The sequence below is a fragment of the Dipteris shenzhenensis genome, chromosome 9 (assembly GCF_047967505.1).
Source record: "Dipteris shenzhenensis isolate YYH24624 ecotype China chromosome 9, Dip_SZ_1.0, whole genome shotgun sequence".
Lineage (NCBI taxonomy): Eukaryota > Viridiplantae > Streptophyta > Polypodiopsida > Gleicheniales > Dipteridaceae > Dipteris > Dipteris shenzhenensis.
The window spans coordinates 40,078,258-40,150,346 of record NC_141604.1 but is presented as its reverse complement, the minus strand read 5'-3'; the positions used below and the strand labels follow the sequence as shown (position 1 = coordinate 40,150,346).

At 46.0% G+C, this 72,089-nt stretch overlaps 2 protein-coding genes across 2 annotated transcripts; both read left to right on the top strand.

The window, feature by feature from the left end:
* Nucleotides 1-7,293: 7,293 nt before the first annotated feature.
* Nucleotides 7,294-8,422, top strand: LOC147898634 (uncharacterized). Its single transcript, XM_087379452.1, has one exon. The coding sequence runs from the start codon at nt 7,354-7,356 to the stop codon at nt 8,275-8,277; it is 924 nt and encodes a 307-aa protein (XP_087235578.1). The 5' UTR covers nt 7,294-7,353; the 3' UTR covers nt 8,278-8,422.
* Nucleotides 8,423-29,537: 21,115 nt separating this feature from the next.
* LOC147898633 (uncharacterized) lies at nt 29,538-69,774 on the top strand. Its single transcript, XM_087379111.1, has 6 exons — nt 29,538-30,309; nt 30,480-30,684; nt 31,274-31,513; nt 65,680-66,342; nt 66,462-66,996; nt 67,109-69,774. Exons 3-6 carry the CDS (start codon nt 31,291-31,293, stop codon nt 69,033-69,035), a joined length of 3,348 nt encoding a protein of 1,115 aa, XP_087235237.1. The 5' UTR covers nt 29,538-30,309; nt 30,480-30,684; nt 31,274-31,290; the 3' UTR covers nt 69,036-69,774.
* The last annotated feature ends 2,315 nt before the right edge of the window (nt 69,775-72,089 follow it).

The following is a 72,089-nucleotide window of genomic DNA, read 5'->3' as shown; positions in this document are numbered from 1 at the left end:
CATAGAGGTCAACTTGATCCACCACCACCATATTTGAAGGCAAGTGACTGGATTCAGGCTTGGAGGGCGAATGGAGAGGAACCTCCTCGTGGTATGAAGAGGCTATCGATCTTTCATGAGCTTCCTTATTGGGGTCAGTTACAAATCAATCATCTCTTAGATCCCATGCATATCTTCAAGAATGTGGGGGCTACTATTTGGGCACACTTGGTTGGTTCCAAAGACTCGAGAGGAGTGTGAGAAGACTTGCGTGCTATGAATAGGATGTCTTGTTGCTTCGGGAAAAGTTATCCTCCCGAAAGCAACATGAATCCTCTCCACTAGAGAGGAGGTAGCAGTCAAGGCGGACATTGCCTCTTTTCAAACACCCACAAGGTACATGCATTGCTTGAAAGGAGCATTTTCAAAGGACAATAAGCTTAGTGGGCTCAAGTCCCATGATTGGCACAAGGTCTTATAGGTATTCTAAGCTGTAGATTAGTGTACCGATAATCGTGATGTGCTAGTGTAATTATGATTATGTTATATTATTGACATGACTTCTTTGTTGCTTTGATAGTTCATCCTCCCAATTACAATAAAAGAGTGCTTACAAGAAGATGTTAGAAATGCTATATTCAAGATCAGTGGTATTGTGAGGTATGCTTACTATCAAATCGCATTGATTGCATTTTTTTCAATTTAAGCTGAATAATATGTAGATTGATTATGAATATATCTTACATGGGCATGTGAAATAGGTGGATATCTCAAAAAGAGATCTCCATATCGAGCATCAAGAAGGCTAGGGTGGAATCCATCGAAGCCATATGCTTGCTTGAGAAGCACTTTCCCTCGAGCATCATGACAACTCAAGTGCACTTGCTTGTGCACATAGTTGATGAGGTGACCATTGCAGGTACCGTTCATAGTCGGTGGATGTTCTTTCTCGAGCGGTTTATGAAAACTTTGAAGGGATTTGTAAGACAAAGAGCAAGACAAAAGCAAGCATGGCAGAGGGATGGCTTGTGCAAGAGTCATTAGTATATATCACGGAGTTTCTTGCATCCACGGATCCCAATATGCCGCAATCTTGGCATAATAAGGATGATGATCGCATCGTTGGCGAGGTTCCCCAAGGAAAAGGGATTGAAAGAAAGATGAGTGAAGAGCAAATGGAGAAATTCAATAAGTTTTGTATCCTCAATAGCAAGGAGATGCAGAAGTGGATTGAGAGATATGAAGCGGCCAAAGCAGAAAGAATAAATGCAAGGACGAGATTCAAAGTAATGTACAGGCGATCGCAAACCATATCCACGGGATCTCGCCCTTCTCCCCACTCACATGTCACTTGATTGGCTACAACTTACTCTACGTAAAGCCGAATGCGATGGAGAGACAATAAACGAGCGCGAGCGAGAGTTATCATCTGGATGTATGATGCATGTAAGTTTCTTACCTCTTGACATAATTAAGTAATTATTTGTGGCAATATACGCTATAAAATATATGCATCGTCATTGTTTTAATGATGCTCTTTTGCAGTACAAAAAGTACATTGCATTATGGTCATATGGACGACATTTTTGTGTGGAACGCATCGATTCAAAGAGAGTCACGTATGATTGTGGAGTCATGGCTAACTTCACACAAGATAGCCGAGTAAGTGCTTCGAATACCAATCTTCTCTCCTCACAGTTGGATTATTGTGGAACTATACGCGAAATCTATGAAATTGATTTCATACGATTTAGTATTTTCATTCTTGATGTTAAATGGTTTAGAACTATTTACAACGGTCCCTGTGCGACAGTGAGAAAAGACAATAGCGGTTTCTTTGCAATAGACTCCACCAAACTTTGGACCGATGAAAGTGATACTTTTGTTCTTCTTGAGCATTGTGAGCAGGTGCATACTAATGATTTAATTAATCGAAGCTTTCATTTTTAAAGATCCATTGATACATGTACTTAAGCAGAATTTGATATATATAATTGATGGCATTTGGCACCCATCTTCAATATAGGTGTTTTTTCATCCGAATCGTTCTGATCCAAGATGGTGGTACGTGATCCAAGTTGCACCACAAAGTAAGAAAATTTTTGAAAATAGATATGTGGATATGGAGATGCCACTACCAGTGCCGCATCCAATTGATCCAAATGGATCTAGCGAAGAAGATAAAGATCACAATATGAGCCAAGAGGAAGATGCGCATAATGACATCGTACGGGAGGAAGATGGAGATCACGATCTTGAGGAAGAAGATGACGATCATCAAGAATCACCACACTTTATTGAAGAAGATGATCAAGTCTTAGGTGAACCTACGATGCTAGAGTACAATGATGATATAGAAGATCAACTCGGTATAGAGTTAGAGATAGACTTGTTTGGCGCATTAGACTTGGCTCAAAGCCATTGATGTAAATGCTCTTCATTGATTTTTTTGATCTCAAATTTGGACATGAATATATGAGCTTCAAAGGCTTGATGTACATGCTCTTGTACTTTTATTCTCTCAAAGGATCAAACATGTATGAAAAGGAAAAAAAAATTGTCATTGGGAAAAACTATCTTTTAAGGTCGGTATGGGAAAAAAAACTCTCTGTAAAATGTCACTATAGGAAACTGTCTCAGTGTCGCTATATAACGACCATTCACAAGTCTAATAAGTGTCGCTATATAGCGACGCTCTTTAAATGTTGCTATATAGCGACACTTAATGAATCCCACTTTGGTTATCGACGATTAGCACCCTACACACACTAAACATCGGTGCTTAAGCGTCGGAATAGGGTCTGTGTGTAGTAGTGAGGTTAGATACTTGTTTCATCCTGCCGCTCTCCATCCAATAGCTTGGCAAGAATAGTGAAGTCGTAGAAGCCCAAGGTGTTCTTCGCCGATGTATGAACAATTTTTCATTGTGTACATAATAATGCCATCGTCATTGTACTCTTCGATCAAGCGTGTGAGAATATTCTTACATACCTGAAAAATGAAAGCTATGCAAGAATCATGTGAGGTGGTTTCAAACATGAGCGGACTACAAGAGAGAGTCAAGCAAGAAGGGTCCTTACAATGGTATGGTCTTCATCATAAGGTCCATCTACTACGATTACTTGGTTGGAGCCTCCCTCGGCATCTACCTTGATGACTACCAAGCTTATTGTGCCCAAAACAGTAGAGATGGTGCCTCTCTGTGAAGTAATCCTCTCCAAGGTCCAAGGCACAAACAAATATATTGAGGTCTCAGAGACAAAATACAGAGCTCAAAAGGTGTGGCTTTCAAGATTGAACTGCCTGTGTGAGCATGCAATGAGAAGTTGCAACTCCCACCCTCACCTAGACCTCTCTTGTGTGGTACAGTGCCCTCAATCTGATAGAAAGAATCAGGCATCAAGCTATCCTTGTATTGGTCCACATAGTTGTATGAAACAACTAGGGTTATAGTTTCACCGTTGTGGCAGTCGTAAAGTTGGCCAAAAGTCTGGTTGCATATGTTGCATTCTTCAACTTGCAGGTGCCATACTTCACTAGAAGCTTCCCTTTGAAAGCGAACCTATGCAGGATCATGTCAGTCATGAGGTTAATGTCAAGATGGGCAAGTTGTTGCCTCCCTCTATGTACTTCCCTTGAATGGGAACCAAAGCCTTGTGTTCTAAAGCTACTACACGACCCTCTTGGGAGTTAATTTTGTGATCGCCCACAAGGTTCTCCTATTAATCTCACCCTCCTTTCTTTTGGGAAGAAGCCCTACTTGTTGCAAGGAAAACACATTTGGCATTCTTCAAGTGTTCGGGCCTAGTAGAAGAGAGTGCAACACAAACCCGTCCCAATGGCCCCAAGTCCTCTAACACTTATACTAGAGTTATTTTGTGAAGCTTCATGGCTAGGGTGTTGCTTTTCCAACGGTGCATTTTGTCAATCATTTTATAAGGAAAGTAGCATGGATGTTAGTCGGGGGTGCATTTATTTAGTAGGTATATTGCTTTAGTAATTGTAAATGGAAAACTATGTTCCTCAATATTAAAAAGCTCACAACAAAACACACAACAGGAGGTTCTAAGGAAGTAAAGGCTTATTGGTGTTTCATAGACCTCATGTTCAAAGAGATTTTCATCCATAGCTACAATCTAGGTAACAAATGTAAGAAAACCTGTCCATGTATTTCATCTAGTAATTTAAAAATTATAGCGCATTTTCCAAGTACTCAAAAACCCAAAAACACAAGAAAACCCCATAAATTAACTATTGTAAGAAAACAATACAACGTCTATGCTCAACAGATAACAGGATCTCGTATGCAAGAGAGAAAAGCAGATAGTATGGAGAATCAAAATTTTGATTACTATAAAACTGATACAATAGATGGCGATGCCTCCCAGCCGTGCACTCCTATGTGAGAAGCTTCGATGGCGTGCTGGAAATAGTAGAGGACGGAGGCTGGATGCTAAGGAATCAGGGTTGCTGTAGCCAGTGATAATCATGGGCTTCACGGGCTTGCTCTTATATAGCCACCAGCCGTAGTCGGTTAGACCCAATTGGGTGATCGACCCAGTCGGCCCAAAACGGCCGACTGGAGGTCGGTCCCGAAATAGGCCACCGACCACACGATAGAACCGCGGCACAGAATAGAGCAACTGGCCTATGGTTTCCATTCGGCTTAGAGCCATCCGGGATCATCTGGGGCTCCAAACGGGCCCCGCAACCCGAGAGTGGGCTGCCCAGGAAATGCTCCGTCTACCCTCAGTGCGGTCAGTCATGGGATGCCTTCCCGCACTTGCATGTAGCCTAGTTGGCAACGTGCCAACTCTATCTGAAGCTGTCCAGCCATCAGGTCACACATGGCCCCCATCTAGTGTCCAAACCAGGACCTACCGGATAACCTAGCTACTCAAATGCCTTCTCCTCATATGGGGGGCTTACAAGTAGAGTTAGCTGGTTCCCGCATACTTACACAAGAGTGGAGCATTGATATCTAACAACTATATCCTCAACAAAAATTGCCAAAAAACAAGAATATGGGCTAGAGTGTCACAATCCAAAGTTGAAATAAAACTCTTACTCATACCCAAAACTGTCACATGCAATGTAGCCACATAGAAACACAGTGATTATTCCTACTAAAATCTCAAAACTCCCTCAAAAACCAAAACGTACTAATCGTCAAAGACAAGACATATTCTCTGCAAAGACTATATGTGTAGAAGTACGTAGAGAGTTTGCTATTGGAATAAAACAGCAATAGATTATTTAATGGACATAACCAAATTAACGAAACCAGCACAGATTATGGACCTTCAGCCTAGGTCTCTCATGCAACAGCTTGGAATGCCTTTCGAAGATCTCGCTTGGCACTCTTGTTAATGGTAGAGTTCTTCATAAGCATAGATGCTTGGTGGAACAAGAGCAAACGTAAGCAGAACAGGCAAACTCATGATGGTATTACTTTTTCGTTCCACTTTCTCAGGACTCAATGGGTAGGTTGATTGTGTTGCGCGAGGTTCTGCATGCATCAACAGACAGTCATCGCATAAATGTCCTAACACAATACTCTTATAAGGAAGGCAAAAAAGCAATAGATTTCTCACAGATCATGGCAGAATTGGTGCCGTTGCTAGTGTCCTCCACGTACTTATCAGTAACCCACTTCAGCATCTCTATAAGCGTCCCATTAAAAAATAGCCATCAGAAATAGAAATGGAATCATCAAAATAGAAGTCCAAACAAAATGAAAGAGATACAAAATGAAACATTCAGCAAGAGGACGCGAGTCCACCATGATGAAAAGTGTTATTGTATGTGTCAGACTGGAGACCCCTGACATTCGCCCATGGATTCACGGGATACCTCACGCTCAGCCATGAAACAAGCACAAATGAAAATGATCAACAACAACCATAGGACGTATTCTCGACGACTGTCTCCACTTTGCATTTTGTAAGCGAGCTCTCCCATTGGAATCGTTTGCCAAACCTTCAACAAAGACGTTTTCCACAAAAAAATCACACTAATGACTCAAAATCCTGTCCATTAAACGCAAACACCCGAAATCAACCGCCATAGACTTGTGCATGGCATAAAGCACAACATGTACAAGTGGCAAGCTGGCGGCATCCACTCAATGTAAGCACACGTGGACCAATCATGTATTTCCCATAACACGAAGTCCTCCCAAAAAATAGGAAATTATTTTTCCCTTCTAATCATGAATTAATACTAAGGTCTTCCCATGGGCACACCAAAAAGGATGAATTGGAGGAGAGAACGTGAGCTGGTGGCCTTAGGAGCCTTACACACTGCTGGTGGATGAGGTGAGGGGAGCATTCAATGCTCCGGCACCTTGTTCTCCATTGTTTTGGGGCGGGGGAGCTTGGCTGCCCAGCTCCCTGTCCGCTGCCCTGTTCTCCAACTTAGCCAATCAACTTCAAGTCGCCATTGCCTTTTATTGGTCAGCCATTGCCTAGATCTTATTTGCCCAAAATGTGTCTGCTCACCATGTGTAAATGGGTGGTGGACGGACATGTGTCCAACCACAAAATCCTGGTGCCCCTCAAACCTAGGCGAGAAGTGGTGCCCTCAAACTAGGCTTAGCATGCATGTACTACTTCCTTAAGGAAGAGTTTCCACCGGAGTGCTGCAAAAAGCCAAGTCTGGCATGGACCTTTATTCAACATGCTACTTATATTCAGGTTGGCAAGGCAAATGGCTGGCATTTATTGGTGGTTCAGGGTCTCAAGCTCTACCACAAAGCCAACACGTACAACCATACTACATTAGAGGAGGGAGTAGTTTCCAATGTCAAGACACTTTGCCATCGTGGAAATTCTATGCATTTTCTAGAGGCGCAGAGGCCAAAGCCAGGGCCGCAGAGGCGCGGAGAGAGAGAGAGAGAGAGAGAGAGATGGGGGGGGAGGAGGGGAGATTTTTGTGCGAATGCTTTGCAACATCATAGAGCCGCTCATCTGAGCATAAAGAGCCAAGACAAGCAGTGCTTATGGTGGAGGGGGTCTAGAAACTTGCAATTTTATTCTTCTCTATCTCTATGAATCTTAAGGAGGGGGTGGCTTGGGGAGGCTCGCAGAGGCTCGGGGCAGGCTCGGGGAGCTTCGGGACGTATGAGAGATTGCGCATCGTTAGGACGGCCGTTTGATCAATGGGCTGAATAGGCACGGATTAGAGAGGCAAGCTTCAATCTCGTCATAGACGGGTGATGAAGCTCATGTCCCACCTTGGGACCGGTCATGCTACTGGTTCCTTTGATTTTAAAAAAAAGTGCCATTTGTCATCTTATCCTTGGTTGGGCGTAGATGATTTTATAAGAGTCTTCTGTTGGGCGAGTTCTGAATCTCTGATGAGGTTTTGCAACAGATGGGGCAGACGACTCTCCTTTGTTGTACTGTGCAGACTGTCTGTTTAGTGAGCTCTTCAAAGTCCAGCAACCAAACATCATCGCCTTGGCTAAAACATTATGGCACTCAATCACCTTGTTTCTTTGTTGGGCAGTCGTCTTGCCTCGTTTCTCCAAGCTGCACAGTCACATTCAGGGGCAATTTTTCACCATGCGCTCGCCCAGTTGTGAGCGCTGCATGGGCTGACAAGGTCTCACAAGCTGAGTCGATTCGAGCAGAACAATGTGGGGGCTCAACGCAACCTCTGGAGGGAGCTGGATTCGGGGAGCAACCTTTGGCTTCAGACACCTTGGAAGCGACCGTGAAAGCCCCAGTACGTCTGAGTACTGAGGATTTGCGAATGGGGGCTATATTCAAGGGTACAGTAACATCCATTGAGCCTTACGGCGCATTTGTAGATATTGGAGCGCAGATTAATGGATTCATACATATTTCAAAGCTGAGCAGAGCATTTGTAAAGAGGGTGAAGGATGTTCTGCAGGTAGGGCAGGAAATAACAACTCAAATCATAGAGCTGGATCTGCAGGCCAGTCGCATATCTCTGATGTTGAGGCCAGATGAGGATTTTACTAACGAGCTAGGCATGCGGCCTCTGACCATATCTGAGATTGATGCCGTGCAGAAGGCTGCTGCAAGAAGAGCAAACATGCTGGCAAGACGTGATAGTAATCCCTTACCACGAAGACGCATGAGCTTAGAAAATAGAATGCGCATGAAGGCTTACAGAAGAGTAGCCATTGCAGAACGAAAAGCGAAGGAGCTCGAAGATGCTAGACTGAACGCAAAGGCTTCTGAGCCGGGGTCACTTCTCCTAGGTTTAGACAAGCAGCAAATTGCAGAGGGTTGGCATAAACCAAACAGTGAAGGATATCCTGGTCAATGAGGTAGCAGCGCTTGCAGACGGTCCAAGGACAGTGTCTATTTAATGAATCGTAAAAGGGAAATTCTTGATCTGTAAGGAAACGGTCAGGAGTTCGACTAAAGCTGCTAATGGAACAAAGTGTAATTATTTTACCAGGTCTCTCTCTCTTATAAATTTTAATGTATGAAGCCATCTTATGCCTTTGGCTGCAAGATGAGCATTCTTGCTCTTGTCAGGTCTTTCTTGAGGGATGTTTCGACCTTTGGATGCCCTTTCATTAGGTGTCACCTCCCACTTTGAAAACTGTCGAGAGGATTTTACCTCTCTCTGTAGAAGAGCCCATGCCTAAATGAATATTCGTGCAATGTGTTTAACTCAATATTACTTTTTGCACATGGTCTTAGAGGAGCTTTACAATATTTGGAGATAAACAAGGCAGCCGTATTGACGAATGCACTGCTACTAAATACATTGAAAGCAATTTCTGGCATGTTTCTTTTTTCACATCATGCCCGTAGCAGATGTGCCAGAGTAACATACTTTTTTCTAGTTATGGTAAGACTTAAGAATTGAACCATGGAAACTACTGTTTTTAAGCAGCAAATCTTCCAAACCTTTTTCAATTTCGGCAACTCACTGGGCTGCAGGCTATGACCTCGAAATGACAATTTCCTTGACATGGGTGCTGTTATCTCAGCTTTATTCTTCCAAGAAAGGTTCATTGGCTTCTGCACTGTCAAATACATTTAGAGAATTTGCTACGTTGTTTTTGCTAACATGAAATCCGATAATCTGGAGTTAGTTTTTGTCTTATTCATTAAATTGGTTTGCCTTACCTTACAACAAGATGGTATCTTAAGATACATAAGAAATTAATTGTTGCATCTAATTTTTTGGTTAGAGACCTCTACTCACACCCCTGTGAGGATTGAGCTACTGCTGTGCTGATTGGGAGGATTCCTTTGGCATTTATTTTATTATGTTATGGAGTCGGGATGTCTAAACAAAAGCGCCTATCGGTAAATGTAAAACTTGTATAAATGCTAGTATTATCTGCACTTGTACACACCTGCACACCCACTTGCATGTGTGCAATGTGCAGACGCACTGCAGGCTTACGTGCATCCACTCCCAATTAGATGCATGCCCAAGGGTTAGCTAGCACAATGGCTATCATAAGCAGTAGGAAGCTCCACACGCAGATGCTGGCAAAGTGCATGCAGGAGCTGAGTAATACTCAACAGTCCTGATCATTCATACAGCACAACAGCAGCCACCAGGCTATGTAGGCGGCAAAGGCATAGCAGTTGGGAAGGCAAATTGCTGTTACCTGTGGCAGCAGGTTGAGCCAGTTAGTGGGCCCAGTGGACTGAGGAAAAGGTTGGCCATCCTTTGGCTGATCCAACTGATCTACAGGTCCGGTATTGTGGGAAGACATCAGCAGACTATAGGGAGTGGACTGCCACCCCGATCAAGGCCCATATAAAGTCAGGCAGGCAGTCTTCAGGCCCATTGGAGGGTAGACTTGATCTGACCAGACATGTGGGCCTTTCAGCCCATAGCATACAACAGCATGAAGGCCATCAAGGTGCAGCTGTAGAAGCCTATTGACATTCTTCCAGGAGCAGCAGGCTGGCCTATGGAGGGGGGATTGGAGCATGCATAGCGTCGGCACTTAGCCCAGCAGAGAGGCAGTCCTCTCTAGTTATTTGGGGCTCCTCACAAACAATAAGACAGCGGGATGACACAGCACGAAGATGATTGAAGGCATCAGTTCATAGGCACAATTAGAAATCAAGTACAAAGCAGCATCAAGCATATATAGCCAGCATAAGGATGAGGACAAAGTCAGCATACACCACCACTTTGCAGCCAGTGTAGAAAAGCTTGATACAGACTATGTCATGAAAGAAGAGCAAAGACAGCACATTAGGTCCACGTGGATATCCGTTCTGAGCAGACGTGCCAAGATCGAAGGACCATCAAGATAATTTTATGGCAAGGGCTATCCATTAAGTGTCTATATTGGAGGAGCAGAGAGAGCCTCATTTGTTCTAGACGGGTGGGGTCATTTTAGCTATACGCTGTTGGACATCTTATAAAAAAAGAAACTCTTTGGCGGGGGGCGTTGCAAGTCTCTCAAGAGTCGTGTATTTATTTTGACTTTCATGTTTTCATTTCTACTTTTGCATCAGATAGTTCCCTAGTTGGCAATCTAGTGTAGTCTCAGGCATGCATGTGTGGGAGAGGTAGCAGCATGCAACATTGCGTATCAGAGAGACTTGTAGATCCTGACAGACAGAAGGAGAAGTTCCACAAGTTAGTTTTTTTTTGGGGGCGGGGGTTTGCATGTTTTGGTGGAAGCCAGGTGGATCGCGTTTAAAGCTCCTTAAGTCTGCAGTAACCGTGTATCATACTCATCCCTGGTCTCCACTTCCAAGACTGTTTCTAGTATCATATGTTGATAGAGTCTGTTGGCCAGATAGCTAGTGTTAGGCATGGCCACACAGTAGAACAGTCACATGTGGATCCCACACCCTGCCTCTGTAATAAGCAAGCAAGCTATCTTCCTCTCCCAATAGCCTGCATGGGGTATGTGACTGACTGCGGAAGAGTAAACTAACTGAAATAAAGGGACACATATGGGGTATGTGACTGAGTGCGGAAGCGTAAACTAACTGAAATAAAGGGACACATATGAGTGCATGCATGCATGTGTGTGAGGGTGCAAGGATGCTAGACTAGGTGCAACTGGCCCCCACCATAGCTTATTAATGCCAAAAGGCAAAACTGAGCAAAGTTGCAGGTGAGGACAAGGGATCTCGTGTGAGGTGGTCTGGAGAGGGTGACTGCTCCCTGTGAACTATGGGGCTGCTGCTGGTCTTCCTTGAAGAGCAAATGGGCTGACAATAGAATGAAGGAATAGATTGATATACTAATGAGCTTTCAAAAATGAGTGTTACATCCATCTGGGAAGGTGTGTTGTGTATTAAGCTTATGGGAAACGCACATCATGGTGGAAAGTTGAAGGCTTTTGGAAACTCCTGTTCTTAAAAAGATCTAGACACGTGCAAGAAACTCTCTAGAGGGGGCTGCCTCCAATCCAAAGGACTTCATTGGCCCCTGTCCCATTGTGCTCAAGCTATATTTGACCAATGTTCTAGCATACGTCCCTTCGGATCATGGACCTCTAGGTTCCAGATGATTGGCTACCACCATGTAGGCTTGGCTCGTATAAGTCTTCTAGACTGTGAAAGGCTCCTCATCAAGGGAGAGCCCTTCCTTGTGAGGGGGGCCTCCGTCTATGTGACGAGTACCACCATCCACCTGTACAAGGGTATTCATGAGAAGCCCTTGCTGAAGTAAGAGCTTCCAGGCATCAGAGCGTGGGGGTGAGACCGCAAACCACCAGCTTGCCTAGAGAGTTGTGGTCTGTATCTCTGGGTCAATGATCCAAAGGCCTTCTTGTGCTTGCACCAAAATCCCCTTCAGTCCATCATTTTTTAGCTTCATGTGTTTTCGTGCCCCAATGCTGTTAGCACATATAATCAACAATCTATTCATAGTCCGCATTGCACAACGTGTCCCTCTATTGTCTGCCATGCCACGCCTGGCTCTAGTGTTCCAAGTGCCATCTAAACCTACCCAAAGGAAGTTGTGCACCAATTCCTAAGCCGACCCATGCATCCCCTATGAAAATACTAACACGAGGCTATGTACCAAGCTATGGCAAGGAGGACTTGTTTGTCCACCAAGCTATGGCAAGGAGAACCTAGTTGGCCACCAAGGCCTTGCCTACTAGGGAGAGTGTAGCCGAATGCATCATTTGTACAAGCCAAAACCTATGAGCAGGTTTATCCAAGCGTGTTTTCCATGAGATTTAAAAAATGGTATTTCTTTAGGAAACATGGTTTTTACACTTTTATTTTCACTAGAACTAGATTCCTTTATCATAAAAATATGCAGAATAGTCACTCATTCACTTTCACATAATGTAAATTTTCTTGTTCATAGATATTCTTTGTACCCCTATTATTACCTAAAAAGAGTGTTGGATGTAATAATATTATACATATATAATTAGTTATATTAAACACATTTATATCAATATGACAAGAGCTTTCTAGTGTTTTTATAGCATAAATAACAAGACATTTATGGATATGTTTTTAGTTAAAATTACTATAAATAAGTACTAACTTGGACTTATATATCTACTCTAATAAAATACATGTAAGATTTAAGACTGTATATGCAAGATTTTGTAGAATATAGCCCCATAGATGTGCTCAAATGGTGTTTTTCGGCTAATTTGATTTGTTGAATGACTATATTGTGTGAAAGTATTTAAAAGTGTTGCCTAAGGTAGGTTCACCAGTGCAACTACCTTGGCAGACCTACTTCAAAGGGGTTTCGCTAGCGAAACTACCTTGAATGGCTTGCTTCAATGAGGTTTCTTTGGAGAAACCCTTTCATGAAGATAGGTTGAGAGAGGGTTTTCAATGCCACCTCCTATTAAGTAGAAGTTGTAAGAAGGATCAAAATGCATGTGGGTTTTGTTAGCTAAATGGTCTACTCCTTCTCTGTTGTATCTACGACACATAAAATGATACAAAACTCTTCATGCAATCATGGCTACAGTATCCTATGCATTCAAACATAGCATCGATATAAATCTGAGAGAGACGAAAATACCCAGGAGATCATAAGACGAAACACATAGTAATTCTATTGCAAAAAGATGGTGCAACCTGACCAAGTTTGTTGCCTTTACAATTATTCAAAGACTACTGCTATGCAGCAGAGAGCTGCGACACCTATAGGTCTATAGCCTCAACAAAGAGACACATCTATGCTCCAACTAACGCTCATATAGTGTCCATCACACCGTGCATGCTCACCGCTTGAGTAGAAGAGTCGAGATTGCACCTCATGCAATCTCCAAGAGCCACCACGAGTGCATGAAGCTCCCACGTGTCTTTAGAAGCTTGTCGCATGGACCGATTAGATTCAAGTAGCCACCTCTTCATGCGACCAGCTAGACTCCACGCAAATCATCACAACAATAGTTGGACCCCTTGAGAGGAGTCACAATCAGAACAACACCAATAACTTCAAAGATGACACGAAACACTGTTGAGCATCGTAGCTCAATCACAACCTCCTTCAAGCATCAAAGCCATCAAAAGAATTTCAGAATGCCCAGTCCTGGTCCTTTCCAAAGTCCTTTGCTAGTACGAGATTTGCCTCCTCCTTTCGATTTGCTTCTGCCATATGAATGGTTTCATTTGTCTTGGAAGCTTCATCCTTCTGCTTTTTAAGACAAAAACATTCAATATGGCTGGGTTTACCACAGTAGTAGCAGGCTCGTCCTTCCCTCCTTCCCTTGTACTTATCTTTCATCAAGTAAGCATGATCTCCAACTGGTTGTTGGGCTTCTTCTTGCTTTTCTTCGCTTAGCAACAACGATATGCAATGTAAAAAACTCGCTCCATCATCTAGCCTCAGAATACGTACCATATTTTCATATTTCAGTGGAAGACCTTTTAGTAGGATAGCCTTCTGATCGTCATCCTCGACTTTGGATCCCAATTCATTGAGTTGCCTAATCAGACTCTGCAATTGATTAAAAAACACTTCCAATTCCTCAACCTCGTTCATTTTTATGTCATAGAGCTCCTACTTGAGCAAGGCCTTCGAATGTCTCATCGTGACACCAAAGAGTGTTTCCAGTATTACCCAATTGTCGGCTGCACTTTTTTATATATCTGGGTGATGGAAGTATTTGATTCCTAATGCCGGTCCCATTATTCTGAGAGCACGTTCATTCTTTTGTTCCCAGGTCACGGGTTTCTCTGAGTCGGCTCGAGTAGATTTGGTTTTCTTTTCTATTCCTGAGACCACACCCCAGAGATTCTTGTGCATGAACCATAGACGCACAACCATTTGCCAACTTGCAAAGTTTCTCCCATTGAATTTTTGAACGACAACACCTTTCTCTATCTGAAAAGTCTCCATATCACGATTTTAGAAGTTCTAAAAAGCATGCGTCTGCCAAGATGTCGATTGAGGCTCCTCTAGACATTATCTTCACACACCATGCATACCGGCTCTGATACCACTGTTAGCTAAATGGTCTACTCTCTTCTCTGTTGTATCTACGACACATAAAATGATACAAAACTCTTCATGCAATCACGGCTACAGTATCCTATGCATTCAAACATAGCATCGATATAGATCTGAGAGAGATGAAAATACCCAAGAGATCATAAGATGAAACACACCGTAATTCTATTGCAAAAAGATGGCGCGACCTGACCAGGTTTGTTGCCTTTACAATTATTCAAAGACTACTAACTATGTAGTAGAGAGTTGCAACACCTATAGGCCTATAGCCTCGACAAAGAGAAAGATCTCTGCTCCAACTGACGCTCATATAGTGTCCATCACACCGTGCATGCTCACCGCCTAAGTAGAAGAGTCAAGATTGCACCTCATGCAATCTCTAAGAGCCACCACAAGTGCATGAAGCTCCCACGTGTCTTTAGAAGCTTGTCGACCCTACATGGACCAATTAGATTCAAGTAGCCACCTCTTCATGTGACTAGCCAGACTCCATGCAAATCATCACAACAATAGTTGGACCCCTTGAGAGGAGTCCCCAACAGGTTTGTCCAAAAGCCGTCCCATTATGTTATTCACCATTCCTAAAGATTTGTGTATAAAATAAGCATCCCTATAGTACTTTGCATATTTCTAAGTGAAACTATGTTTTCTTTCGACTAATTTTTGCCATATTTTTCCTTAGTTGGAAGCTGTTCTTTTTCCTTTGCTCGGATGCTCGAAAGATTTTACTCAAAATATGGTCATCCCTGAGTGGCCAAGCTTCAATACAAAATCTTATGTTGCACACTCTCTAATATTGGGGCAAATATTTGGTCTACTAAATTGTCCATGCCCACCTGGCACACAAGGTATCTCACCATCCCCTAGTCTCGAACCTCTTGGACCTCCTTAGTTACTGCTATAAGGAATCCAATTTATATGGTCCAGCTAATTTTGGCCCTGGAGGCCTTGCAATAAGTGGCTAGAGCCTCCTTGACCACCTCAAGGCTCTCAATAGAGCCCTCCATGTAAATTGATGTGTCTACGGCAAACTTTCAATCCAATAGCTCCTCCTCTTGTCAAATTACTAGCATCATCCTCGTAAGGCATGTTACCTGAGAGCGCAAAAAATACATGGCGCCTCCACCACAAAAAGGAATAGAAAGGGGGCAAGGGAACAACCCTAATGAACTGAATGGTAGAGGGAGAAAGCATCACCTGTATGACAACCAATAAGCATATGACTGCCTGCATACAAGGCCAAGACCCCTCTCCATCTATTTGAAAATCCTAATCTTTGCATGGTGCACTCCAAGAAATACCACTCCACCCTATCATAAGGCTCCTCAAAATGGTGCATGGTCTGCAAAAGACCACTCCACCCTATCATAAGGCTTCTCAAAATCCAACATAAGGAAAATAGGATCCTGAGACTCCTCCCAAGCCCAATCCAGTGCCTCCTAGAAAGTGAAGATATTGTCCCAGATGTTGTATTCCTGAACAAACCATGACTATGTGTCATGAATGATATCTACTAGATGAGGCCACAACCACAAACTCAAGATCTTGGCTAAGATCTTGTATGCAATGTGCAATAGAGTGATTGGTCTCCACTATTGTAGATCTGTTCTATCATCCCCTTTGGGATCAAACAAATCCACCGACGACTCAGAGTCATTGTGAGGAAGAGAGAGTCCAAAATTATTAGAAAGTTAGGTGGAAGGAGGTGTGGATGTGATCCCAGAAAGACATAAAGAAGGATGGTGTTAATTTGTCCTTGCTAAGGCACTTCTACGAGGGGAGGGCCTTGAGGGCCCCTAAGAACTCTTCATTTGTGAAAAGCATCTCTAACTGTCGGCTCATGCTCTCAGAAATCACAAAATGTGTGCCCAAATTGACTCCTAGGCTGCAATCACAAGTGGGGACTCCTCCTCGGCCAAAACAAACTCCTATTTCTTCAGAGCGCCGCTCACATCTCTTAGTCTCTACACTTGTGTCCCTGTAGACCTAGGTACCATAGTCTGAGAGAACGACTTGGTCATCCTCTTGCACTGCTGTACCTACCACGGTCGGCATTTGAGTGGTAGGAAAACTCTGTATGATGTATGCTAACCAGTGCAAGCACTTAATGCAGAACTCGTCTCAATGCCTACTTTAGGACTGAAGTTTCTTGCTACTCCTATGGATCTCATCTGCTACCCACAGGGCCCAACCTCCCTCAAGAACTGTCATGGGATGCCTCTAGAGTTCTATGACCACCTCGTGTACCTCTTGCTCTTGAAACATGGCATCCAAAATGTGAATCCCTCTCTATGAAGCCCTCATCGGGGTTGCTCCATGTGCAATTAGATCAAAGAATGGCCAAACATCATGGTGCCTACCAAAATTCTAGTGATCCCCCCCCCCGCATATCGTTGAATCTCCCACATAGAATCTATCTAGCCTCTCTAGGAGTCCATCATGCTGGCACCGCCCAAAGAAGAAACGGAGGTGGCCTCGGAGTCTAGAGAAATCTACCTCTCCAAATTTCTCCCATGTGCTCCTCTGAAGTGTCGGCATCTCTGAGAAAGATGATCCACCTTGCTTGTCCTCCCGAACCTCTAGTTGAAGTCACCTCCAGCAATCCAAGAGTCCACATCTGGGAGGCTCTTCGTCAGCCACGTCCAAAACACAGGGTGTTGCTTGTTGCATAGGGGCATAGACAGTCAAGATGCCTATCAGATAGTCACACGTATGAATGCCCATCCATACTGCCCCTCTTGTGATTAGCTCTCCCTGGTCATATATGTCCGTGGCCACCTCCTGTGAGATCAAAATGCAAACCCCCTCCACTCCTACCAACTGCGAGGGACCACACCTACGGGCCTCTCCCTAGAGGGAGGTGGTGTTAGCATCTGACATTTGTTGAAGAAAACAAATGCTCCTAAATGAGAATAAAATCTACTACCTATCCTTCATCCTTCCACAATGTTTGTAGCTCCTGATGGAATATTAGATATTGTGGTTGTTGTTGTCCTTGGTGGTGGAGCTCGTACATGTTCCAACTGACTATGGTCTAGGTGATAGGGAGTTGGCTTGGGTGAACAGGGATCACTAATGAGTAGGATCCTGCACAACCAGCTCAAACTCATGCATCTTCAAGGGGGGTTTGGAGTACAAAAGGCATGACCGGTTCCATGGCCTTGAGAATCCACTGCATCATAAAGGAGACCTCTAATCCCAGCTTGGTTGCACGTTGGTGGAGTGACTAATGCATAACATGAGTGAACTCCACCTCTCGACCCAAGCAGATTATCCTTATTGCCAAGCCTACGCCCGACCTCCTTTTGGAGAAACCAAGTTGAAAAGTTGTGGAGTTGCCATGGTTGAGCCAGATATCAATCCTCTAGGGACCCTTCCAATTCGCCATCATGTAGAACATTTGCTCTTTCATCATACAGTTGGATAAAGTGGGATTCCACTTCTCTTCTCCCATGGAGGCAAAGTTGAAGCCCCATAAAGGACGAGTCCAAGAGCCAACCACACCTATGGAACCCCAATAGCAGCATCTGCATACATGGACATTTATCTTTTTCAATATCTAATATAAAATGATTCATAAGCACACATCCTTCATTGAAAATAAATACTTACCAATTGGATGCAACATCCCAAGAAGCACCTTCTTCTATCTCCTCAACAACCATATAATCTCTGCATTTAAGGTATCCTTGATCTTGTTCATAGACACAATCATAGGATGCAAACAATTAATAATGATCTCACCATCAAGGTCAATTTTGAGATAGCTATGATGTCTAAATAGGCAAGCATGCCTAGAGCTATTCCACAAAACAATTATAGAATAAAATCATTAAAGAGACAAAGAAGCTCCCAAAATATTGCCATAAAAGAAACTAGTCTCTCCATGCCTTTGCACCATGTTTCTTTTTGTCCTCGATGCAACCAATGCTCTAAAAAAGGCAGGTAGTACCAATATATAGGCATAGGAAATGATATGCCAAGAGGCTCTCCAAATATTAAAGCCTCATTCATACATGTGATTGGACTACCTCCTACCTTCTTTATGATATATTTTGTTTCTTAATTGGTCTATGAAAGGGCAAAAAACATGACCGTATGAATAATTTACTATGTTATATATGAAGAAATGGAAATTAGTCAAATACATGTAGGACAAGTCCTCACATATTGGAATACTTGCATTATTAACACGTTCAAAATGTATGCTTCCATTAAATGAATTGTAAATTGTAAGAAAAGTCAAATCCAATCAATCTACTAAGCCTTCCCATGTTGCCATGGCAAGAAAAAGGACAAAACACCAGTGCTCATTCATCATCATCCATATAACTGTGTGTTACTCTTAGTGAGTAACAAATTGGTTTAGATCCTCAAAAGAGGATCAACTTAGACCTTATGTGTTCACCTTTGAGTTTGACCTTTGTTCAATGTCAATTTTATTTGAATACTTCTTTCAAATAAGATTTGCTTTTTGTCTTGAACTGTCAACTATTAAGAGCTCTTTCATGCTCTTACTAGCTTCTTCACTGATTAACAAATGAATTCCTTAGGAAGTGATATGCTCTGGAAAGAAAACTATTAGAATGAAGTATTCCTTCATACTCAAGAACACACTTTGAGAGCTAGGACCTACTTTCCAAAACACATCCTACAGGTGCGTTGGTCAACAAAGTGTAATGCATGTAGAACACTTTGAGAGGATTCAATGAGAACATAGTGTTATGAGCTTTGGTGAGCTTACAATTCACATGCACTTGTGTTATTCACAAATGATCCTTAATCAAATGCATGGAATCCCATGGTAGACTTGCTAATGGTTGTAGCTTGCCTCCATCTCCTCACTCATTGGCCTCATCATCAATGATGGGACATCGAAGACTTCTTACTTTTAATTACCACATGTGGGATGCTTGACATCTCTTTTGCAATAGACTCTACATACACCAATATTTACCTTTTTTAATAATTAATACCCAAATTTTAGGAGACATGTAAGCACACATCCTTCATAAAAGAGATGTACTTACTAGTTGCATGCAACGTCCCAAAAGCATCAACTTCTTTTATGTCCTTATTAATAGCCACAAAATCTATGCATTTAAGGTATAATTGATATTCTTCATAGAGACAATTATAGGATGCAAATAATCATAAATGACCTTAGCATAAATATTAATATTGAGACAACTATGATGTCTAGGTATACAAGCATGCAAGCCTTGAGTATAGTTCCATAACACAGTTCCAAAATACAATCATTGAAGGGATGGAAGCTCTAAAACACAATGTAAGTAATTCATAGAAATTTGATATCTAATAAAAGGCTTGCCTTCACGAGGCCTTCGTAGTTAATGTTTCCTTACCTTTATATACATCCAAAATTACATACCTCCAAGCAAATTGCTTCAACTTAAAAGAAGAAGCATGTAATTTTTAAACATGCAACTTTGCTGGAGAAATAAATGCTACTACAACGCTTCTCTTCACTTGAATGATAAATGTACACATATATAATCATAGTTTCACCTTATTAAATAGTTGTATTATAGTTTTAAATAATCAAATCAAAAGGAGTGGAATCCCACAGTAATCATTAGATATTAATTTCCTACCTTCTTGATTGTAGACCTTTCGGTCGACTACCAACCTTTTGTATTTCTTGGTGCATATTTTGTTGTTCCCCTTGAAGATTGCTTAGTTATTCTTAAGCCATGGTGCTATCATGATCAGAGCTACAATTGTTTTGTAGAAAGTTCTCCTTTTGCATTTTTTGCAATAAATATCTATCTTCTTCAACAAACATTCCAACCAGCATCTCCACCCATCAAAGGCCTTACTTTCTCTTAGACCCATCATCAAAGTGGAGTAGAGCATGAGTAAGTAGGCTAGGCCTAGGTAGAGCTACAATAGAGATATTCTCCCATTGTATTCATATTGGATGCCAATAGAGGAAAGTATTCTTTTGCGAAAATGTGGTCGTGTCCATATGAATATGTCAATTGGGCCTTTGGGAGCTCTTTCTAATGAGAATAACCCTTTTCGAGAGTTCACATTAGAAGAAATACTCCAATCAAGATAGAGGCTACACCCACAATTATGCCAATGAATACCATCCTCAAATCTCTCCTCCAAACTTCTTATGCTAGTAGTGAGCAATCCCAAATGCAATACCTTTGAGACTCCTTTGCAAAACCACGTCATGAGGATGTGAATAAATCATGATAGCTGCCTACTGAAGGGCTATATGCCCCAACATCCAAAGAAAGTGAGAGAACTTCCTTGGCATGCAACTATCCTAGAGCTTGCACCAAGTATACTCAAGAAACCTTTGAGAGAGTACCTACTTATGGCAATGCAGTATTGTGGTTGGCATGCCATCAAAACCACTCTCTTGGGTCCCATTGAAGCCTCTATAAGGGTTTGCTCTCCCAAACCCAAAACCTCCAAGTGCATGGATTCGTACCACCTCTTATGATATGGAGCTACTATCATGACTCTCAAGGCCATCTTCCATCCTAACCTCATGTCTCTGCATCTTGCCATGTCTTGCACCACAAATGTGAATGGGGGCTGACCTGAGGTACCCACCACCAAAAGCAAGATCCTCGGGGGATTCCCTTTCATGAAGAGTGAATCCCTCGGGGCAAGATCTCATGGCTCCTAAAATACCCACCACAAATGAATCTATGCCACATGTGTCCCCTCAACTCTCTCTAGTCCTCAAGTAATGCACTCTAAATCTCCTCTCTCATGGTGTGGAATCCTCTAAGTCCTTGAACTCTTTGTCTTTGAGCAAGTAGGGGCATCTTCATGAGAAAGAAAACCACTCTCCCACTATGCTGGTTACTATCCAAGCAAAACATCCTCGAGAGAGGTTGTGTGTCTATCTAATAGTGTGTTTGGTCATAGATTTGACCAGGTTGTTGAAAAGGAGGGGGTATTACCTCCTCTCTTTAAAGGACATGGGATGCCTAAAAAAAGTGTCTCTAACACTAATCTCACCTTTGAGCTCATACCCAAGCAAGTATCCCTCATCCTAGGAAAACTCCACCCACTATTGGGCTCCCAAGAGCCTACCTCTAGTCAAATCTCACAAAGTCTATGAAGGAGTAGCTCCTTCCATGGCCCATTGCTCAGCAACATGCCTTTGACAATGAAGTTCATGAGCAATGCTCTAGTCTAGCAGCGTGGGCCCATAATGCCTAGCTCTGATCTTAAAATGACTAAATAATGATATCATAAGCCACCTTCACACTAGCTGAGTAGCCATCCCCCCCTGGGCAGATGAAATTTCTAATGAGTTGCTTCTTATGAATGTTGTTGTTGTTGCACAATTTAGAAAAGGCCCAATAAGAGGTTCCAACGAGAGGTTATGTAGCACATAAGAGCAAGCACAACTTGGTTGGCAAGCACTACTTTCCCTACCAAGGATAGATTGGTTGAGCTCTAATGCAACAGCTTCCTTTGAATGCTAATAAGTAGTGGTGCCACTTGCTGCTCCAACGTGACGTCCAGTCCAATCATGACATCCTAGGTGAGTCCTAGGTATTGCACTAAGTTCCCCTAAGCTCCCAAGCAAAATCTTCCTATAGTCTCTGGTCTAGGTGTAGTGTATTATTGATTCAAATCTCATAGGACTTGTGCTAGCTAATAAGAATGCCCAAACAGAACACTTCCATGGCTGAAAAAATTTCCTTAAAAATTGCCTACCCATCCATCAAGATATACTGTTGTATCATCTACAAACTACATCAAGAAGCTCCTCCCAAGGCTATAATGGGCCACCTTGTCTCATTGATTTAATTATATGAGATCTATCCCCTTGGACTCCTCTCACTAAAACTTGGCTATGTGCCAAGGATTAGAGTGCTGGCATCTAGAAGATCCACTATATTAGGAAGCCCATTCTATCCAAAGTCCCCTTAAGAAACTCCCAATCAACACTATTATTAGCCTTCTCAAAACCAATAAAGCTGCTTGGTGGAACAATCAATGCTATGGGCAGTGGCCTCCCAAAAAGTAAAGATGTTACCTAAAATGACTGCCTATCCAAGTGGGCTGAATAATGTCTAATAAAAAAGGGGCAATTGGTAGCATTAGCTAAAATCTTATAAGTAAATCCAAGCAAGGTCATGGGCCTCGACATTAAAATCTCAAGCTTATCTCCAATGCGCTTAGGAATGAGGTGAATCAACCCCTTTGAAAGTCTATTGGCATATCCATGGGTCTCCTTAATGCCTCCACAGTGAAATCTCAAGCTTGTCTCTAATGCGCTTAGGAATGAGGTGAATCAACCCCTTTGAAAGTCTATTGGCATATCCATGGGTCTCCTTGATAACTTGTAAAGCCATGATAATGTCTAAGCTCATATGTTCCCGATGAGATTGAAAACGGATGGTGGTGGTAAACCATCCTTCCTAGAGATTGGCAAAGCTATAATCACTCTCTCAATCTCATCGATGGTGAAAGGCCTCATAGTAATCTCCTTTCCTCATACTCCTCCAAACCTCCTCTGTGGCTATCAAGTAAGTCTATCTAGCATATCTTCAACCTCTATGACGTTCTGAAAAGCTGTGAGCATGATTGAGCTCATACGCTCCTAGTAAGATTGAAAAGGATTGGTAGTAAACCATCCTCTCTTGGACATTGCCAAATCTATAATTTCTCTCATCTCATTAGTAGTGAAAGTCATCATAAGACCATAATCTCCTCTGTGAGCACTCTCCTACCAATTAAGTCTATTTAGCATATCTTCGACCTCCATGACATTCTAAAAAGTTATGAGACCTCCAACCTTTGTAGAACTACGAAGATTGCAAGTGAGGCCCTCTCTTGCACCCCTCTCCTTGCCTCAATCTCACAACAAAGAAGTGCACTGACCTCCTATAATAAGTAGTGGTCTAGATTCTGAGCTGCATATCCCGTTTGAAAGAGTCTTGGTCCCTAGATATCAGTAGTGGACTCTTTAAGAGAAACCTCCTTGAAAAAGAAGTCAAGAATTCTATATGTTGAAGCCTCCCCTTTGTCCTTGTCCAAAATAATGATGTGTGTGGTAGAATGGTTAAAGAAAGTAGTGCTTAAAAGAATGCCAATCATCCCTACTCTGTCACATGGCCACTCATCCATATGGAACTGGTCTATCCTTGGAACTAATCCAAAATAATGATGTGTGGGGTAGAATGGTTGGATAAAGTAGTACTTGAAAGAATGCCAATCATCCATACTCTGTCGCATGGCCACTCATCCATATGGAACTAGTCTAATCCTTGAGAACTTGTAGGCATCCACTTGTAAGTCTCATCTAGAGACGAGGAGAGATATTGGTGAATAGCCAAACTCAGCTGGGTGTTAGGGATCCTATTATTTGACATGAAAATTGAGCACCTTCCAAAGTTGCAGGCTCGTCTCCTCTAAGAATGTCTACCTCTCTTCCTTGCCTCGTGTCATTTGGAGTCTCTAGCATATTGAAGTCACCTCTAATACACCTATCGCACTGATTGAAAAGTTTATTAATGATAGTCCAAAAGTCTGTCTTACCTATTGTCCCATGAGGGGCATAAATGGACAAAAGTCCTATTGTAACCTCAGTAATTGTCATTGTAATGTAGAGCGCTTCACCTAGCACAAGGATGCCCCGATCTTATGACAAAATAGATTCAAATGCCTCCCTATTGTGTGCCCTCTTCTACTATGGGAGCCTAAAAGGTCATACTCTATCCTTAACTATTCATCCCATAACTAGCTATATGAGACTCCAAAAGATGATGCTCCTATAGGAAGGAAAAAACAATGCCCTGCCAACCAAAACTTTATGAGACTCTTGCTTGATGATGCTCCTCCCTTCACAAAAATGAGCATTTCCTAGTCCTTTAACATTTCAAGAGATAATCCTCTTGGATAGGGATTGAGTCTAACACCTTTATGTGGTTTAAGGGTCACAATTAACTCCAACATAATCCTCTACTAGCGTGGGGTCCTAGGAGTTGTTGGAAAATCGAAGGAGCCATTGCCAGAGAAGGCCTCTTCCTGCCACTCGACCTACCATTGTCCTCGCTCTTGTAGCTAGGAATGTGAATTGAGTCCCTCTCATCATTTTGTCTCTCATCACATCCCTCCTTATGAGCATCTTGCAAGAGGTTGTCCCTAATAAACGAATCTAGCTTAGCCAAGGAAGGAACATCGTCTCTCCCTCTAGTGTGGAACGGATCACTCCTATGATTTTGGCTTCTCTCTCTCTCTCTCTCTCTCTCTCTCTCTCTCTCTCTCTCTCTCATCTCCCCCCTCAAGTGTGTGATGTCCTATCTGACTCCTGCCCCTGTATGACACGGGCGTGCTCATGTGTGAAGTGTGTCAGCTCCACCTCTTGGGTGCGTATGTTATGGACCTCCACTAAAAGGGACTCCCAAGCATTGGGTATGTCAGCCCTGGCATAACCTGGCCCTCGTGGAATCTGAATCTAAAAGGGGCTTAATACAAATGTGGAGGAATGGGGCCGAATAGTGGGCACTTGGAGCTGAGTGATATGGGAGATGAGTGGGAGGTCGTCCCAGATGCTACATGCTGAAAGGTGGCTGACTGAGAAAGATAGGCAAGGGAAAGGATAGGGAGTACTACTGTGACCTCGCGTGAGAACCCCCTGGTAATAGTAAGGGATTAGGGGCCCCAAGAGACAAGATCTAAGTCTATGTCAAGGCTACTAATGATGCTAAGGGTGATCCCATAGATATCCTCGTAGTCAAGGCTGCCAATGTCAGTGGCGCTGAGGTTGATGTCAACATTGTAGGAGAGGTCATGGTTGAAGGCGAAGCCAATCTTGATGAAGAAGTGGATGTGATGCCCTTGTGAGCCACAATGCTATCTACTTGGAGCCCACTAAGGTTCGAGTGCTTGTTCATGTCCTCGATCCTTATTTGCTTCATGGCTTTCCCCTCCTTCTTGGCTCTGTCCTAGTCTTTCCCCATTCAGCCTTTCCCCATATTTCTCTCTTCGTTGGTCTTTGTTGTAGAATGTGTGACCTAGGTGGGTCTGTGAGCCCTAACCTAGGCTATGGGTTACAGCCCACACCATTCAGGTGATCAGAAGAGGTGCTTTGGGTTGTCCTTCAGTAGCCATGGCAATGTGAGAGGGGAGTTGGGGCTAAGAAATGGTGGGGAGGGGGGAGAGCTAAGTGGGAGAAATTGTGGGTGGCTAAGCAGAACAATGAGGAAGAATGGAAGAACATGTTCCCCCCCTCCCCTGAGGCTAATATGGCAAGTGACATGTCACGTGCTGATGTGGTAGGAGAACTAATGCTTACTGATGTGGTAAGTGATGGAGGCAAGGTGAGAGGCGCAGAGATTCCATCACATAATGAGATTCCATCAGGGTCGGCCATGGCCGTGGGTGTCATTAGAGCAGGTCAGAGATTCCATCACATAATGAGATTCCATCAGGGTCGGCCATGGCCGTGGGTGTCATTAGAGCAGGTCAGAGAACTCGTTGGCTTATCGAGTTGATTGCTAGTAGAGCATGTCACTGGCCTTAGTTACTTACTGCAGCTTCTTGGCATGGGGTGTAGAAATTGCTGAGTGCATTGCCATGTAGATGCTGACAAATGGAGAGGACTGACGGAGGCAACAAACAAAGAGGGATAACGGAGGCAATGGGATAGAGAGGGTTGACGAACGACGTGATGGGTTGACAAATGATGTATGGGCCGACAAATGGAGAGGGCTGACGAACGACGAATGACAACGAGAGAGAGAGAGAGAGAGAGAGAGAGAGAGAGAGAGAGAGAGAGAGAGAGAGAGAGAGAGATGATTGGGATGGATTTGTGAGTCTATTGTTGGTCTATATCACCTCATCTTAATTACCAGGTAGAGAAAAATAGAAAAGGGCTTGCAATTGCTAGACTATATCACTTTGTGTTGACCTTATTTAAATATACAACAAGCTAGAATAGTCATGTATTTGCTCTGCATTCGCTTGGTTGATATTAGGTTGTGTAGCTTACAATTGGTGGCCTATATCATCTCGCTAACAATAGTCTCAGTTTGATGTGTGTCAAAGAACAACACAAATACTTTAATAAAAAAACATGTTTATTTTTCGAAAATTATATTCCATATGATAGACTACTTTGAATATGATTTCTGTGTATGTTATATTGTGATATTGTGTTATATAGTGAAGTTTATTTTATAATGTTTGGGGATTATCTATGGTGGTGTAGCATAATTCTGAAATGATTTGCACATATAGCATTACGAGAATACCTTAGATAAGATTTATATGTAATATATATTAAGATAGTGAAGTGCTTATGCAGGACAAAGAGTTGAGAAGTATATATACTCAAGTATATGAAAAGGAGATGCTTATTCAACAACAACAAGAAAATCTAACATGAAATTACAAAGTAGATATTTTGAAACAAAATAACATATTCATCGCAAAAGTGAAGACTTATATCTATCTCAAGACATTCTTAAAATGTCAAAACAAATCCAAACAATTTGACATTCTCAAAGGACAATGGACTTTAAGCTACAAGTACTTACTTTGATATCAAAAGCATATACACAAATACAAACAATCAAAAATCCTATTGTAGAAGTATTGATATACTTAATCTGATATCAAAAGCATGTACAACAAATACAAACCTTGCAAATCTTATTTGAAAAGGATTGATGTACTAACTTTGACATTGAAATTAGTATTGAGATGATTAGTCTCTAATCATAAAAACACTTTAGCTCATTTTGCTAACAATAAGGGAATTTTTGATGTTCTATAAGTAACAAATACTTAAATTAAAATCAAAATTTTTCGTTTATGAGATAAATTTTACCGACTTACCAATACCAATTTTGGCAAATTAAAGTGTATTATCACAATTGATAAAGATTATCTACCTCTTATTAGCTATTCTCATTTATAATAAATAAATTTTGTTAAAACACAAAATGTTCTTTTGATTAATAACTTTGTGTAAGCTAACACATCAATAAGTATACATCGCTTGGTTACTTTCATGTTTTGTAAATTTATTTGCTTAAAATAAAGCTCCATATTAAAATCTCTCTATTTTAAGAGATACATTTTTTAGTGGAGGAAGCTCTCTTGTTTATTAGCACTGCCCGGTAGCGGTGGGCTATAGTAATAGGAATGCAAGCCCTTGGAATTCGGGCTAGGCACGCTCTCAATGCAACTTGTAGGCCTATTGAGCTCCTAGCGTTAAGGGATCATCCATTCGTGTATGCCTCTATAGTCCTTAGCCTCATTGAGGTTGAGCTCTTGCTCATTGGACCTACTCTAGAATGCTTTGATCCAACTTTCCAAAGGCAAGGCCACAATTTTAGCCTTGAAGGTGGTTGTCTTTTGCACGTACAAGGTAGTCTATTGTTGCATGGTGAATGGTCAATGATGTTCTTCATATGCTAAAGCAAATCCATTCACCCACAGTGATCACTTTGAATCTATGGGATGTAGTTGTAAACATATTGTAAATTGAATGTTCTATGCATAGAATCATCAAAATAAAATTCATGGATTTTCTTCAAAATGAAGATAGACTATAGAGGTGGCAGGGTTTTCACTATGAATGATTTCGTCCAAAAGGTAGAGGAAAGCTATGGGACCTTGACTAAGCATTCAATGCAGATTCAAGCTGACCTCTGCATACGAGCTCTTGTTCGTGTTCGTGAGGATCAATGAAAATGTGGTAAAGGGAGGTATTTTAGTCTTTCTTGAATAATCTACATTGGCCTTACTATTCTTTTGGCATATTGAAGCTTCTCTTGAAGAGGCTGTTGATTATGAAATATATTTTTTATTGTAGGCAAAAGTTTGCAACGCTTTGTTGTGTAGTTATCACAGTTACCTGATGTATCCATGAATGATTTGTTTGGACCGTGGTAATATAATGTGTTTGGATCGTGGCAATATAATATCCTAAGTTGTACCCTATCTTTGCTTGCATGTGCTTGCTATTTAAGTTTATTTGTACTCTCACAAATACGCACACTCTATGGGAACAATTCATATAGTGGTTGTATTGAGGTCACAGTGACTCTCAAGTGGGCATGAAATGCTACATTCCATGGGAACAATTCTTGCAGTGGTTGTATTAATGTTCTTCACTCCCATCTACTTAAATCGACTTGAAAGGGTATATGCTCCTTGATTGTCTACACACCTATTTAAACTTTCAAGATTATCTAATAACACATAATCCATCAAACTAATCCCACTAAGGTCTTGGCATTTTTCATCTCATACTGCATCTATGGAACATTGCTCTAATTTTTTCTCTCATACAACATATATGGAACATCATTATAGTGGTTGAATCCTCGGCAACGTTCACGTTTAAAAATTGCTCAAATACATACATACTTTTTTTCTTTAGGGGTGGAATTTTTTATGCTTTATATTAAAGAGAAGCTTCTTGTGAAGAGGGAGCTCAACGTACATACATAAATACATATAGAAACCCCTACAAACATATACATAAATGTTATGGAGACATAGGTTGGGTTCACACTATGTGCTGGGACATGGAGGAAGAAAATGGAGAGGAGGATGGCTGCCGAGAGAGGTGGTTCAAAGCACCTGTTGGTCATGATATAATTAAAGGCTACCACATTATTATACTAAAAGAATGGGAGACGAACGAGTGCATTTCCCGCCGCCCTTTTCTTTACTTGGCTAGCACTAGAGCGTTTTATGAAACTCTAAAATCCTATGAAGCCATGTGGCACTTTCGAAGCTGTGAGATCAACCGACCTATTATTAGCTACTTACGATAGCCCATATAGTTAGCAGTTGGCCCATATAGTTAGCAGTTGGCCAAGCATTTTAGTTTATTTGGCCAAGGAGATGGGCGACGTACTGCAGCCGGACGCTATTTCTTTTCTTCCACGTCTGGGCCCGTCTGGGCCCATCTAATCTATTGGTCCAAGTAGGAGTAGGAAGTTGACCTCCACTTTTTCTCCATGTAGGAATGAACCCTTCCATACATAGACATGCCAAGTTTGCTAGCTGTGAAACATCAAAATAATTAGTTATTTTTTAAAAAGCAATCATGTGCTTGACATGCTAGTGACGTTCATAAATAGATCTTCAAGGGCACCCAAAAAAAGAGCAGCTACTGTTTATCCATTCTCTTTCTTTCTTTTAGAAAAGTGGGAATCTTTCTTGCAAAACTTGGAGAGGAAGGCGGATTGACGAAGGTTGGAAGGAAGATTGCATACCCAACGAGCAGCTGCATTCGAAGCGAGGGTGAGATGGAATCCGGGATGATGAGCTGCAGGACAGCTATGATATTGTGAGGAAGAGGAAACTTGGGCTTGAAAATCGACAGTCGGGCTGGGTTTGGAAATAAATCGGGGTCCGGTGATGTTTTGAGGAAGAGGAAAGTTGGGCTTGATGGCAGATAGTCGGGGCGGGTTTGGAAAGAGCAGGGGGATTCAAGGATGAAGAGCGCGGTTTTGGAAGTAGGAAAGGCTATGCATAGATAGGAAAGCCATGCAAGACAGTTGAGGGAGGAGTGATCGAACTGATTCACAATTCAGCTGATTTGGGGAGGATGATGGCCGTATGAAGAGCTGCGTTTGGAAATCGACAGCCATAGATGAAGAACTAGGTTTCGTATGTGCTTGAATAAACAATCAGGGGGAACTCAACGACGAGCTGGATTTATAAGCAATTGTGCTTATCGATAACATCAATCTGATGCTCGGCTATGGCGGGGATTTTGCTCAGTTTGCACTATTCGGGAACTCGTCCACCGACACAGACAGCCGCATTGAGTTCTTTTCCATTACTAATGAGGCTATTCGCTGATTCTCGGTGGAGGAGCGCATCACTATCTGTGTTTGGGACCATCCAGAGACAATCTTGGGAAGATAGAGGGCTACCCACGTCGCGAGGTTTCAGGTGTCGTTGAAACTGGGTGTTCCAATAAATTGCGACACTATTTCTATTGTGATTGAGTGCCTACCCTGTCTTTGCCGTAGTCTTCTATCGTATTTTGGATCGAGATCATGTGTGAGCCGCAATGCGAAATCAGTGATTGGCTGGCTACTCAGTTTTATTTCGCTTTGCAGGAGATCGGTGCACAATTGTTTGGAAGTCTCTTGCATGATCGAGCAATCTACCGGACCGTGATGTATTTGTTATGCAACAACAATCGACTTTGGGTCATGCACGAGTAGAAGTATCCCATAGACGCCATATCAGACGAAGTCTCTTTAAACTATTCAAGATTTCTTTGACATAGCCAATTATCTCGCTGAGCGAGTTAAATTTGAGGTAATGCATTTGAAAAATGTTTGTCAAGTCTACTCCATGCTAAACACTATTTGAAACTTGAAAGGAGGCTTAGAGACCGATGGTTACCGCAGGGTTATTTTATCTGCAGCTTATAAAGTATTATTTACAGGTCGTTGTTGTGCAGTCACGCGCATACGACTCTCCAAAGGCTATGCTATTTATTAGCAGGACACAGTAATTAATTGACGTTTTGAGAAGCTTACAACTGTTTTAAACGTGATTGTGGGATTAATAATGATTCTTTACATATCTAATGACGATTTCTTGTTTGGTCTCAATAATTTGACTTGGTATGGAGTGGATCCTACGTAACATGACCTAGCAATTTAGATCACGTGTGCAAAGTTTTTGTTTTAAGCATACGTTAAGAAGCAGTTTTCACACTCTTGTTATCAGATGTCCAGTATACATTTGTACTTTCAAGACCTTGATTACTTAGGATGTGGCTTTCGAAGTAGCTCGTATCTTACATTTGAAAGCGTGATTAACATGTATTTGTTTCTTGAAATCAACTATACTGTGCCCTAGCAATGCAAATAGTTAAGCATGCACATTTTTGTTTTGGCAGGTCTGGGAGACCACGATATGTGCACTTCGAAAATCTCAGTTTGGTGGGACATCGAGAATTGTCCTGTGCCAAGGAACGTGGACCCTCACCGTGTAGCTCAGAATGTGAGCTCCATATTGCATCACGCTAACTTCAAAGGCCCTATCACCATTGATGTGTTTGGCGATACCAAGTATTTGGAACAGAAAACACTTGAAGCTCTTTCTAGCACCGGCATCACCATAAATCATGTTCCAAGTGGTCTCTTTCTCCTACTGGCCAGAGATTGTCTTTTTTTCCCCAGAATATTTAAAAGAAAGTTGTAAGAGATTTAATAGTTAAAAGTATTGGATGTGTTGCAATCTGTATTCTATTGAGTTCAACAGAGATTTACTAGCGTTTTTTTGTTTTGTGTTGTTTTTTTTTGGGGGGGGCGGGGGAGGGAGCTGAGCCCGTACTAGAGAATAACAAACGGTACATAAATCATGGAATGCAAGAGTTTAAAAGGAAAGATGGAGATTATCACAATACTTGAATACATTTGTGAGGCTCAGGTCCCTCTTACCCTTTTCCTTTTGGGACAGTATCATCAACTGGCTGGAACTGGAAAAGCAGCATGTCCTCTTCATGGCTTCCTGCATTCTGTTCACGATTGAATTTTTTGTCTTCATCACCCAGATTTTGCAAATCCTAGCAAGGGAATAGTTAGGTTGCAAGGCAGCCAGCTCCAATGACCAGTTCCACTGTCAGTTGCTTTATGTGCAGAGGCATGGGGGAGGGAGCAAGCTAGTCCAGTTTCCGGAAACTCGCATCCACATCGTATTCCAGGATGAAGAAAGAGGAATGTGAAGACCTTAACCTAACACGATACAATCTTATTCTCAGACTGGCTATAGCTGAGCTAGAATAAATATCCTATATTATAGTAATGAATTCTAAATGTTGCTGGCCAAGTTTGGTACACTCTGGGGTATGTCCTTAATTTTGGAGGAAGTTATTATCATGTGGCTAGGGATCTGATCTCTTCAAAAGGAATGCACTTTGCTAGCTAAAGACGCTAGCACAGCATGTAGGCACATTACATTGGCCAACTTGCACAAAGTGCAATCTAATAATAGATTATGCATGTTAAGTACATATTTCCTAGAGGGATTGATTTACTACTATCTACCTCAGCTAAGTTGGAAGTAAGTTGTACCCCTGCAGTGACTGTTTGAAAGATATAAGTCTGCTGAAAAATACTGTAGCTTGCTTACTGAGCAGTTTCTGAGTGCTACTTAGTTTTATTTGGGTCTTCTTCTTAAGTTCCTCTCTCTATTTTTCAAATCTTTCTTTTCCAATCTTTTGTCGTTTTGTGTGTGGAGTGTATGTGGCCTCCTTACTGAGGTTTGGTTGGGCATGCTTATGTGTTTCATACCCTTGTAAGATTGTGTATATTCTAGTCTTACGAGGGTACATATATAATTATATCTTGGAGGTCGTCATTTTGCTTCAACAAGATATCCAGTTTTCTGTGAGATTATAATGCCATGTTCTGTACCTCTGTATCCGTCTCTTTGGTCGTTCATGCAGCAACATTGTAGCAAGGACTTCCCAAAAAAGCCTTGTCGATGGACACTAGCAGCTCATGAAAATGTTAGGTAATTGCTTACAGGTGACAAGAGTGTATGAAAAGACTTGAACATGAAGAACATGGAGATGCATCAAACTAACTTACACGTGAGGACGGTGCCAAAAATGTCATTCCATGTGAGAACAAAGAACCTGTGGAAGGTTTACAACTTCAAAGCATAATTTGTATGCTTTGAAGCTGTTCTATTCTGAGTACAAAGGCTAATGAACCTGTAGTCGCTGAGCTCACACCTGAGCTGTGAAAATCTTTTTACACTGATGGACAAGGTTGTCTGGCACTGTTTTGTGCCTCTTGTGACCCTACAAGAGTAGTGCAAGACACTTAAGTGGTAAACAGGACACAACACCATACCATAGGACATCTATTTGACGCCCAACCCGTGCTTCTGTGACTGTGTGCCAATGAGGATTAATCCCCAGTTTCCCATCCCATGCTAGGTCATCCAAAGGGGATACCTTGACTAGACTGGATGTCCTCAGGCTTTTACGCAGCTCACGCCTTGAGACTCTAGAGATTGTGATCCAATGCCATTGACCTACTCTTATAGTCCATATTTGGCAGATGCTCATTGCCCTACCAAACTGACTAGTTACAGGATACCTTGTTCCAACTAGGTCTTAGGCACTCAGCTAGGTAACCTAACACCCACCATGTGTCGATCTGATTCTACGTCTGGATTTCCATCCCTAAACCCTCTAGATTTTATTTTGCCAAAGGTTAGTCTTGGCCAGCCCATCTTGTCAGGGACATGACAGTGTTCTCTTGGTCTATCAGCTGGTCTATAATTGCAGCTCCTACCTCTTGTTCTCATCCGGAGTGCTGACAGAAACTCAGTAGAAGACCTTTGTATAAATGGATGCTCAAGTGTGTGTGGGTGTGTGGATATGTAAATGTGAGAGCATATGTTTTTACTATAGTCTACACCCACCGTTGGGCCCTGGTGATGTTGGTGGGGATGCCATAGTAGCTAGTCCCTGCTATTCGTGATGGAGTTTATGGTTTTCATCCTTGTGAGTGACTGTCAGGAGCTTGAAACTGTACTACGTGTTGTGTTTCCAGAGGATGAGTTTGGACATGCAAATTCAACTTGTGAAGTTTTTGTCCATGTTGCAGCTTGCTGATATTGCGATATATTCTTTCTATCATAACTGGTGCGTTGTCCAAGCAATTTTTGCTCAGAAATGCTCGTTTGGGAGAGACTAAAAGGAAATTCACAAGGAGTTGTAGTTTTAATGAAGAGAATGTGCCCTTAGTGCTAGCCTTTATCACGGTTGAGTCTACCCTTAACCTCCGGAGTGCTGACAGGAACTTAGTCAAATTGTATAAATGGATGCTCAAGTATGTGTGGGTGTGTATGGGTGAGAGAGAGAGAGCACATGTTTTTACTATGGTCTACACAGACTGTTGGGCACTGATGACACTGGTGGGGATGTCATAGTAGGTACTCCCTGCTATGCCTGGTGGAGTTTGCGGTTTTCAACCTGACTGTCATGAGGTTGAAACTGCACTGTGTATTGTGTTTTCTGGTAATGGACATGCCATGCGCCTTGTGAATTCCCAAAGGAAAACTACCTTCTACTAAATCCTTTGAGAATGAAAAAAAACATAAGCTATCAGTGGGGTGAGGATAGGAACAAAACCCTGGCTGCCTTGCAGGCTGCTTCTCTGGGTTGCAGCGATGGTAACTTAGGAGCAGGTGCAAACAATTAGTGTGTTGGGCTATACAACTAATGGCTTAGTAGTTCCAGTGCTCCTGCGAGCCCTCCTCCCCTCGCCATCGCTTCTACCTCCCTATCTCCCTCCTCCGCCCGTCGCCATCGCCATCACCTCCGCCATCGCCATCGCCATCGCCATCGCCATCGCCATCGCCATCGCCATCGCCATCGCCATCGCCATCGCCATCGCCATCGCCATCGCCATCGCCATCGCCATCGCCATCGCCATCGCCATCGCCATCGCCATCGCCATCGCCATCGCCATCGCCATCGCCATCGCCATCGCCATCGCCATCGCCATCGCCATCGCCATCGCCATCGCCATCGCCATTGCCATTGCCATCACCTCCGCCTCGCCTCACCCGTCGCCTCGCCTCGCCGTTGCCATCGCCTCCGCCCCCGTCGCCTCGCCTCGCCATCGCCTCTACTCCGCCCCTCCCCTCGCCTCGCCATAGCCTCTTCCGCCCCGCCTCGCCATAGCCTCTTCCGCCTCGCCTCGCCTCGCCACTGCCCGTCGCCTCGCCTAGCCAACCCCCGCCCCTCGCGTGTCTTTCCTTGTGCGCCTCGTTCCCTCATCCACCCCTCGTCTAGCTCTCCTTTTTGGTGGCAGCCTCTTCCTTATTGGAGTTCTCGCAGTCTGTCTTGGCGGTATGGCGGCTCCCTGCCCGGAACCGGAGGCCCAGCCGCGGACCCCCCCTCTCCAGAGGCCTACTGCATGATTCTGACAGAGCAACAGTTTTCCCTGGTAAAACAGGCTGCCAATGACTTTGCCCACACTTCAGTTTATGGCAGAGTCATTGGACACTCTCCCTCCAGGCCAGCCATCAGGGATTGGCTACAATCTACCCTCATGCTAGAAGATAGCCACATCGAGGAGGTGGCCCTTATGGGAAGGGGCATCTTCTGGCTTAAACTCTCCACTGCGAAAGCTGCAAGCAACCTGATTGCTGGTTCCCCCACATCTGTGGATGGAAAGATCATCATGATAGTCCCTTGGTACCGAGGATTCAGCGCAGCGGGCTTTGATGCTCGTTTCCGCATACCTCGCCACTCAGTGATGCTAGTATTTCCTGGCCTTGCTGTTGAGTTGCGGCCGATAGTCAGGGACCTGGGTTCCCACTTTGGCGGGGTGATGCATGACACTTTTGTCGACGCGGTTGCTGCGACAGGAGCTCCCAGAGTCCGTGTGGCTGTGGCAGATCCTGCGTCCCTCCCTGCAGAGATGGAGGTTGTGACAGATGCTGGCAGCATTACTCAGAGCATGGTGGTCATAGGATAGCCAGGCCAGTGCCTGCGTTGTCATGGCTTTGGGCACCTGGCTGCTGCTTGCCCGTGCTTCTCCAGTTGCTCTCGGCCCCCCCCACCCCCCCCGCAGCCCCCTCCCCCTCCCTCCAGGCAGCCACGCCAGGCAGAGCAGAGGCAGCCGGAGTCCGGTCCAGAGGTGGTTGGTGGCTGGACCGAGGTCAGAAGGAAAAGAGGAAAGAATAAGAAGACTTCTGACAAAGGCAAGGAGGCAGAGGTTACCCCGCCTGCAGCAGTGCCTCAGAGACCTGACAGGCAGCCGCCCCAAGGTCTAGGGAGAGCTTCTTCTTCGTCTGTTACCCACCCCCCGCAGCTTCAGGTCCCCCTCTCTCCCGGTCCCCAGCTCCCCCCCACCCAGCCCCAGCCCCTACCCCAGCCGCAGTCCCCTTTTTTCGTCCCTCAGCCTCAACCCCCGCCTCTTCCTCTTCAGCCCCAGCCCCAGCCCCATCCCCCCCCGCCCCTCTCAGCTCTCCCGCAGTGTCTACTTCACCGGTGGTATCTCAGCCGCGTGCAGCCCCTACTCTCCCACCTACAGCCCCCCTACTAGTCGCTTCAGTGGAGTCAGTGTCTCCTACCCCGCAGCCTCCTCCCCCTTCCTCACCCCAGGCAGGGCACCCCGAGACTGCACCACCCCAGGAGCAACCTTCCTTGTCTGCTAGCCCGGCCCCCTCAGTTGCAGATTCTGGCGGGCCTCAGCTCTCAGAAGAGAGAGCTCCCTCGCGACTTCTACAGGTCCTGTCCCTGGGATTACTTGGATGTGGCCGACCTCGGGACCTTCCCAGCTTGCCTCGACATCAGTATCTTCCTGCTCCGCAAAGGGGCGGATGGGAAGATCACAGCCTTGGCCCCGAGGGATGGACCCAGCTTTGCCTTCACTTTTCTCAGCAACGGCACCGAGAATTGGATGGACGACTCGGTCTGGGAGGCTCTCAAAGAGCAGACACACGCTCAGATTTGCTCCTGGATAGGCCCGACGGGTGGACAGCTCCTCGAGTCCCAGTGGTCCGAGGGTGACGTGCGCCTGCGGTGGCGATGCGCTGCCAAGCGTTTCAGATTGATTGTGATCCTTAGGCCCCCTCTGCCTTGGCCCCTCCCCCAGGATGTCAGAGTCTGGACAGCACAGAAACTTCGCGCCTTCTATGGGATGACAACCTCAGAGATCTCGAGCTGGCTCAAGAAAGCGTTTGTCCATGGCACCAAAGGCCTCACGCCTTTGCTAAAAGTTTTGAAGAACGGGCAGGATGACCCTGCCTCCCTCTCAAAACCCTCATAGAAGCCTCTGCGCCTTCATTCCGAACTACCAGCCTCTTCATCGACCTCAGCCGCGAGCAGACAGTTGTTCGCAACCTACCAGTCCTCACCATGAGCTTACACTTTGTTTCGTGGAATGTGAACGGGTTTCATTCTTCTGGCACCCGTGGTCCTAGGAAGCTTATCTTGAGACAGGAACTTCAACCAGTAGTGATTGGTCGCTTGGATATGCTCCTGCTTCAGGAGCATAAGCTTTCAGTGGCTCATACCCGTAGTTGCGGGAAGATCCTCCCTGGGCGCTCTCACACTTATTGGGAGCCCTCGATCGGTGAACAGGGGAGGAGTGGCAGTGTCTGCACGTCCGTTTGCGAGTCGATTGCCCAGGGAGTTTTTGACCATGGTACGTTGATCCCAGGCCGTGCGCTGTGGGTTGGCCTAGAGTTGGAGGGCTCCAAAATAGGAGTCCTCAACATTTATGCACCCACAGACCCCCGACGCAGAGCCACCTTCTGGAGGACACTTACAGATCTTCTCCCAGACATGGATTCGTGGATTGTTGGAGGTGACTTCAACAATCTTGAGACCTTGGAGGACCAGCAGGGCAGAGGACCAGAGTTTACAGGTATAGCTCAGGCAGAGTAGTCTGCTTGGGACTCATTTCTCTTTGCGACAGGAGGGAGGGACAGCTGGAGAGACCCGTCCTTCCACCGATGGCAAGGGAGCTTGGACTTCTCGTGGGGTTTCCGCAAGGAAGGGGGCAGACTCCTGGAGAGATTGGACAGATTTTATGTCAGTGATTGGGCCATCAGCAGAGGTGGTCAGGTGGGTGTAGTGCCAGGGACGACGCTCTCCGACCACGCGCCAATGCTCTTGACATCAGACTCGGCAGCTCAGTCCCTCCCCCCCCGTTCGTGCAGTATTCCTGATTCCATCTTCTCTAGGGAGGAGGTGCGCAGTAGTATCGGTAGCCTTTGGGACAGAGATTGGGGCGAGTGCGTGGATCTGGCATAGTCGGTGGCGCAGGCTCTGCAGGAGTCTAGCTAGATTTGCCAACTAGCAGCCCTTCAGGTTCGTCAGGAGTGGTGGAGCAGAGAGAGAGCTCTTCGTAGGGACCTCGCCTCCATTCAGCGGCTCCAGCAGGTAGCTCCGGGTTCGGAGGAGCTTCGGATCCAGGTCCTCCGAGCCAGAGCCCTTCTTGAGGTGACTCTACAGCGTCGCTCGGAGTTTTCTTATCACGCCTCCCTCTCCTACTGGGCTAGGAAGGGCGACCGGATGGGTAGAGAGTTCTTCAGGACGCATGGCCAGAGGGCGGCAGGTGACCAGATCCGGAGTCTTAGGACAGCGGAGGGCCACATCATTAACGACCAGGAGGAGGTCATGGGGTTGGCCACCGACTTCTACATGACTCTTTTCCAGCAGGAGCAGCTTGCCCCCCGCACCAGACGTTCTCGCGAGGAGGTGTGGAGGCACATTCCGGCCCTTGTTGGGCCCACATGCAGACGACGCTGATGGCACCGTTTACCACCGTCGAGATGCAAGAGGCCTTGATGGCCATTGATGGGCAGAAATGCCCTGGTGAGGATGGGCTATCTAGAGCTTTCTTCACTTCATTCTGGGATCAGATCCATCAGCCCCTCCTTGCAGCCCTCCAGAAGATTTTCAACAGCGGGCATAGCCTCTCTTCGAGACTGATCTGCCTCATCCCGAAGGGGGGAGATCGGCAGGAGATCCGTCAGTGGTGCTCGATCACTCTCCTCACCACTGCCTATAAAATCCTTGCCAAAATGATCAGCGCTAGAGTTCGGCCACTACTTCCTGATCTCATTCATGACACTCAGACAGGCTTTGTCCAGGATCGCAGTATCCTGGATAATGTCTTCACCTTCTCAGAGGCAACGGAGTGGGCTCAGCACAGCGGGTTTAACTTAGCCATCCTACTTCTCGACTTTGAGAAGGCTTACGTTCGAGTGGACTGGTCCTTCCTGGAGGGTACTTTGGAGAGATTTGAATTCCCAGTGGGTTGGATTCAGGGTATCTCAGCGTCATACAGGACAGCTTCCAGCAGGGTCATCATCGGCGGCAGGATGGGAGAGCGATTTCGTTTGGAGAGATCAGTGCGTCAGGGCTGCCCACTTGCTCCTTACCTGTTTCTCTTCTTCGCCGAGGCGATGACGCACTATCTTCGTGCAAGGTCGACAGGGATTCGGGGTGTTCGCCTTCCCATCAGGGAGGACACTGAGCTTCTAGACTCGGAATATGCAGATGACACGGCGCTGTATGTTCAGGATGATGAGATGACGTTGGAGAGGGTGAGGCTGGCCTTAGAGGTCTTATGTTTGGCAGCCGGTGCGAAAATCAACTAGAACAAATCAGTTGGCTTCTTCAAAAGAGTCAGGTTCTTCTTCATCAAGAAGAGTACCTGCATAAGCTGTCTCAACGGAAAGAGCCGTGGTTTTCTCACAGACCCTGGGGCCTGCTCACAATGGGGGAGGTTTTTGGGTTTCAGATGGATCTCGCGGGGGCAAACTACTAGATATCTCGGTTTTCAGGTTGGCCTGGACATCACGCCAGCTCAACAGTTTCTCCCAGTGCTAGATTCCATACGACGGAAGCTGGCTTTTTGGAGCATTGCTAAGCTCTCTCTTGCAGGTCGTGCTCTTGTGGTCAATCAGGTTTTCCTGGCCACGGCCTGGTATGTGGCCTCTTGTTGGTGCTTCTCGAGATCTTGCGTGGCACAGTTCAGGAGGATGGTTCGGAATTTCCTGTGGTCCGGAGGGGATGGTCTCAGAGATACCAGAGCCAGGGTAGCCTGGCAGATAGTCATTCTTCTGCAGGCTGAGGGTGGCTTGGGGGTCATTGATCCAGAGCTCCAGAGTCAGGCCCTGCTGGGCAAGTTAGTTATCCGCGGTTTGACCCCGGGGGAGCAAACGTGGAAGTTGTTCTTTCAGCAGGGGATCAGTTCTTGCACCCCGCGCCGAGGAGGAGAGTGGCTACCGTCCCTCAGGTGGATCTTCACCTCTGCTCTACTTACCCGCCCCTGTTCCCCGCTCATTCGTAGCCTGCTTACGGTTTGGAGGCGACTTCGTCTCAATCTCATCCAATCGCCTCCTAGCAGTCAAGAGGAGATCGACCGCCAGCCGCTCATCTGGAACAGTCAGGTCAGAGATGCCTCGGGCCTTCAGCTGGGGGAGAGGTCGCATATCTCGTGGGATGGCTGGATGCGGGGGCCCGCCCGGTCCCTTTGAATTTGGAGGGACACTTACAAACACTTGGAGACTGCTGCACTAGCAGTCGCAGCCGGGGGCATCCGTGGAGCTCAGGCGAGGCGTACAGAGATAGATGGAGCGATTCCTGCCGGATGGTTGCCGGACAGTTCACCCCTCATGGCATCCCACTGGTTGTTGCAGGCCGGCTGGACGACACCTCTGTCTCCTTCGCCGTTTTGGGGGACGGCCGACTCAGGAGAGAGGGTGCGCTCGTCGACCCCCTTCTCTCGTGGCAGAGGGTTCGTGTCGTAGGCCTCGTGGGGAAGGTTTGGCGGATCGATCCTAGAGTAGAGCAGGATTAGCTGTAGTTGTGGCATCTCTGGCTTTGGGAGGGGCGGGCCCTTTCAGAGCTTGACTGGGACCCGGGAGAGTGGAAATGGCCAGAGGTTGTGGCAGACCAGGGGCCGATCCCTTTCTTCGCTTACAGTACGAAACTGGGCAGGAGCATTCTCGGGAGGATGCATAGCAGACCGCCCACCCAGTGGCCCAGTTGGTATGCTCAGGGCATTTCTAGGCTATTTCTGCAGGCCTTCTGGAAGTCCTTGTGGGAGAGCTGGTGGCCGCGGAAGATTTCCTACTTCCTTTGGCTACTCGCCCACAAAGGACTTCCAGTGGGGAGCTGGTTGCGGCAGATTGGTCAGGAAGGACTCTGTCAGATTTGTCATGAGGACGAGGAGTCACCAAAGCACTGCCTATGGAGCTGCACTCGCGCCCAGGACGTGTGGAGGTGGGCCTTCGGGATCCTTACTCGTGCAGCACCGGAGTTAGGTTTGATCACTTGGGGTGCGTTCTGCTGGTGCAGCACCACACCTGGCTATCACCAGTTGTTTGAGGCAGGCCCGGAGGACCCTATGTTCCTCATCACACAGGGGACTTGGGGGCTGTTGGAGGGCATCCCGCAGCACTTGGCAGAGGTGGACACAGGACCTCAGGTGAGGGAGCCAGTCTGGGAGATTATTAGCAGCATCGTCGGATGGCACATTTGGACCTCGCGCTGCGCGCAGATCCTCGGAGGTACCTCTCTTTCGACTGCCCAGGTCATGGCCGACATCTGGAGCGAGATTATCCACACGCTCAGAGGCCAGTGGGACCAGATATAGGGGGATTCCCGGGCTGGCCGGGAGAAGCGGAGACGTTTCCTCCGAGATTGGGATACGCAAGGCCTCTTCTTCGAGCATACATCTCAGGGCCTTCAGTGGCGCTACTCACCGCCTCTCTAGCTGTTTATTCACACCAGCCTTTTGTTCCTCTTAGGGCTGCGTCTGATTTGTGAACGCAGCCCTGTCAGCTGCAAAACTGACCCCATGTATTCTTGTTTTTCGAAGTAATATAATCAGCACTGTTTTTTCGGCAAAAAAAAAAAATACAACTAATGGCTTCTTGTAAATGTAAACGATATCTTCTCGAAACCTGCACATGCGGGTATAATCATATGAGGTATGCACATGGCCACCATGGCTAACTACTTTGATTCCGAGCCCTCATGGCAAGAATCCCTTTCTTGAATCCGTGAGGGGTTTGGAGTCTAGGGCCTTGCAAGCATGTAAGCTGCATCAGCAATGTTTGCTCCAGCTATCCCTCTTGAACCAGCCTTTGTCATACTGGAGGCAGGGGCTGAAAGTCTCATCTAGGGACTGCTCTAGCTTTCTGTGAAGCAGCTTTCTCTTCTTTGACAGCCTCCTGCACATCCTCATGTGTGATAGGCTGAATATTATGATCTTGTACTAGCTTCTCTGAAGGGCCTTCAACTGCCAGTGGAAATGACCCTTCAAACACATCTTGAGTACATGTATGCAGCTGTATATCAAACTCCTCAAAAATCACATCTCTACTTACAAAAATATTTCTTGTCTAAGGATTGTAGTGACAGAAGCGAACAAAAATGCTTTATCATCCAGCTTGCTTCTTGACCTACTAGGAATATGTGCATAGGCTACACAGCCAAACACCCTGAGGTAGTCCACCTTGGGTTTTCTGTTATAGCAAGCCTCAAAAGGAGTCACTGTTTTCAAGGCCTTGATGGGGCATGTGTTCGAAATGTGTGCTGCACACATTTTTGCCTCTATCCAAAATCTGTTGTCCATGTACTTGAGTATCTCCCAATCGCTATGGAAGCTGCTTCAAAAAGGCATCTAATGAACCATTATTAAATGATGATGTGATAACCTAATAGGGTTTTTTTCTAGTTTTAGCTATGGCGCACCAACACTAGGTGCTTAACTACAATTGCTTGCTCCCAGAGCATTTCTTGTACAGCTTGTTGATCCCTTCCATGAAAATGGTTTCCCACGAAGTAGAAATTCTCATGCAAGCCTAGGACCCTTTGGGGATCTTGGCATTGTCTCAAGCTGTCTTAAACGTCTTAACAAACAAGGCAATGAGTGACAAAGCCTTGGCATCTCTGGCATCCCATCTCCCTTGATCATGAGTGGGGGCAACATGTGCAACTAGCCTCACCTGTGCCTGTTTTCTATCATAGGGATTACCCCCTTTTTGAGTCGACCTTCACTTGTAACAAAACCCCATAGACTGTCTGCATCAAAAGATTCTTTACTATAAAAGTCCATAGGGAATAATGGGTGCCATCCAATTTATCCTCTTGGGCCAAAACTCCAAAAACATCTTCTGCATTTTGATTTTGATTCTAAGCCATATTTAAAGATGAATGAACAAACAACCCAACAATTCATGTGCTGTGAACTATACTGCACCACACAAAGACATTGTCCACAAGCCAATGCTTGGCTAGGCAAATGCAGCCTGCATATATCAGTTTTATTGCCCAAAAAATGCAGTGCTTGCAGTTATTCCTTGAACAAAACAGCTCCAAAGGCATCCAATGTCTGCAGCAGATTGTAGCAGATGTTCCACAGCTAGCAGGGCCTCAACAAGAGTGCTACTTGCTCCAAAATGGGCCTGCAATAGGTCACAACTGACTTGTACGGCTCCAAAATGCAGAACAACTCTGAAAAACGGTAGAAAGTCTGTTGATGAGACGCGCCAAGTCTCTGAACTCGAGATTTCACACAAAGGAAAGGGTATCTTTATTCAAAGGAAATCCTTTACAAAGGAAATATTTTGCGTAGGGAGAAAGTTTCGCTCAACCACCCTCGAGCCCTACCTCCAGTATCTCAATCTCAATCACAATCTCAATCTCAGGAATCTCAATCTCTATTTGGATCTTCAGTTCAGGAGTTGAAATCTGGATCTCAGAAATTTGCCTCGAAGCCCGCATATGAGGAGCTATAGTGAAAATTCTGTGCTTCCGGAATCCCTTTCGCCTTTAGAAACTATCTTTTTGAAGCGCGAACATGCTATTTCCCAAAATAGCCCCCTTGCTCTAAAATAGAGCATTTGCATGTTCTCTTTTTTTTAAAAGCAACACTGGAAAATCAGCCCTGTTCGGAGGTCCTTATCTCCCAAACAGTGCGGAATCTGGAAACGATCAATAGGACGATTTTGAACCATCTCTCGATTCCCTACGACTTTGGTTTATCAATCTCTATCAAAATCCACCATCTTGGGCCTCAAATCTGCACTCAAAAATCCTGCCCTTAAATCCATGCTGAAAAAGCAGTCCAAAGTGCTTTTTCTTGATCTTCTGTTTTTTCTTCAACTAGATGGTTGAATGACAAAATCTGCAAAATATCAAACCTGTAGTAGCCAATTGAGAGATATACAAAACTCTCATACTGACTTTTTCCAAAATACATCACCTTCCCATACATATTTCTCTTTAACACAGTGTTTGATGACAAAATTATCCAAAACTGTAAACATAAAACGTGAAAGCAAAGATAATAGAGTACAGTGAGCTGGAGCCTCACACACTCTCCCCCTTCAAAAAGCTCTGTCCCTAGAGCAGAAATCTGGAAATTCTATAGAGAGTGTCCCAAGCTTCCCAAGTAGCATCTTCAACCTGGTAAAGATCCCACTTTACAGGCACTTCTGGGATTGCGAGAGTTGTTTCACTAACCAGTTTAAGTTAGGATCCTAGCATAAGGAGGAAGGAAAGATAGTTGTCATAGCACTGCTAGACTTGTTATCAATGTCCAAAGTAAAGTAAAAGAATACACCACGGAAAAACAAAGGATTGGAAACCCCCACCCACACATTTTGGAGAAACATGTTGAAATTACTGAGGGAAGATTGTGCAGAGATTGCAATGTTGGAACAATTGTAGAATGCCCCAAAAACAGCAGGAACATCTTCCAAAATAGCTGGGATGCTACGGAATCTGCACATAAGTGGTTGGAGAGGTGCAAAGTAGCAAGCACTTGAGCAGGTGCATAGCTTAGAAATGCTGGCTGACGGAGGCGGCTGCAAGAAAACTAGTTGACGGAGGTTGTTTGAAGAGGTTTCCTGCGACAAAACTCCTCAGGAATGGAGTGGGGAGTACGAGGTGAGGGACATAGGTAGGATTTGATACCAAATGTGAGAAGTGGAGATGGAGGGGAGAGCAAAAGTGTGGAGTAATCCTAAATTGAACCTGCAACAAAAAAGTACAAAGGGGTGGCCAACATTACAAAACCCTAAAATCTTAGGTTAACCCTAGTGTGAGTTAAAACTCACCAACCATTGACTCGCCCACTAACTTGGTTAGGAGAAAAACCCTTAGAAGGAAGAAGTGCCCCTAACCCTCCTAACTAATTAATACATTGCCAACAAAAAAAACCTTACTTTTTACTAGCAATGTTGCCTGCGGTAGGTCACTTTCCAAGGTCCAAGGCATAATAGTGACCTGCGCAAGGCATAGCTGACAGCCCATGCCTAACTTCTAAGCCTGCTTCAAGGTCCAAGGTCCAAGGCAAAGCACAATGATGGCAAGGACTGTGACATGTCATTTGTTAGAAATGAACCAAACCAAGGCTTTGGCAGTGGAGGACTGATAGATAGGCCCATGAATTTAGACATAAGTGTTTAACTATCCAAAACTTCTTAACTTGTGTGTAAACAACAAACGTATGTGCAGATCAGTAAATAGACAATGCTCCAAGAGAGACATAAGATATATATTTATATCCATAAAAGGACATAATACAAAAGAGTCTAGAGTCCCACCAGACCGTGGTCCTCTGTCCTTACCAAAAGTTGTCCTACTATCTCCTTGGCACTTCTAGATCCTTTAGCCTATGTGCTCCTCAACGAGCTTCTGTAGACTTTAGTCACCTGTGCCGACAAACACACCTCCAAGCTATCCTTTTGAACAGGTACCTGTGAGGTAGTGGATGCCTAGAAGACTTGACCTCATTCCCGCTCGCATGTGCAACCAATGATAAGGCCCAAGCTTCTCTTGACTCCCAATCCCCTTGCTGCCCTGGAAGACAGCCAAGGGTCCTGTTCCTTGTGGGCTCTTTGTCTGTTGATGATGGCAACCTCCCTTGTCCCGGAACTGGTCCTTGAGGTAGGCTCTTGCGGCTCCAGTCTGCTCCTAAACTTGATCCTTGAGTGAGTGATGCCCCCTTGAGTGGCTTCTTTTATAGGCCTTAAAGGCCTCGAAAACAGGCCAATCGAACAGCCCTTATTGGCCAACCCATGCTGATTTGTGTAGCCGATTGGGGCCCAGCCCGCCTGGTCTGTGAAAACCGACCTGGTTGGCTGGCTTGGACCTGCCCAACCAATCTCCTTTGTAGCCGCCTAGCCATGTGGCGTGCAGTCAGTGGCCCATGCCCTTATCAGCTCCCATTGGAGTCTTCTTGCAGGACCTAGACATGCTGCAAGCCATCACCATCTACTGGCTTTCCATCGCCATCTGCTTGGGACTGTTTGAGCCCAGATCTTTGGCCCATGGTCTGCTCTTGCTAGGCACCTATCAGCTCCAGTCTTTTGTCTACTGTTTGGTTGTGCTGCCAGGATCAGCGGGGTCTCAGCTCTATATGCAGGCAGCTCCAGCCAGGTGATCATCGGAGGCCATACAAGGGAGATCTTTCCGCTCTCATGTTCAGTGAGACGGCTCCGTATCTTTTCCTGTCTGTGGCAGAAGCCTTGGGCTATTTTCTGCGTTCTCAGGCACTAGGCCTTACGGGGATGAGGTTGCGAATCGGACTCGGACAGGAGGAGGAGCGCCTAGATTTGGAGTTTGCAGATGATACGGCGCTCTATATTGACAGTTCTATAGCGGGTCTAGAGTGGGTCAGAGGTGCATTGTCCATTTATTGTGAGGCTTTTAGAGCTCGCATGAATTGGACCAAATCTGTTGGCTTCTTCACAGGCACAAAGGAGAGCTAGGAGTTCGAGGATGGGGCACAGATTTTGGCTTTCGGTGGATCCCGAAGGGAGAGACGGCCAGATACCTAGGCTTCTAGGTGGGTATCGACATTTCGGCAGGGCAGCAGTTCAGCCCAGTTCTAGAGAGTGTTCGGCGGAAGCTCTTGTACTGGAGCTCCGCGAAACTCTCTTAAGGTCGAGCTCTAGTGGTGAATCATGTACTCCTTGCCACATCCTGGTACATCGCTTCTTGTTGGTGCTTCACCGAGGTTGCATGGGATAGCTACGCCGATTGGATCCGATGCCACCCGCAACACCAGAGCCAGGGTGGCCTGGCAGACAATGGTTTTTCCCCAGGCATAGGGTGGAGTTGGCATTATTGATCTTGAGATGCAAAGTAGAGCCCTCTCGGGCAAGCTGGTAGTGCAAGGCCTCAACCCGAGGACGGAACCTTGGAAGCTCCTACTACAGCAGAGGCTTCTTGGGAACATGCCTCGCACTGGGGCCAGTGGCAGCAGTCCTACAGGTGGATATTCTACGAAGCACCGCTAACTGGGAAGGGTTCTTTGCTGATGCGGAGTCTCTACAGAGTGGCAGAGATTGGCAGGACACATCCGGGCTAGGCCGTCTTGCAGAGAGGAGTTTGAGAGGCAGCCGCTCATCTAACACCCGGAGGTCAGAGATTCATATCGGATGGGCACAGTGGGACAGTGGACCAGCTAGATCCTTCGGGACTTGGAGACGACTTTCCAGAGAGACAGAGGCTTGGAGACATGCTCTCTTTTCTCCGAGGAGCAGGCACCAGAATACAGGAGATTGAGGAGGCAATTTCGAACTCTTGGTGGGATGGATTACGGAGCCCTTGGACCCCCCATTGCAAGTTAGGACAGTTCTCGCAGAAAGGGGTACCGCGCCGGATACACTTCTTTCGAGAGACTCTTAGCTTTCCCCAGTCGTGCTTTTACGGAGTGGGACTGGGAGGATCTCTCAGGCTGAGTCGGAGATGGAGACAGAGATGGACTTAGAGGACTTAGAGAGGCAGAGTGACGCATCTTCAACACTCCTGAAACCTCTGATCTGCAAGCAAACACAAGAACACACCAAGCGTGAGGAAACTGAGCAGGCTGCTCACCTCCCAACCATGACATCTACGGGATGCGATCCCGAATCAGGAGGTGTTCCCTCCGGGCCACCTGAGCTAATGGCATAAACTCCCAACCAGATCCTAACCAGCCTGGTGTCCCATACCACCAGGTGGCGGTGTGAAGCCTGGGATCTGCTACTGGGCCTTGGGCTATGCTATGATGCAGGCGCGGGTCCGCGACTCAATCCAAGATCAAATTTAGCACCTGGGAACGAGACTTGCTCCCATCGGCTCTTTGAGAACTGAAGCTCTAGGCCCCTTGTATAGACTCGGGCCCCAAGCGCCAAAAATAGCAAAGACCTCTATCTAGTTCGTAACCTTGCCACTCAACCCGAGAATCAAGCCTTCCTAGCTCTAAGCCTCCCCAGGATACATGAGGTAGTCTCGTGTACCCAATACATGTCAGATACCAATCGGTGCACATGACATACTTCCTCTCCTCTAAGAACTCACTCCTGAGTTCGCTAAAAAACTCGGAAATGTCCTCTGGAGGTTCTGTAATGTCTCCCATATTGCATGCTCCTCAACACGATCCTTCCACTTGATCTTGTATTCCGTGATAGTTCTATTACGAATTTGTTTTTCACAAAATTCAAGAATACTTTCAGGTTTGTGTGGAATAAAAGTCAAATGTGTAACTTCTATTATTTCTTAGTAACTCTTTCAGTCTACTAACATGAAATACCGGATGTACTTTAACATCAAGAGGCAATTCTAGTTTATATGCAACTGGTCCAATTCTTTCAATAAATTGCAAGAATGTCTCTGTAGCATCATTTTGGATTCCCTTTAACCCAACCATAACTGGTGACTTAGGTTAAAACTCGTACATAAGCATAAAAGGACTGTAACTAGTACTCGAATGCTTTGCATTGTTATAAGCAAATTCTATCATAGGTAGATAATCTTCCCATGAAGATTGTCTCTTAGATACATATGCCCGAAGCATATCTTCAACCAATTGGTTGACCTTCTCTGTACTGCCATCAGATTGTGCATGATCTGAGAAACCCATACTTAGAGTAGTTTCCAACTTTTTTTTTTTCATGAAAAAGACTTCTATTAAGTAAGAACAAAAACCCGCGAGAGCAAGCTCAAAGCGGAATACATCATGAAATCATGAGGATAATAAAAAACCCCTCAGAGTGAGGTGGAAAGAAACCAAGGCTGAGGCTGAAAGTGCCATCTCAACCCTGTAGTAGATTCCGAGAAGAAAGGAGAATCCTTACATTCCCTGAAGAAAGAAGCCCTCCTAGCTGAGGCTGCAGGGGAGTCCCCCTGCATACCCGTCCATACGGCCATCAGAGTGTGTACGATGTCTGTCCAGATACTAGCCAATGTGTGCGAGGGATGAACCTGAGTACCCTCCATAGCCTCTGTGCATCTGGATCTCCAGATATGCCAGGCTGCTATGCTCGCTATAATCTCCCAAGAAGTATCCACAGAGGCATGTACAGCTGTAAAAGGACGGTGTGGAACCACATCCAACGAGCAGAACTCAACCCGATGACGTCGAACCGAAATGGCCCGAGAGGAGTCAAGTCCCTCATAGAAAACCTGAGGTCCTGTAAGAGAAAGCCAAGCCACCGAGCCCCAAGTCATAAAGAGTGGGGAATGGGCAAAGTGACTGAAGATCCTGGCTATCCCTATCCAAATCAATCTCGCCTGTCTGCAATCCCATAAGCAATGCTGAATAGACTCCGAAGCAGAAAGGCAACGAGGGCAAGTAGGGTCGGCTCCGAATCTGGACCTCCAAAGGTTCACTGCAATCCCTCCATGAATAGAAAGCCAAAAGAAGATAGTGATCTTTCTATTCCTGTGGGATTTTCAGAGCCTCCTCCAGAAGTACCTCTGCTGTTCGCAGTAATACCAAAAGTCTCCCAATGAGGAACTCTGGAGGGTCTCCAGCCTCTACTACTGAGCTGAAATCTCTTGGCATTACTGACCGTGTAACGAAAGAAGGGGAAGGTCTTCTCTCGATGCCCCCATTGTAAACTTCGAGTTCCTATCGCTGACTATGTCAAAGAGCAAACCATGCAGGTTAAACAAGTGGTCCACAAACTCGTGAGCCAGCTGCACAACTGAGATGGTAGGTAAGAATCTAGCCATTCTTGTCAGATGGTCCACTATGACCCAAATGGAGTCATGACCCTTGCGCGTTCTGGTAATAAAATCTATGGAAATACTTTCCCATTTATTTCCCGGGATTTGCAATGGTTGTAGTAAACCCGCGCTTCTAAGGTGTTCTACCTTAGTAACCTGACAAACCCGGCAACCTACCACACAGTTTTCAATAAATGCACGCATCTTAGGCCAATAAAAGGTATGCTTCACAAGAGACAAGGAGCATCATGACACTCCTAGAGAATCTTGGATCGAAGATCCAAAACATCGTGCACACATATCTTTCCATTCCGGAACAGCAAGCCGTTCCTAATAATCCACTGACCTTCTGCCACCTGTACTGTAGGTGGCACAATCCTTGAGTCTTAGTCAACCATGGAGCTCCCATCCTGGACTTTTGCCCAATAAGAACTGAAATCACTATCAGTTGCGTAAAGCCCTCTCAAGGATTGAAATAGGTCTGAGGATATTTCCGTAAATGACATAGCATTTACAAACTTTACTCAACTTAAGGCATCCGCCACACTATTCAGCGAATCCTTTAGATAACGTATTTCAAAATCAAAATCTTGCATTAACTCTGCTCAACTAGCCTTCCGTCCGCTCGATTCAGACCAATCACACACATACTTGATGGACTGGTCAATACAAGAAACTTCGAACCATACAAGTAGTGTATCCAAACCTTCAGAGCATACACAACTGCATAGAGTTCTTTTTCTAGTGTGGACCAACGATATTGGGTGTCATCTAGCTTCTTACTCTCAAAAGCTACAGGTGTGCCCTCTTGGAATAAAGTTGCCCCAATCGCAAAATCACTCGCATCGGCCTCTAAAACATAAGATCGGGTAATGCAAGAATGGGTGCTTCCTTGATAGTTAACTTCAAGGTTTCAAAAGCCTTGTTCAATGCATCATTCCAAGAGATCGGCTAGGTAGACCTGCGTCCACGACCTTTCAATATGTTTATCAGGGGTGCTGTGATATGTGAATGATTACGCACAGACTTCCGTAGAAAAACCATGAATTGTAGGAAAGAACGAAGTTGTATCACAGTCTGAGGGATAGGCCATTCTAAAACCTTTTAGATATGATCCAGATCAATGCTAATACCTTCAAAAGAAATCTTGTGTCCAAAGTAAATGATCTCCTTCATAAAGAAGTCACATTTACTCATCTTGGCATAGAGTTTATGCTGTCTTAGAATAACTAAGACAATCCGGAGGTGTCCTATGTAATCCTCTAGCGTTCGGCTATATACCAAGATGTCATCTAAGAACACGACAATGAATTTGCCCAGAAAATCTCGAAACAAATCGTTCATCATTTCCTAGAAGGTGGCAGGAGCATTGGTCAAACCAAAAGGTAATACGAGAAACTCGTAGTGGCCATACCTAGTTCGGAATGCGGTTTTATCTATGTGTTTAGCATAGATACGGATTTGGTGATAACCCGTACGCAAATCAATCTTAGTAAAATACTTCGCTCCGACCCAAACGGTCTATCAAATCATCGGAACGAGGAAGAGGGTATTAATTCTTAATTGTCACTTTATTCAACCGTTTATAATCTATACGCATTCTCCACGAATTATCTTTCTTCTTTCTTAAGAGGACAGGTGCTCCCCAAGGTGATTTACTTGGGCGAATATAGCCCATATTCAGATAGTCTTGTATCTATGAAGCTAACTCATCCTCCTCAAGCTAGCTCATCCTATAAGGTGGTACACTAATAGGTTGAGTCCCATGTACTTAATCTATGCGATGGTCTATCACTCGTTCTGGAGGTAAACCTTCCGGCAATTGAGCAGGGAATACATCCATGAAATCATCCAACAACATTCTCAATTCACGGTGTTCAAACATGCTTAAATCATCTTTGTTATTAATAGAGACAACAAATGAAGAAAGCGGAATCAAAACACACTGATACACATCATAATGAGAAGTGTTTATTATATTTCGAAGCTGCATCGTAGATACAATAGGTCCGTGAGAAGAGGGAATATTATCACACTGAATACAAAATTGGGTGTCCTTATCCATAAAAGAAAGGGTATGCTCTTTCCATCCAATCCGAATATCTTGGGTTTTAAACCACTCTATTCCGATTAACAAGTCCACATGTTCCAAGTGCATTACATAGCGCGTAAGAGCAACTGTGTAGTCTTGAATCCGAATAGAAAGTGCTTCAATCTTGCGATCCCAAAACTGCTTCCCAGTTGAAAGCTGCACCTCGTAGGTGTGATCGCTAGGTATCATGGACAGTCCCATCTTCTGCACAAGTTTGTAATTAACAAAGTTGTGAGAGCTGTCCGGGTCAAAGAGAATGTGAACGCTTTGGTCCCTAGCTTCTCCATAAACTCGGAAAAGATCATGGGAACTAAATAACAAATTATTAAAAGTGCAATTATAAGAAAGTGGGCAAGTAATGACATTTACAGAAATACGTGTCGTCGAAACTTGATTAGCTCCCTTAGCTTTGGTACCTAGACCCGCATGGAGCTTCGGTTCCGGCGCTTGCATCTAATTCTTGCACTTAGGACAATCATTCCTAGTGTGGCCCCACTCCTCGCATATGAAGCAACGTCCTTCTTTCTTTAGGTTCAATGTATAAAGGAAACGGGCACGACCATTCTTCGCCTAAGTCGAGTGCTTCTTGGAGGCATTGTCCATAGACTTCGACTCCCCAGTACCAGTGGTAGACGGGAAGAACTTTCTCTTGTTCTTCCCACCCGTGTCGGCAACTGTGATTCCCTTTGCGCTGGCCATGGTATCATCATAGATGCGTGCGTAATTCATGGCCTCTTGCAAAGTGGTACACTTGTTGTTCTTGATCTATAACTTGTACGAGTCAGACAAACTATCCACAAAGAAACCTAACAAGGTCACTGGATCCATCTTTGTAGCTCTGGTCTGCAAATCCCGAAACCTCTGAAGATAAACCTCAAAAGTCAAATTCAGCTTGGACATATCAAGGGCTTTGAGCTTGCCTATATCGTAATCTTCCTCCTTCATAGACTCTTTCCTGAAGACCCCTTCGAATTCTATCCATGTTGTAGGCTTGGGTCGGAGTTCCTTCCACCACAATAAAGTCTTTCCTTACATATACCCTGTTGCAAGCTGTATTTTCTTGTCATCTGGGTAAGGGTGAAACTGGAAGTGTACTTGCCACTTGTGCAATCAAGTGTCAACCACCTCCTTGGTACGAGACTTCTGATCTTCGGGAAAAGGATGGCTTTGGAAGGATGTTCTTGCTTATGTTCAAAGCTGTAAGCCCTGTCAACAAAACAGGGAGTTGAATTTGAGGCCAGCTGGTCTACTACAACCTCTACCTATACCTCAAGGTAAATGGACACATATCAGCATGGACTTTATTACAGGTCTACGAGTGACCTCTAAGGGTTGGAACAATATCTTTGTGGTTGTTGATAGACTTACTAAAGCTGCCCACTTCATTCCTACTAAGACCCAATTTACAGCTTCCAAGGTGGCTAAGCAATTCATGGAGAATGTGTTTAAATTACATGGACTTCCTCAAGAGATTGTGAGTAAGTTCATGGGGCATTTTTGGCAAGAGCTTTTCAGTTCTATGGGAACACTTCTTACCCCAAGTACAGCAGATCACCCTCAAGCTGATGGGCAAACAGAGAGGGTTAACCGCTGGTTGGAAGAGTATCTAAGGCATTTTTGCTTTGAGACCCAAGCATTGTGGGATCAATGGTTGCATCTAGCTGAATTTTGTTATAATACCACCAAGCATACTTCAATTGGTATGAGCCCTTTTGAAGCCATGTTTGGCTGTAAAGCTCATGTCCCATCAACCATTATTAATCAAGCATTGACAAGCCAGCAAGCCAAGGATGATTTGGCTCCCATGACTGCTCTATTACAGCAATGTAAAGATAATATGGTAAGGGCCCAAGCAAGGATGAAGGATTATGTTGATGAGCATAGGAGAGATCTTCATTTTGAAGAAGGGAATTATGTATTTCTCAGATTACATAAGTCTAGGCATGCTTCTTTGAAAGGTAATACCAATGTTAAACTTGTTCATAGGTATTATGGACCTTACAAGGTTTTGAGGAAAGTTGGGGAAGTGTCTTATGAGTTGGAGCTCCCACCATCCTCTAGAATACACAAAGTATTCCATGTATCACTGCTCAAGAAGTATTTGGGGCCTAAGGAGCAAGTTATGAAAGAGCTACCTCCTATGGATGAAGAGGGCCAAATTGAGTATATACCTAAGAAGATTCTTGGATTTAGAGATCATGTGTTGAGGAACAAGTCCTACATGGAATATCTTAGCAAATGCCTGATGAGTCGTCTTCTTGGCAGCCATCTACAATTGTGGAGCGGTACCCTCAATTGCTTAGCTGAATTCTATGGCCAAAATTAAGTCTTTATAAGCAGATTTGATTTTCTCTTGCTATATAGCATATATGGACATGCTGCAGCCAGCATTCACTATCCTTTCTCAGATCAGCATGTCTCTCACTGGATTATATGGTCAGATCTGTTATATCGGACAGCATAGCTGTTCCCCCCGATTGCTTGATTTCTTGGGAATATTATATGATCCATTTACAGATCAGCATGTCTACAGGGAGGTATTGACTGAGAAACTTCATTGTTCAGTTGATATGACCAGAATTGAGCTGTTCAGGTTTACGAGGAGCATTGTATGTCCAGGTTACAGCCTTTTCAAATTTGAGGACAAATTTCTATTTGAGGAGGGAGGATTGTAACAGAGGGTTACTTTTTACTTAGGCTAAAAGTTAGTAGAAAGGCCTTTATTGGCTTGTAAGTGTTTTCTTCTTTTTTTTAGGGGATACCATAAGTTGCCACATGGCATCCTAGGAGGTAATCCCATAAGCAATACTGCTTTGTATTGCCTTGGGCCATACCTATATAAGGGGCTCCAGTTGTACTTGGCAATTCATTCATGACTTGTACATATACAGCAAGAGTTCAATACTCAGCTGAATTCTTTTGCAAAAACGAGCTTCTATGCGAGCTTCCCCTCCTCCCCCGCCGTACCTCTACCTCCCCCCTAGCCTCTCCTTGCCTCGCCTCTCCCGCCCCTACCCCTCCGCCCTCACCTCCCCCCTCACCCCCACCTCGTTCCGCCCCCCTCGCCACGCTCCACCCCCCCGCTCGCTACCCCCCTCCGCTCCCCCCCGCCCCGCTACCCCCTCCGCTCCACTCCGCTACCCCCTCGCTCCACACCCCCCACCCCGCTACCCCCGCCCCGCTACCCCCTCCGCTCACCCCCGCCCCGCTACCCCCTTCGCTCACCCCCGCCCCGCTACCCCCCTCCGCCCTAGCCCGCTACCCCCGCCCCGCTACCGCCCTAGCCTGCTACCGCCCCAGCCCGCCCCGCTACCTCCCCAACCCGCTACCCCCTCGCTCCACTCCGCTCACCCCCGCCGCCAATCCGTCCCCTCACCCCCCGCCTCCCGCTCCGCCCCCTCCCACCTCTCCGCCCTCCCGTTTCACCTCCGCCTTCCCCTCCCGCCCTCACCCCCGCCCCCCCCCCCCCGTTCATTCGCCCCACCCCGCCCCCTCCGCCCCTCCATTCCCCCCCGCCCCCCGTCCGCCACCTCGTCCCCGCTCTGCCTCTCCCCCGCCCCCGCTTCCGCTCCCGCCGCCACTTCACCAGTCTCCCGCCTCCACGCCTTCACCTCGCGCCACCTCCGTTCCCGCCACACCCAAGCTCCACCCTTCCGCTTCTACCCCCCCCCCCCCCGTTTTTGGGTGACAGCCTCTTCTTCATCGGAAGCCTCGTAGTTTGTCTTGGCGGTATGGCGGCTCCCTGCCCGGAACCGGAGGCCCAGACGGTCCCTCCCTCTCCAGATGCCTACTGCGTCATCCTGACTGAGCAGCAATCATCTCGGGTTCAGGAGGTTGCCAATGACTTTGCTCTTACCTCAGTCTATGGCAGAGTCATTGGACATTCCCCCTCCAGATCAGCCATCAGGGACTGGCTCCAGTCCACTCTCTTGCTAGAGGACGGCCATATTGAGGAGGTGGCCCTTATGGGAAGGGGCATCTTCTGGCTTAAACTCTCCAGTGCGAAAGCTGCGAGCAACCTGATTGCTGGCTCCCCCACGTCAGTGGACGGAAAGATTATCATGATAGTCCCGTGGTACGGTGGATTCAGCGCAGCAGATTTTGATGTCCGGTTCCGCATACCTCGCCATCCAGTGACGCTAGTTTTTCCTGGTCTTGCTGCCGAGCTGCGGCCGATTGTTAGGGACCTAGGCTCCCACTTCAGTGGGGTTATGCACGATACCTTCGCCGATGCGGTGACTACGGCAGGTGCCCCCCGAGTCCGTGTGGCTGTGGCGGATCTTGCGACTCTCCCGGCAGTGATTGAGATCGTGACAGGTGCCGGCAGCATCACCCAGAGCATGGTAGTCACCGGACAGCCAGGACAGTGTCTGAGGTGTCACGGCTTTGGACACCTGGCGGCTGCCTGCCCACGTTTCGCCAGCTCTTCTCGGCCTCCCCCCTCTCCGCCCCCTCCTCCCCCCTCCGGGCAGCCACGCCAGGAGGAGCAGAGGCAGCCAGAGCCCGGACCAGAGATAGCTGGCGGCTGGACTGAGGTTAGAAGAAAAAGAGGAAAGAACAAGAAGATTTCTGATAAAGGCAAGGAGGCAGAGGTTACCCCGCCTGTAGCTGCACCTTAGAGACCCGATAGGCAGCCGCCCCAGGGACATGGGAGAGCATCTTCTTCGACGGTAGCCCGCCCTCCACAGCCTCAGGTCCCCCTCTCTTCCTCTCCCCAGCCTCTCCCCATCCAGCCCCAGCCCATCCCCCAACGGCACCCCTTGTCTCCCGACCCGCAGCTTCAGTCCCCTCGTCCTCCTCAGTCTTCTCCCCCTCCTTCTCAGCCCCAGTTCCAGTTGCAGCCCCATCCCTCCCCCCCCCGCCTCTTTCAGTTCTCCCGCAGAACTAGCTGCTCCGACGGTTCCTCAACCGAGGGCAGTTCCCGCTCCCCCTCCTCCTTCTCCTCCGCCAGCCGCCCCTGAGGAGTCTGAGCTGCCTATTCCCCAGCCTCCTCCCCCTCCCCCTCCCCCTCCCCCTCCGCTGGTAGGACACCCGGAGTCTACACCACCACCGGAGCAGGCTTCTCCGTCCGCTAGCCCCTCAGTGGCAGACTCTGATGGGCCTCAGCTTCAGGAGAGAGAGCTCCCCCGCGACTTTTACAGATCTGGCCCCTGGGACTACCTGGATGTGGCCGACCTCGGGACCTTCCCTGCTTGCCTCGACATCAGTATCTTCCTGCTCCGCAAAGGGGCGGATGGGAAGATAGCCGCCTTGGCCCCTAGGGATGGCCCTAGCTTTACTTTCACGTTCCTCAGTGACGGCACCGAGACCTGGACAGACGACTCGGTTTGGGAGGCTCTCAGGGAGCAGACGCATGCTCAGATTTGCTCCTGGATAGGCCCGTCCGGTGGGCAGCTTCTCGAGACTCAGTGGTCCGAGGGTGACGTGCGCCTGCGGTGGCGCTGCGCCGCCAAACGATTCAGACTGATTGTGATCCTCAGGCCCCCCTGTGTTGGCCCCTCCCCCAAGATGTCAGAGCCTGGACGCCCCAGAAACTCCGTGCCTTCTACGGGATGTCCACCTCAGAGATCTCGAGCTGGCTCGAGAAAGCCTTCGTTCATGGTACCAAAGGCCTCTCGCCTTTGCTGAAGGTGTTGAAGGACGGGCAGGACGACGCCGCCTCCCCCTCCAAACCTTCCCATAAGCGCCAGCGCCTCTACTCCGAAATGTCAGCTTCTTCTTCGACCTCGACCGCAAGCAGACAGTTGTTCGCTGCCTCCCAGTCCTCACCATGAGCCTACACCTCGTATCCTGGAATGTGAACGGGTTTCACTCTTCTGGCATCCGTGGTCCCAGGAAGCTCATTTTGAGACAGGAACTTCAGCCAGCAGTGATAGGACGTTTGGATGTACTTCTGCTCCAGGAACACAAGCTTTCGGCGGCTCACTCCCGTAGATGTGGGAAGATCCTCACTGGTCGCTCTCACACTTATTGGGAGCCCTCGATCGGCGCACTGGGGAGGAGTGGTGGTGTCTGTACTTCCGTGGGAGAGCAGCTAGCCCAGGGAGTTTTCGGTCATGGCACGTTGATTCCAGGTCGTGCCCTCTGGGTAGGCCTGGAATTAGAGGGCTCCAGAGTTGGAATTCTCAACATTTATGCCCCCACAGATCTCCGTTGTAGAGCCACCTTCCGGAGGACACTTACAGGGATTCTCCCAGACATGGATTCCTGGATTGTTGGAGGTGACTTCAACAATTTGGAGACCTTGGAGGACCAGCAGGGCAGAGGACCGGAGTTTACAGGTATGTCTCAGGCAGAGCAGTCCGCTTGGGACTCTTTTATCTTTGCGACAGGAGGAAGGGATTGTTGGCGAGACCCGTCCTTCCGGCGTTGGCACGGGAGCTTGGACTTCTCGTGGGGTTTCCGCAGGGAAGGAGGCAGACTCCTGGAGAGGCTAGATAGATTCTATGTTAGTGATTGGGCCATCAGCAGAGGCGGTCAGGCCGGTATAGTTCCAGGGACAACACTCTCTGACCATGCGCCGGTGCTCTTATCATTAGATTCGGCAGCTCAGGCCCTTCCCCCCCGCTCATGCCGGATTCCCGACTCCATTTTCTCGAGGGAGGACGTGCGCAGCAGTATTTGCGGTCTTTGGGATAGAGACTGGGGCGAGTGCGCGGATTTGGTTGATTCGGTGGCGCATGCGTTGCAGGAGTCCAGCCAGATCTGCCAGCTCGCAGCCCTACAGGTTCGACAGGAGTGGTGGGGTAGAGAGAGAGCCCTTCGGAGAGACCTCGCCTCCATTCAGCGGCTCCAGCAGGCATCCTCGGGCTCGGAGGAGCTTCGGATCCAGGCCCTTCAAGCCAGAGCCCTTCTGGAGGAGACACTCCAGCGTCGCTCAGAGTTTTCCTATCACGCCTCTCTCTCCTTCTGGGCTCGGAAGGGTGACCGGATGTGCAGGGAGTTCTTCAGGACACATGGCCAGAGAGCTGCAGGTGATCAGCTTCGGAGTCTCAGGATAGCGGCGGGACACATCGTCACGGATCCGGGAGAGGTCTTGGGGTTGGCCACCGACTTCTACAGGACCCTTTTTCAGCAGGAGCCGCTTGCTCCTCGCACTCGTCGTGCCCGTGAGGAGGTGTGGAGACACACTCCTTCCTTGGTCCAGCCTAGCATGCAGGCGACGCTGTTGGCACCGTTTACCACGGATGAGATGCTGGAGGCCTTGATGGCCATCGATGGACAGAAGTGCCCAGGTGAGGATGGGCTACCCCGGGCATTCTTCACCTCCTTCTGGGACCAGATCCATCAGCCCCTCTTAGCAGCTCTTCAGAGGATTTTCAGCAGCGGTTATATGCCAGAGAGCCTCTCCTCGGGACTGATTTGCCTCATCCCGAAGGGAGGAGATAGACAGGAGATCCGTCAGTGGCGCCCGATCACTCTCCTTACCACTGCCTACAAAATCCTAGCCAAGATGATCAGCGCCAGAGTTCAGCCTCTACTTCCAGACCTCATTCACGACACTCAGACAGGCTTTGTTCAGGATCGCAGTATCCTGGATGATGTCTTCACCTTTTTAGAGGCGGCGGAGTGGGCTCAGCACAGCAGATCACACCTTGCCATCCTACTTCTCGACTTTGAGAAGGCCTACGATCGGGTGGACTGGTTCTTTCTGGAGGGGACTCTGGAGCGGCTAGGTTTCCCAGCAGGTTGGATTCAGGGTATTTCAGCTTTGTACAGGACAGCCTCTAGCAGAGTCATCATTGGAGGCAGGATGGGTGAGCGTTTTAGCTTGGAGAGATCAGTGCGTCAGGGCTGCCCCCTTGCCCCTTACCTGTTTCTCTTCTTCGCCGAGGCTATGACTTACTACCTCCGGGCGAGGTCTACAGGGATCAGGGGTGTTCGCCTTCCCCTCCGGGAGGACACGGAGCTCTTGGACTCGGAGTACGCGGATGACACAGCCCTGTATGTCCAGGACGATGAGTTGATGCTGGAGAGGGTGAGGATGGCCCTGGAGGTCTTCTGTTCGGCTGCTGGTGCGAAAATCAACTGAAACAAATCAGTTGGTTTCCTCACAGACCCCGGGGCGCGTTCTTAGTGGGGGAGGTTTTTGGGTTTCAGGTGGATCCCGCGGGGACAGACAGCTAGATACTTGGGTTTTCAGGTCGGCCTGGACATCACGCCAGCTCAGCAGTTTCTCCCGGTGCTAGATTCCATCCGACGGAAGCTGGCTTTCTGGAGCACTGCTAAGCTTTCCCTTGCAGGTCGTGCCTTGGTAGTCAACCAAGTCCTCCTTGCCACGGCTTGGTATGTGGCTTCCTGTTGGTGTTTCTCGAGATCCAGTGTGGCACAGCTTAGGAGGCTGGTTCGGAACTTCCTTTGGTCCGGGGAGGATGGCCTCAGAGATACCAGAGCCAGGGTTGCTTGGCCGACAGTTATTCTTCCGCAGGCTGAGGGAGGCCTGGGAGTCATCGATCCAGAGCTGCAGAGTCAGGCCTTGTTAGGCAAGTTAGTCATCCGCGGTTTGACCCCGGGGGGGCAGACGTGGAAGATGCTACTTCAGCAGGGGGTCAGTTCTTGTGTCCCGCGACGAGGTGGAGAGTGGCTCCCGTCCCTCAGGTGGATCTTTACTTCCGCCCCGCTTACTCAGCCCCGTTCCCCACTCGTTCGTAGCCTCCTCATGGTTTGGATGCGGCTCCGCCTCAGTCTCATTCAGTCCCCTCCCCACTGTCAGGAGGAGATTGATCGCCAGCCGCTTATCTGGAACGATCAGGTCAGAGATGCCGAGGGCCTTCAGTTGGGGGAGAGATCACATATCAGGTGGGATGGTTGGATGAGGGGGCCAGCCCGGTCCCTTCGAGTTTGGAGGGACACGTACAGATATTTGGAGACGGCTGATCTCGCAGACGCAGCTGAAGGTGCTCGTGGAGCCCAGGCGAGACGCACGGAGATCGACGGCGCGATCCCAGCTGATTGGTTGGTTCCACCGGAGCCTCAGATCCTCATGCCTGGTGACGACCGTTGGCTGGGACAGTTCACCCCCCGTGGCATCCCACTGGTGGTCGCAGGACGTATGGTCGACTCCTCTATTTCTTTCTTCGCGGTTATGGGGGATGGACGACTCAGGAGAGAGGATGCACTCATCGACCCCCTACTACCATGGCAGAGGGTTCGGATCGTAGGCCTTTTGGGGAAGGTCTGGCGTACCAATCCTAGCATTGAGCAGGATCAGCTGCAGCTTTGGCGACTCTGGCTCTGGGAGGGGCGGGCCTTGTCAGAGCTTGAGTGGGACCCAGGAGAGTGGAGCTGGCCAGAGGTTGTGACAGGACAGGGGCCGACCTCCTTCTTCGCCTCCTACAGCACGACCTTGGGCAGGCGAGTTCTTGGGAGGATGCAGAGCCGCCCCCCCACCCAGCGGCCCAGCTGGTATGCACAGGGTATTTCCAGATTCTTTTTGCAGGCCTTTTGGAAGGCCTTGTGGGAGAGCTGGCGGCCGCAGAAGATCTCCTACTTCCTGTGGCTTCTCGCCCACAAAGGTCTTCCGGTGGGGAGCTGGTTGAGACAGATAGGCCAGGACGGACGTTGTCAGATTTGCCATGAGGTTGAGGAGTCACCAAAGCACTGCCTGTGGAGCTGCACTCGCGCCCAGGAAGTGTGGAGGTGGACTTTCGGGATTCTCACTCGCGCAGCACCAGAGCAAGGCTTGATCACGTGGGGCGCGTTCTGTTGGTGCAGCACCGCACCTGGTCTACATCACTTATTCGAGGCATGCCAGCAGGACCCCACTTTCCTTATCACGCAGGGTACATGGGGGCTGCTCGAGGGTATCCCGCAGCACCTAGCAGAGGCGGATACAGGAGTTCAGGAGAGGCAGCCAGTCTGGGAGATTATCAGCAGCATAGCAGGGTGGCACATTTGGACCTCGCGTTGCGCGCAGATCCTCGGTGGCACCTCCTTATCGACTGCCCAGATCATGACTGATATTTGGTGCGAGATTATTCATACCCTCAGAGGCCAGTGGGACCAGATTCAGGGAGATTCCCGGTCCGGTCAAGAGAAGCGGAGACGCTTCCTTCGGACTTGGAACTCTCAGGGCCTCTTCTTCGAGTAGACCTTGCAGGGCCTTCGGTGGTGCTACTCACCACCCCGATGGCTGTTCATTCACACTCGCCTTATCCCGACGTGAGAGAGTGATTTATTGTGTTACCTTTTAGGGCTGTGTCCGATTTGTGAACGCAGCCCGTCAGCCACAAGCTGACCTTTTGTATCTTGTTCTCGAAGTAATATAATTAGCACTGTTTTTTCGGCAAAAAATACTCAGCTGAATTCTAAAAAGGATTGACTTCCTCCTGTCCTTGTGCAGCCCCTCACAAGTCCTTGTTGAAGATCCAGCCCATGATCTTCCTCTCCTACCTTTTTCCTAAAACATAAGGTACTTCACTACTCTAGCTTTCCTACATATTCTACCAAATTTAGGGGAGTTTACTGTCAGTCAGGAGCAGTCTTGTTGCAGTGCCCTCGTGGTCACTGCTCAAGCCGCCGTACTTGGGTTCAACTAAGGCTCCCCCTCAGCCCATCGCTTCTCTCCTACCAACACTTCTCTCCTACAATCGTGCTCCCTTGCAATCGCTCTCTACCCCTCCAAGTTACACCTAAGTTCAGCGTTGAATTCATCCACTCTCTACCTTCTCCTGCCTTCTTTCCCTAATCTAAAACCTCTTCCCTTAACCGATGAACCAATGAAGCACTTGCAAAGTAATGAAGATTGAATTTCGAAATTAGAGCATATCTGGAATAAAAATCGTTCAAAATTCTCGCAACAGAAGTTCCTATCTTAGGAGTTGGCTCTGATACCAACTGACACGACCCCAGCACTCGTGAAACCTCTGATCTGCAAGCAAACACAAGAACACACCAAACGTGAGGAAATTGAGTAAGCTGCTCACCACCCAACCATGACATCTGCAGGATGCAATCCCAAATCAAGAAATGTCCCCTCCGAGCAACGAGCTGAGCTACTGACACGAACTCCCAACCAAACCAGATCCTAACCAGCGTGGTGTCCCATACCACCAGGTGGTGCTGTGAAGCTTGGAATCTGCTGCTAGGTCTTGGGCTATGCTATGATGCAGGCGGGCGTCCGCGACTCAATCCAGGATCAGACCTAGCATGTGGGAACGAGACTTGCTCCCATCGACTCTTTGAGAACTAAACCTCTGGGCCCCTTATATAGACTCGGGCCCCAAGCGCCAAAAATAGTGAAGAACTCTAACTGGTTCGTACCCTTGCCACTCAACCCGAGAATCAAGCATGCCTAGCTCTAAGCCTCCCCAGGCTACCTGAGCTAGTCTCGTCTACCCAGTACACGTCAGATACCAATCCGTGCACATGACACAGAGGGTCAGGATTGTGGGCCGCATGGGCAGGGCATGGTACATTAATCCCTCCATAGTCTTATCAACCCTAGAGGGAACATGATGGCGCTTATGGATTTGGGAGGCCAGACCTTTATGTGACCTTCAGTGGGACCCATGGGAGTGGTTGTGGCCAGCCCGCATCAGGCACTCAGACCGGGTGGAGAAGGTCTCCTTCTTCTGGTACACTACTTGTATTGGGTGTGTTTACAGCTTGAGGCAACATGGTCCCCCGCGAGGGAGCATCACTGGCTAGAGCAAAATGTCCCGCGAGAGGTCATAGGCCACTTTTGGCCCCGCCTTTGGACAAGTTTGCGCTCGCAGAAGATTTCTTATTTCTTCTGGCTGGTGGTGCATGGGGGCCTGCCCATTGGCCCGTGGCTGGAGTAGATGAGGATAGATGGCAGATGCACTGGTTGTATGGATGGAGTTTTGGAGACGATCTCGCACTATCTTTGGGATAGCCCTAATGCACAGCGGATATGGCTAGCGTCCTTCAGGATTATTGCTAGCACACAGAGGTTGAGCAGGGACTTCACGTGGGGATGGTGGCCTGGTTCACAGAGGGAGGCCACGCTTTTGCGATCGACCCTGTCACGTCGGCTTACAAGATACATGAGCAACAGGTTTCCCAAATTGAGGTTCACGATCCCATCCACACCCACCACCTTTCCTAGAGGATGGGGTTTGGGAGATTGTTGCCAACATTATTGCCTAGAACCTTTGGGTGGCTCGTAGCAACCAAGTGATGGGCGGTCAGGCGATTTCTCCAATGGCTACCCCAGTAGCCATTTGGCAGGATATCATATTCACCCAGCACACCATTTGGGAGCGCGGTACTCTAGGCTCCAGAACGATAGAGCACTTTTGCCGGATTTGGCAAGTAGGCATCTTCTACACCCTGTCCACGAGAGGCATTCGTTGGGTATATAGACCACCACCATGGTTGCTAGCTCCTATTTCAGAATCTCTATAGGTGATGTGCCTTGAGATCCAGAAACGGGTGTTGTTCCTTATAGCTCGGCAACGTGCTCTTTTTCTTGTTTTCATCGACAGCTCCTTTTGGAAGCTGGTTGTATGGCTTTTCAAGCATTAATAGAATTTACCTTTCTTTGGAAAAAAACGGTGATTTACAGCAGCTTCTCACCATAATAAGCTTTGTGTGGAGTCTTCACCTTGATTACCTTCATCTTTGTTGCGGTGAGGATGTGTACATCTGTATTTGCTGCCTCACACCAATAGGTCTTGGGAAAATTATTTTCCCTCATTATAGTCATCCCCGTCTCCATGATCACACGGTTCTTCGTTTCAGCCACTCCGTTTTGCTAGGACGCTCGTGCTGTAGTAAGATGCTCTTGATCCCATTCTTCTTGCAAGCAGCAGTAAGCATGAAAAGCTTTCGAAATAAATTCACCTCCTCTGTTGGTACGGAATGCCTTCAATTCCTTTCCCAACTCCATTCCTTGAACTTGATTTCTTTGCCAAACAATATGCAAATGACCGTGTTAACATCTCCCACAGATGTCAAAGTGTACCAACTCCAGCGGAGCTTTCCTCCTTTGAGAAAGGCTTCTGGTGGTGCTTGCCTTCCCCACAAGCTTCATAGACACCTTTAGTGCTTGCTTCGTTGAAGTCCATCCACCATGCCAACCTGTGCATCTCTGAAAGAGTATCATAGTTCACATGTGTGAATCTTTTGTGCCACAACCTCGAGCTGTCAAGGCTTTTCTTAAAACATCAGTGTCCTTGAGCTATGTTTTCATCGCCACCTTCCAAAGTTTCCTAGCCACAATGTGGCTCCAAAGGTTTACCTTCCAGATGGGATAGTTAGTCCCATCCAATTTTCCTGCATCTCCAAAGTTTGGAATGGGCATGTGAGAGGTCATCACATCTGAAATCACAGAAACAGAGAAAAAAGCACATTGGAAAAGAAGCATGTGGAATCGGGGTAAACCCAAAAAATTTCTCTTAATATATGAGTTTATTTCTTTAGCATCACCATGGTGTTTTGCAGTTGAGGCGATATTAGGCGACAATAGAGAGCTCAAAACAGGCTATGGCCATTGGCTTGGTCTAGGATCTCTTTAATGTTTGTTCACAACTCCTTTTGTAATAAAATGGATGCATCTGCTTAGCCATTTAAATGCACAATTGGGAGACTCAAGAAAGTCGTGTTGCTTGCATGAAGCAGTCGAGTTTTGTGATGGAAAATTCACTAAGATGATTGGTTAATGTGAGATATCCTGATGCCATAAGTATCTCAAGTTTCAATTGGTGAACTGCTGATTCGGATTTTAAAATCTGTGCACTTTTGAGGACAGGTAACAAGGATGCAGCTGATAAAGCAATACTGGTGGCCATGTTATTCTGGGCATTGGATAATCCACCTCCTGCGCACTTCCTTCTTATCTCAGGTGATGGTGACTTTGCCAATGCTTTACACCGTCTTCGGATGAAACGTTACAATGTCCTCTTAGCAAGACCTGACCAACCGGTCAAGCCTGCACTTCTTGGTGCTGCAACAAGTGTCTGGTATTGGACAAGCGTAGCTACAGGACAGTCAGCCACATATGATTTTGGAAAGATGGACGAACACCAAAGGAAGGCCCCTACTGATACCTCTATGAAGGAGCAGTCGTCTTATAGCGGCGTCTATCAGCAGAGGTCTCAGTTGATCCCGTCTGAAAGATCCAATGGACACACACTTCCACCATCAGCAGCTTCCAAAAGAAAAGATGCACATGCTCAGAGGCTTTATGAAAGCGGTTTTTCCTCTTCCGTGCCACAATTTTTTGAATCTACAACAGAAGTTTCTAGCCTTGAATTGAATTCACTTCCTACAACAGACTACAGCACGGACCGGAAACAACCTCATTCTCCTGATGAAAGAAGACAGGCCCCAAAATTGTCGGTACAGGAACCAGGGTTGGTCAAAGACAACACAAATTATAATTCCTTGCATGCAAAAAAAGTCATAAAATCAGGTATGACCACAGTTGACCTTTGAATCAATACAGATGCAAGCTGTTCTTCTCATAGACCTTTTTCTGGTCATCAGTATCTATCGCTATTTTGATAAATAAACAGTTTTGTGATCCAACAGATATGCAGCCTTCCTTTCCTAGTTCATCAAGGCCTCCATGTGATGCTCATCAAAGTTATCTAAAGCCTTCAGATACAAACGCTTCTTTTGTTTGGAAGTTACGGCCAGTATTCAATTCCATGGCAACTAACTTTCCTTCCTCTGCACCTGAGCCTGCAAATCTTGCGCAGGAGGACAAATTGGATTCGTACAGGTCCTCTCTGATCAAAGTCATAAAGGCTTTGGAAACCTTAAAACAGGATGGCCTTATGCCTACAGAGGTAAACTTGCACGATTGCCTGGCATATTGGGACAAACAATATGAGAAGGTCAATCTTAGACAAGTTTTGGACAAAGCAGTAGAGCGGCAGGAAATTGCACTGGTAAATGAGAGACCAGGAGGTTCCTGGATGTTTTTGCCTCCTGACACTAAACCTTGGGCATGCGTAAACACAACCGACATGTTTTATGAATTCCCCAGGGACTTGTGGATGGACTTGTGCCGTTTCTTGTGTTGCACTGAGAGTCGGCGGTTGTTTTTGGAATCCCAAAGCAAGTGAGTAATGTACTTGTTTTCTGTATCATGTTGTATGTGATATAATCACACTCAAATTTTCAGCTACATGGAGCTTTCAACAATTTCTAGTTGATCTTTTAAATCTTGGCAGGTATGAAGCAGCACATTGTCTAAAGAGCAATGGACCAGTCCAACTCAAAGGGCTTTCTATTGGTCAAATTATTCATGTACTGCACCAATCTATACAAAATAAGAATTGGTTGAGACTCCATGGGACAGAATGGGTCCCATTATCTATCAATTTGCAGTCTATGATTGAGTATTCTGCTAACCAGCCTATTCACAATATTTTGGGCACCAAAACAGGGATTTCTCACAATGAAAAATCATTGACTGAGATTTCACCTCACAACCGAAGTACCACAGTTTCTCTTCCCATTAATTCGTCAAGAAAGTTGATTATTTTTAAGAAGCTTAGAATTTGGTTAGTTGAAACTTTAAGAATGAAGGTTGATTACGACATTTCCCTGGTACGCAAGGACTTCGAGCAAACCACTGGTATACAGCTTGACCATAGGGAATTTGGTTATCCAAGGTTCCAGGATCTTATTCAGGAATTTTCAGATGTTGTTCGTGTAAAAGAATTGAGAAAAGGGTTTCAGGTACTGTACCCTGTCGTTGAAGAAGCCAATATTAAGCCTGTGGACATGGGTTCAAGCACAAAAAATACAGCTGACCTCATTGCTGGGAAACCATCTCATAGCACTTCTAATCAAGCCTCTAGAGGTTGGCAACCAGCTGCAAAGCAGCGTGCTATTTTAAAGAAGCTAAAAATTTGGCTCCTTCAACGGCCAAAGTTGAAGAATGGCTACGATATCTCATTGATAAGGAAGGAATTCCAACAGGAAACTGGTATCCTTTTGGACCTTCAATCTTTGGGCTATGCCAAAATCAAAGACATCATTGACGAATTTTCTGATGACCTTCACTTACAGAACCCAAGAAAGGGGCTTTTTTTACTTTTCCCCAACAAAAGGGATGATGCCTCTCAAGTCTCCGAGCTTAAGAAAGGAGGAACAGGTGTGAAATGGACACCAGTACATGAAACGAATGGAATGCATGTATCAAAACAAGAAAGCAGTGAATATACTGCCAATAGTGAGAGTGCATTACAGCAAGTACAGGAAAGCCATTCTAAATCCTGCCTACCACTCATTACAGAAACAATGTCAAGGGGTTTGCTGGACACGTCTCCTGAAATTTCCCCTAATATTGAAGGCACAGTAGAACTAGTGATAGATAGCTTTTTCCAGGCTCCAGTGAGTACCAAAGCAGTTGTGCAGCCAGGGACAGCATACCAGATTGCTTGCATGGACAGAACAGAAGGGAAAGACTGTGGAGAAACAGTGAACAGTGAGAGTACTCAAAAACTGGTGTTGGAACAACTTTCTAAAGCCTCCTCTCCTGTGAGTTTAGGATCAACTATCCAGCAGAAGGCAGTATACAGGGATACTGACATTAGTAAGTCAGAGCAAGAGGGCTGTGAAAAACTGGATAGTCATGAAAGCACACCAAACAAAGTATTAGAAAGATTACGATCCTGGTTAGGTCTTGTGATGCTAGATGTGCAAGATGGTTATGACATCACTTATATGCATGGTGATTTTTTTGCAGCAAGTGGCATTGATTTGAATAGTATTGATTTTGGTCTAGATAAGCTGAAGGAATTTCTTTCAGAATCCTCTGACATCACGTGGCTAGACAGCTCCCGTGCAGGTCTATGTTTGGCATTTCCTGCTAAACGGATAGCAATAGAGTCACCAAAATGCTCTGCAAAAATGTTGAAAGATACCGAAATCTTACTTCTGGAAGTAGTACCCAAGTGTAAAGAAGGGTACCCCATGGCAAGATTCAAATTAGACTTTCAGCATCGCTTTGGTTATGAACTGGACCAGTCTAGTGCAGGTTTTGCCAAGCTTGGAGATTATTTGAAAAGTTTCAAGTTTGTGAGCATAGAAAGTGCATCAGGAGGTCCACATAAGATGTTATATCTTGCAGAACCACTGAGCAGGGAATGAAAGGATAAATACGTGTTCTGCTCATGTGTACGTACATGCGTGTGCATGCTTGAGAGCATACCTGTGTTTCTACAGCTGCTATGGGGCACTGATGAAGGCAGTATGATGTTTCAGTAGCTACAGTGAGGAAGCAAAGCCCTTTCAGGCATGGTTGAGTTGATGATCTATAACCTTGCAGGTCACAACCAGGCAATTAGAAATGGTCCTGCATGTCTTGCTTTTGTATTACATCTTAGTAACAGGTCAATTGGCAGATAATTTAAGACTTTCTGTGGTCCCCATAAGAGGGATGTGTGCTTGTTGGGTTTCTCCCTTTGTGAATGCTTTGTACAGGAGGCAAAATTTTCACATCACATTCTAAAATGATGTGTGGACGTCTGAGTTAATCATCCCTAATCTTGTGGTGAACAACACGGGGAATTCTCCTTGATATAAGGGGAATTGAGGTTTGTGCTCTACCAAGGTGCTGAAGCAAAAACACTGAAAGTCAGATGCAGTGAAGTTTTTTGTGTGCACACCGAACAACATTCACTATGGGCACACTGAGTTGCTCAATGGTTTGTACTTTGGGAACTAGTTCAACAGAGCTCACCCTATTATCATAGGTGCGTGGTTGATAAGCATGAATATAGGTTTTATTTCCAGGGTACTGAAACACAGGATGATGACTGAATCTTTTTGTATGGTGACTGGTCATTTTAGCAATATTAGTTTCAACCTGGACACAATGTCTACCAGCTGCAGGAGTTGGACTTTGCACTTGACTTGAATACCTCAATGCTTCGTGAATATCTTCAACAAGGCCTGTGTTAAATTTAAAATTTGCTGTACATTTGGCTGATGGACTTTTGACATAGCTTATGGTAAAGTTGTTGTCAAAATTGCCAAGAGAATACTCATGGCTCCCCAGTGTGCTAAACAGAAAATTAATTAATCAGGAACCCCCTACTAAACTCAGCATCTAAAGTCAAACTCAAAGCATATAACGATCTAGTTAGGCATAGGGAGCTCAAAAGGGTTTTCCTTTTACTCCATAAAACAAGGCTACAACCTTTGACTAACGTAATCCATAGTGTCCATCAACAACCAACACAAGAAAGTGTGTTCTTACCTTAAGACTTATCCATTGAAATTTTAATTGAAACCCTTATATTTTTGTCTAGATCTTAGTGGGATTTCATTCATGTTAATAACGGAGTTCCATACTATTGTATGGTTAATGACCCCATGAAAGACCATGTGGTCGTAACTAAAGTTCTTGGTTGCCTTCCTATCATTAAGGCATGTGCATCAAAGAGAAAGAGAGAGAGAGAGAGAGAGAGTGAGAGAGAATGTGGACATGCAGTCAACCCCCATGCAAAACTGTTCCACATACTAAACATGAACAAATATCATGTAAAATTAACACTCAAGTTAGGATGGAATGGATATAACTTCATGTTTGAGATATCCTGGTAGGTTCTCTTTAGAAATTTCTAGACTCAGCCCATGAGTGTCACCCAAGAAGTTGGAAGCCTCATAGAGATCACACCACATGTATTAAAAAGTACAAATTGTACCATTGTCATAGCACACATAGGTACACTCAAAGATAATAATATGGAGAAATTTACCCTATATTCAAAATTTTCTTTAACACCTCAAAAGCGTGATTGTGCAAAAATGTGATGTAATGTGCAACATCATTTGTGCAATCAGTGTAAGATAGTGTTAGATCACATGCATGCCTAGGATGACTAGCTAGCTTAGGTTGACCATGGAGAAAATACCCCTCTCCTTGTACACCTTGCTACTCTAGTTGAGTAATAATCGCCTCTTTCTCTTCCTCTGTAATGATGTGTACTTCAACATACTTTCTTTATACTTTGCATTCTATAGCCATCTTCTTTTGCACCTTGCCTTAATTAATATAAGTACATGACCATGGTGGACGTTTGTTAGATTTCATTATGTCAGAAGGGTAGGGTTTGCAATAATTCCATGTACAAGTTGTGACTACCTTTGTTTGCTAGATTATGTTAAGGGGTGTGTCAAATACTTTCAAAAGTATTATTGCTGGCTTAGAACAACTTAGATAAAAAGGATAATGTGCTTAGAAACAACACTGATTGCCCTTTATGCCTACAAGATCATTTTTTTGTTCCATATGCCTAGAAAGGAGAAATGCATTAGAAAGATGATTGGATGTCTTTAGATTCAAATTATGAGGCATATATAGACCAAGCAATTGACAAGCAAAAGTATAGATCAACTACTCATGCAATAACTCTAAAATGGTTACAACCAAGTGAGCGTGTATCACCTACCTATAAGACACTTGCTTAAAAATAGTACAATAATATCTCTTAGAAAGATGATTGGATGTCTTTAGATTCAAACTATGAGGCATATACAAACTAAGCAATCGACATGCAAAAGTATACATGCAATAACCCTAAAATGGTTACAACCAAGTGGGCGTGTATCCCCTACCTATAAGACACTTGCTTTAAAATAGTACAATAATATCTCTTCGAAAGATGATTGGATGTCTTTAGATTCAAATTGTGAGGCATATACAGACCAAGCAATCCACAAGCAAAAGTATAGATCAACTACTCATGCAATAACTCTAAAATGGTTACAACCAAGTGAGCGTGTATCCCCTACCTACAAGACGCTTAAAAATAGTACAATAATATCTCCCTCTGCTTATAGCACAATTGATAATAAGACAATAATATCTCCCCCCATGTGCAAGTTGTGACCACCTATGATTGCCAAATTATGTTAAGGGGTGTGTCGAATACTTGTTAAAGTATTACTGCCAGCCTAGAACAACTTAGATAAAAAGGATAATGTACTTAGAAACAACATTGATCACTTTTGTTTGTTTACAACGTAAGACTTCACCCTTAATGCCTACAAGATCACATGTTTTCTCCATATGCTTCAAAAGAAGAAATGCATTCGAAAGATGAGTGGATGTCTTTAGATTCAACTCTGAGGAAGCAATCAACAAGCAAAGCATAGATCAACTACTCATGCAATAATTTGAGAAAGGGTACAACCATG

What these genes read in the sequence shown, in the direction of transcription:
- LOC147898633 (XM_087379111.1), top strand. Translation starts at nt 31,291, where the DNA reads ATGTGCACTTCGAAAATCTCAGTTTGGTGGGACATCGAGAATTGTCCT. An exon ending in CATAAATCATGTTCCAAGTG is followed by an intron (nt 31,514 to 65,679) that starts GTCTCTTTCTCC and finishes TTTTGAGGACAG; the next exon opens with GTAACAAGGATGCAGCTGAT. An exon ending in TTTTTGGAATCCCAAAGCAA is followed by an intron (nt 66,997 to 67,108) that starts GTGAGTAATGTA and finishes AAATCTTGGCAG; the next exon opens with GTATGAAGCAGCACATTGTC.
- LOC147898634 (XM_087379452.1), top strand. Translation starts at nt 7,354, where the DNA reads ATGGGGCAGACGACTCTCCTTTGTTGTACTGTGCAGACTGTCTGTTTA.